The following is a 72,089-nucleotide window of genomic DNA, read 5'->3' as shown; positions in this document are numbered from 1 at the left end:
ATCCATAAGTACCAAGCCTTCAAACTGGAAGATGATGAAGTTGTTGAAGTGATATTCTCAAGGTTCCAAACCTTAGTTGTAAGGCTCAAGGTTCTGGACAAAGGATATACTACAACAGTTCACGTCAAGAAGATAATCAGAAGTCTTCCTAAGAAGTGGAGGCTTATGGTTATTGCTCTGAAGTTATTTAATTTCAAAAATATTTCAAATTCCTGTGAAAACAATTCAAACCCCCCTTTATCTACCTTAAATTGGTATCATAGCTTCGGCTATGTTATTAATTTTTGAATCATATCCTTAACCGTGTAGAGAGACCACGGGTGAGAAAAACTTCATGGCTAACACAAACGAAAGAGATATCTAAAACACAAAACCTCTATTTTTTTATGGAGAAAAATTTGACTACTAGAAGGACATAATTGAAAGTTTCTTCCTAGGCTACGATGCTGATCTCTGGGATATGGTTATAAATGGTTATGAACCACCCATTTCTGCAATTGGTATTTCTATTTCTGCAATCACCATAAAGCAAGGACCATTCTGTTAAATTCTATTTAATTCAACGAGTACGATAAGATAACTAACAGGGAAACATCCAAAGATATTTTTGACTCCTTGAAAATGACGCACAAAGGCAACAATCAAGTTAAAGAGGCTAAGGCTCTGGCCTTAATCCATAAGTATCAAGCCTTCAAAATGGAAGATGATGAAGTGGTTGAAGTGATATTCTCAAGGTTCCAAACCTTAGTTTCAAGACTCAAGGTTTTGGACAAAGGATATACTACAACAGATCACGTCAAGAAGATAATCAGAAGTCTTCCTAAGAAGTGGAGGCTTATGGTTATTGCTTTGAAGTTATCTAAGAATATGAACCCCCCTTTCACCCCCCCGTTTGTGCTATTATTATCTAATATGTGTGTGTTATTTCAAAAATATTTTAAATTCCTATGAAAAAAATACAAACTCCCCTTTCTCTACCTTCAATTGGTATAATAGCTTCGGTTCTGTTATTAATTTTTAAATCAAACACTTAACCGTGTAGAGAGACCCAGGGTGAGAAAAAATTCATGGCTAAAACAAATGAAAGAGATAACTAAAATTCAAAACCTCTAGTTTTTGATGGAAAAAAATTTGACCACTAGAAGGACATAATTGAAAGTTTCTTCCTAGGCTACGATATTGATCTCCGAGATATGGTTATAAATGGTTATGAACCACTAATTTCTGCAATTGGTATTTCTATTTCTGCAATCACCATACAGCAAGTACGATTCTGTTAAACGTTATTTACTTCAACGAGTACGAGAAGATAACAAATAGGGAAACTTCTAAAGATATTTTGGACTCCTTGAAAATGACGCACAAAGGCAATAATCAAGTTCAAGAGGCTAAGGCTCTAGCCTTAATCCATAAGTATCAAGCCTTCAAACTAGAAGATGATGAAGTTGTTGAAGTGATATTCTCAAGGTTCCAAACCTTAGTTGCAACGCTCAAGGTTCTGGACAAAGGATATACTACAACAGATCACGTCAAGAAGATAATCAGAAGTCTTCCTAAGAAGTGGAGGCTTATGGTTATTGCTCTGAAGTTATCTAATTTCAAAAATATTTCAAATTCTATGAAAACAATTCAAACCCCCCTTTCTCTACCTTAAATTGGTATCATAGCTTCGGTTATGTTATTAATTTTTGAATCATATCCTTAACCGTGTAGAGAGACCACGGGTGAGAAAAACATCATGGCTAACACAAACGAAAGAGATATCTAAAACACAAAACCTCTATTTTTTTATGGAGAAAAATTTGACTACTAGAAGGACATAATTGAAAGTTTCTTCCTAGGCTACGATGCTGATCTCTGGGATATGGTTATAAATGGTTATGAACCACCCATTTCTGCAATTGGTATTTCTATTTCTGCAATCACCATAAAGCAAGTACCATTCTGTTAAATTCTATTTAATTCAACGAGTACGATAAGATAACTAACAGGGAAACATCCAAAGATAATTTTGAATCCTTGAAAATGACGCACAAAGGCAACAATCAAGTTAAAGAGGCTAAGGCTTTGGCCTTAATCCATAAGTATCAAGCCTTCAAAATGGAAGATGATAAAGTTGTTGTAGTGATATTCTTAAGGTTCCAAACCTTAGTTGCAAGGCTCAAGGTTTTGGACAAAGGATATACTACAACAGATCACGTCAAGAAGATAATCAGAAGTCTTCCTAAGAAGTGGAGGCTTATGGTTATTGCTCTGAAGTTATCTAAGGATATGAACCCCCCTTTCAACCCCCCGTTTGTGCTATTATTATCTATTATGTGTGTGTTATTTCAAAAATATTTTAAATTCCTATGAAAAAAATTCAAAATCCCCTTTCTCTACCTTCAATTGGTATAATAGCTTCGGTTATGTTATTAATTTTTAAATCAAACACTTAACCGTGTAGAGAGACCCACGGTGAGAAAAAATTCATGGCTAACACAAATGAAAGAGATAACTAAAATTCAAAACCACTAGTTTTTGATGGAGAAAAATTTGACCACTAGAAGGACATAATTGAAAGTTTCTTCCTAGGCTACGATGCTGATATCTGGGATATGGTTATAAATGGTTATGAACCACCCATTTCTGCAATTGGTATTTCTATTTCTGCAATCACCATAAAGCAAGTACCGTTCTGTTAAATTCTATTTAATTCAACAAGTACGATAAGATAACTAACAGGGAAACATCCAAAGATATTTTTGACTCCTTGAAAATGACGCACAAAGGCAACAATCAAGTTAAAGAGGCTAAGGCTCTGGCCTTAATCCATAAGTATCAAGCCTTCAAACTGGAAGATGATGAAGTTGTTGAAGTGATATTCTCAAGGTTCCAAACCTTAGTTGCAAGGCTCAAGGTTCTGGACAAAGGATATACTACAACAGATCACGTCAAGAAGATAATCAGAAGTCTTCCTAAGAAGTGGAGGCTTATGGTTATTGCTCTGAAGTTATCTAATTTCAAAAATATTTCAAATTCCTATGAAAACAATTCAAACCCCCTTTCTCTACCTTAAATTGGTATCATAGCTTCGGCTATGTTATTAATTTTTGAATCATATCCTTAACCGTGTAGAGAGACCACGGGTGAGAAAAACTTCATGGCTAACACAAACGAAAGAGATATCTAAAACACAAAACCTCTATTTTTTTATGGAGAAAAATTTGACTACTAGAAGGACATAATTGAAAGTTTCTTCCTAGGCTACGATGCTGATCTCTGGGATATGGTTATAAATGGTTATGAACCACCCATTTCTGCAATTGGTATTTCTATTTCTGCAATCACCATAAAGCAAGTACCATTCTGTTAAATTCTATTTAATTCAACGAGTACGATAAGATAACTAACAGGGAAACATCCAAAGATATTTTTGACTCCTTGAAAATGACGCACAAAGGCAACAATCAAGTTAAAGAGGCTAAGGCTTTGGCCTTAATCCATAAGTATCAAGCCTTCAAAATGGAAGATGATAAAGTTGTTGTAGTGATATTCTTAAGGTTCCAAACCTTAGTTGCAAGGCTCAAGGTTTTGGACAAAGGATATACTACAACAGATCACGTCAAGAAGATAATCAGAAGTCTTCCTAAGAAGTGGAGGCTTATGGTTATTGCTCTGAAGTTATCTAAGGATATGAACCCCCCTTTCAACCCCCCGTTTGTGCTATTATTATCTATTATGTGTGTGTTATTTCAAAAATATTTTAAATTCCTATGAAAAATATTCAAAATCCCCTTTCTCTACCTTCAATTGGTATAATAGCTTCGGTTATGTTATTAATTTTTAAATCAAACACTTAACCGTGTAGAGAGACCCAGGGTGAGAAAAAATTCATGGCTAACACAAATGAAAGAGATAACTAAAATTCAAAACCACTAGTTTTTGATGGAGAAAAATTTGACCACTAGAAGGACATAATTGAAAGTTTCTTCCTAGGCTACGATGCTGATATCTGGGGTATGGTTATAAATGGTTATGAACCACCCATTTCTGCAATTGGTATTTCTATTTCTGCAATCACCATAAAGCAAGTACCGTTCTGTTAAATTCTATTTAATTCAACAAGTACGATAAGATAACTAACAGGGAAACATCCAAAGATATTTTTGACTCCTTGAAAATGACGCACAAAGGCAACAATCAAGTTAAAGAGGCTAAGGCTCTGGCCTTAATCCATAAGTATCAAGCCTTCAAACTGGAAGATGATGAAGTTGTTGAAGTGATATTCTCAAGGTTCCAAACCTTAGTTGCAAGGCTCAAGGTTCTGGACAAAGGATATACTACAACAGATCACGTCAAGAAGATAATCAGATGTCTTCCTAAGAAGTGGAGGCTTATGGTTATTGCTCTGAAGTTATCTAATTTCAAAAATATTTCAAATTCCTATGAAAACAATTCAAACCCCCCTTTCTCTACCTTAAATTGGTATCATAGTTTCGGCTATGTTATTAATTTTTGAATCATATCCTTAACCGTGTAGAGAGACCACGGGTGAGAAAAACTTCATGGCTAACACAAACGAAAGAGATATCTAAAACACAAAACCTCTATTTTTTTATGGAGAAAAATTTGACTACTAGAAGGACATAATTGAAAGTTTCTTCCTAGGCTACGATGCTGATCTCTGGGATATGGTTATAAATGGTTATGAACCACCCATTTCTGCAATTGGTATTTCTATTTCTGCAATCACCATAAAGCAAGTACCATTCTGTTAAATTCTATTTAATTCAACGAGTACGATAAGATAACTAACAGGGAAACATCCAAAGATATTTTTGACTCCTTGAAAATGACGCACAAAGGCAACAATCAAGTTAAAGAGGCTAAGGCTTTGGCCTTAATCCATAAGTATCAAGCCTTCAAAATGGAAGATGATAAAGTAATTGTAGTGATATTCTCAAGGTTCCAAACCTTAGTTGCAAGGCTCAAGGTTTTGGACAAAGGATATACTACAACAGATCACGTCAAGAAGATAATCAGAAGTCTTCCTAAGAAGTGGAGGCTTATGGTTATTGCTCTGAAGTTATCTAAGGATATGAACCCCCCTTTCAACCCCCCGTTTGTGCTATTATTATATATTATGTGTGTGTTATTTCAAAAATATTTTAAATTCTATGAAAAAAATTCAAAATCCCCTTTCTCTACCTTCAATTGGTATAATAGCTTCGGTTATGTTATTAATTTTTAAATCAAACACTTAACCGTGTAGAGAGACCCAGGGTGAGAAAAAATTCATGGCTAACACAAATGAAAGAGATAACTAAAATTCAAAACCTAGTTTTTGATGGAGAAAAATTTGACCACTAGAAGGACATAATTGAAAGTTTCTTCCTAGGCTACGATGCTGATATCTGGGATATGGTTATAAATGGTTATGAACCACCCATTTCTGCAATTGGTATTTCTATTTCTGCAATCACCATAAAGCAAGTACCGTTCTGTTAAATTCTATTTAATTCAACAAGTACGATAAGATAACTAACAGGGAAACATCCAAAGATATTTTTGACTCCTTGAAAATGACGCACAAAGGCAACAATCAAGTTAAAGAGGCTTAGGCTCTGGCCTTAATCCATAAGTATCAAGCCTTCAAACTGGAAGATGATGAAGTTGTTGAAGTGATATTCTCAAGGTTCCAAACCTTAGTTGCAAGGCTCAAGGTTTTGGACAAAGGATATACTACAACAGATCACGTCAAGAAGATAATCAGAAGTCTTCCTAAGAAGTGGAGACTTATGGTTACTTCTCTGAAGTTATCTAAGGATATGAACACCCCCTTTCAACCCCCCCTGTTTGTGTTATTATTATTTATTATGTGTGTGTTATTTCAAAAATATTTTAAATTCCTATGAAAACAATTCAAACCCCTCTTTCTCTACCTTCAATTGGTATCATAGCTTCGACTATGTTATTAATTTTTGAATCATACACTTAACCGTGTAGAGAGACCACGAGTGAGAAAAACTTCATGGCTAACACAAACGAAAGAGATATCTAAAACACAAAACCTTTATTTTTTTTTATGGAGAAAAATTTGACTACTAGAAGGACATAATTGAAAGTTTCTTCCTAGGCTACGATGCTGATCTCTGGGATATGGTTATAAATGGTTATGAACCACCCATTTCTGCAATTGGTATTTCTATTTCTGCAATCACCATACAGCAAGTACCATTCTGTTAAACGTTATTTACTTCAACGAGTACGAGAAGATAACTAATAGGGAAACTTCTAAAGATATTTTGGACTCCTTGAAAATGACGCACAAAGGCAATAATCAAGTTAAAAAGGCTAAGGCTCGGGCCTTAATCCATAAGTATCAAGCCTTCAAACTAGAAGATGATGAAGTTGTTGAAGTGATATTCTCAAGGTTCCAAACCTTAGTTGCAAGGCTCAAGGTTCTGGACAAAGGATATACTACAACAGATCACGTCAAGAAGATAATCAGAAGTCTTCCTAAGAAGTGGAGGCTTATGGTTATTGCTCTGAAGTTATCTAATTTCAAAAATATTTCAAATTCTATGAAAACAATTCAAACCCCCTTTCTCTACCTTAAATTGGTATCATAGCTTCGGTTATGTTATTAATTTTTGAATCATATCCTTAACCGTGTAGAGAGACCACGGGTGAGAAAAACATCATGGCTAACACAAACGAAAGAGATATCTAAAACACAAAACCTCTATTTTTTTATGGAGAAAAATTTGACTACTAGAAGGACATAATTGAAAGTTTCTTCCTAGGCTACGATGCTGATCTCTGGGATATGGTTATAAATGGTTATGAACCACCCATTTCTGCAATTGGTATTTCTATTTCTGCAATCACCATAAAGCAAGTACCATTCTGTTAAATTCTATTTAATTCAACGAGTACGATAAGATAACTAACAGGGAAACATCCAAAGATAATTTTGAATCCTTGAAAATGACGCACAAAGGCAACAATCAAGTTAAAGAGGCTAAGGCTTTGGCCTTAATCCATAAGTATCAAGCCTTCAAAATGGAAGATGATAAAGTTGTTGTAGTGATATTCTTAAGGTTCCAAACCTTGGTTGCAAGGCTCAAGGTTTTGGACAAAGGATATACTACAACAGATCACGTCAAGAAGATAATCAGAAGTCTTCCTAAGAAGTGGAGGCTTATGGTTATTGCTCTGAAGTTATCTAATTTCAAAAATATTTCAAATTCCTATGAAAACAATTCAAACCCCCCTTTCTCTACCTTAAATTGGTATCATAGCTTCGGCTATGTTATTAATTTTTGAATCATATCCTTAACCGTGTAGAGAGACCACGGGTGAGAAAAACTTCATGGCTAACACAAACGAAAGAGATATCTAAAACACAAAACCTCTATTTTTTTATGGAGAAAAATTTGACTACTAGAAGGACATAATTGAAAGTTTCTTCCTAGGCTACGATGCTGATCTCTGGGATATGGTTATAAATGGTTATGAACCACCCATTTCTGCAATTGGTATTTCTATTTCTGCAATCACCATAAAGCAAGTACCATTCTGTTAAATTCTATTTAATTCAACGAGTACGATAAGATAACTAACAGGGAAACATCCAAAGATATTTTTGACTCCTTGAAAATGACGCACAAAGGCAACAATCAAGTTAAAGAGGCTAAGGCTTTGGCCTTAATCCATAAGTATCAAGCCTTCAAAATGGAAGATGATAAAGTAATTGTAGTGATATTCTTAAGGTTCCAAACCTTAGTTGCAAGGCTCAAGGTTTTGGACAAAGGATATACTACAACAGATCACGTCAAGAAGATAATCAGAAGTCTTCCTAAGAAGTGGAGGCTTATGGTTATTGCTCTGAAGTTATCTAAGGATATGAACCCCCCTTTCAACCCCCCGTTTGTGCTATTATTATATATTATGTGTGTGTTATTTCAAAAATATTTTAAATTCTTATGAAAAAAATTCAAAATCCCCTTTCTCTACCTTCAATTGGTATAATAGCTTCGGTTATGTTATTAATTTTTAAATCAAACACTTAACCGTGTAGAGAGACCCAGGGTGAGAAAAAATTCATGGCTAACACAAATGAAAGAGATAACTAAAATTCAAAACCACTAGTTTTTGATGGAGAAAAATTTGACCACTAGAAGGACATAATTGAAAGTTTCTTCCTAGGCTACGATGCTGATATCTGGGATATGGTTATAAATGGTTATGAACCACCCATTTCTGCAATTGGTATTTCTATTTCTGCAATCACCATAAAGCAAGTACCGTTCTGTTAAATTCTATTTAATTCAACAAGTACGATAAGATAACTAACAGGGAAACATCCAAAGATATTTTTGACTCCTTGAAAATGACGCACAAAGGCAACAATCAAGTTAAAGAGGCTAAGGCTCTGGCCTTAATCCATAAGTATCAAGCCTTCAAACTGGAAGATGATGAAGTTGTTGAAGTGATATTCTCAAGGTTCCAAACCTTAGTTGCAAGGCTCAAGGTTCTGGACAAAGGATATACTACAACAGATCACGTCAAGAAGATAATCAGAAGTCTTCCTAAGAGGTGGAGGCTTATGGTTATTGCTCTGAAGTTATCTAATTTCAAAAATATTTCAAATTCCTATGAAAACAATTCAAACCCCCCTTTCTCTACCTTAAATTGGTATCATAGTTTCGGCTATGTTATTAATTTTTGAATCATATCCTTAACCGTGTAGAGAGACCACGGGTGAGAAAAACTTCATGGCTAACACAAACGAAAGAGATATCTAAAACACAAAACCTCTATTTTTTTATGGAGAAAAATTTGACTACTAGAAGGACATAATTGAAAGTTTCTTCCTAGGCTACGATGCTGATCTCTGGGATATGGTTATAAATGGTTATGAACCACCCATTTCTGCAATTGGTATTTCTATTTCTGCAATCACCATAAAGCAAGTACCATTCTGTTAAATTCTATTTAATTCAACGAGTACGATAAGATAACTAACAGGGAAACATCCAAAGATATTTTTGACTCCTTGAAAATGACGCACAAAGGCAACAATCAAGTTAAAGAGGCTAAGGCTTTGGCCTTAATCCATAAGTATCAAGCCTTCAAAATGGAAGATGATAAAGTTGTTGTAGTGATATTCTTAAGGTTCCAAACCTTAGTTGCAAGGCTCAAGGTTTTGGACAAAGGATATACTACAACAGATCACGTCAAGAAGATAATCAGAAGTCTTCCTAAGAAGTGGAGGCTTATGGTTATTGCTCTGAAGTTATCTAAGGATATGAACCCCCCTTTCAACCCCCCGTTTGTGCTATTATTATATATTATGTGTGTGTTATTTCAAAAATATTTTAAATTCTTATGAAAAAAATTCAAAATCCCCTTTCTCTACCTTCAATTGGTATAATAGCTTCGGTTATGTTATTAATTTTTAAATCAAACACTTAACCGTGTAGAGAGACCCAGGGTGAGAAAAAATTCATGGCTAACACAAATGAAAGAGATAACTAAAATTCAAAACCACTAGTTTTTGATGGAGAAAAATTTGACCACTAGAAGGACATAATTGAAAGTTTCTTCCTAGGCTACGATGCTGATCTCTGGGATATGGTTATAAATGGTTATGAACCACCCATTTCTGCAATTGGTATTTCTATTTCTGCAATCACCATAAAGCAAGTACCGTTCTGTTAAATTCTATTTAATTCAACAAGTACGATAAGATAACTAACAGGGAAACATCCAAAGATATTTTTGACTCCTTGAAAATGACGCACAAAGGCAACAATCAAGTTAAAGAGGCTAAGGCTCTGGCCTTAATCCATAAGTATCAAGCCTTCAAACTGGAAGATGATGAAGTTGTTGAAGTGATATTCTCAAGGTTCCAAACCTTAGTTGCAAGGCTCAAGGTTTTGGACAAAGGATATACTACAACAGATCACGTCAAGAAGATAATCAGAAGTCTTCCTAAGAAGTGGAGGCTTATGGTTATTGCTCTGAAGTTATCTAAGGATATGAACCCCCCTTTCAACCCCCCGTTTGTGCTATTATTATCTATTATGTGTGTGTTATTTCAAAAATATTTTAAATTCCTATGAAAACAATTCAAAATCCCCTTCCTCTACCTTCAATTGGTATAATAGCTTCGGTTATGTTATTAATTTTTAAATCAAACACTTAACCGTGTAGAGAGACCCAGGGTGAGAAAAAATACATGGCTAACACAAATGAAAGAGATAACTAAAATTCAAAACCACTAGTTTTTGATGGAGAAAAATTTGACCACTAGAAGGACATAATTGAAAGTTTCTTCCTAGGCTACGATGCTGATATCTGGGATATGGTTATAAATGGTTATGAACCACCCATTTCTGCAATTGGTATTTCTCTTTCTGCAATCACCATAAAGCAAGTACCGTTCTGTTAAATTCTATTTAATTCAACAAGTACGATAAGATAACTAACAGGGAAACATCCAAAGATATTTTTGACTCCTTGAAAATGACGCACAAAGGCAACAATCAAGTTAAAGAGGCTAAGGCTCTGGCCTTAATCCATAAGTATCAAGCCTTCAAACTGGAAGATGATGAAGTTGTTGAAGTGATATTCTCAAGGTTCCAAACCTTAGTTGCAAGGCTCAAGGTTCTGGACAAAGGATATACTACAACAGATCACGTCAAGAAGATAATCAGAAGTCTTCCTAAGAAGTGGAGGCTTATGGTTATTGCTCTGAAGTTATCTAATTTCAAAAATATTTCAAATTCCTATGAAAACAATTCAAACCCCCCTTTCTCTACCTTAAATTGGTATCATAGCTTCGGCTATGTTATTAATTTTTGAATCATATCCTTAACCGTGTAGAGAGACCATGGGTGAGAAAAACTTCATGGCTAACACAAACGAAAGAGATATCTAAAACACAAAACCTCTATTTTTTTATGGAGAAAAATTTGACTACTAGAAGGACATAATTGAAAGTTTCTTCCTAGGCTACGATGTTGATCTCTGGGATATGGTTATAAATGGTTATGAACCACCCATTTCTGCAATTGGTATTTCTATTTCTGCAATCACCATAAAGCAAGTACCATTCTGTTAAATTCTATTTAATTCAACGAGTACGATAAGATAACTAACAGGGAAACATCCAAAGATATTTTTGACTCCTGGAAAATGACGCACAAAGGCAACAATCAAGTTAAAGAGGCTAAGGCTCTGGCCTTAATCCATAAGTATCAAGCCTTCAAACTGGAAGATGATGAAGTTGTTGAAGTGATATTCTCAAGGTTCCAAACCTTAGTTGCAAGGCTCAAGGTTCTGGACAAAGGATATACTACAACAGATCACGTCAAGAAGATAATCAGAAGTCTTCCTAAGAAGTGGAGGCTTATGGTTATTGCTCTGAAGTTATCTAATTTCAAAAATATTTCAAATTCCTATGAAAACAATTCAAACCCCCCTTTCTCTACCTTAAATTGGTATCATAGCTTCGGCTATGTTATTAATTTTTGAATCATATCCTTAACCGTGTAGAGAGACCACGGGTGAGAAAAACTTCATGGCTAACACAAACGAAAGAGATATCTAAAACACAAAACCTCTATTTTTTTATGGAGAAAAATTTGACTACTAGAAGGACATAATTGAAAGTTTCTTCCTAGGCTACGATGCTGATCTCTGGGATATGGTTATAAATGGTTATGAACCACCCATTTCTGCAATTGGTATTTCTATTTCTGCAATCACCATAAAGCAAGTACCATTATGTTAAATTCTATTTAATTCAATGAGTACGATAAGATAACTAACAGGGAAACATCCAAATATATTTTTGACTCCTTGAAAATGACGCACAAAGGCAACAATCAAGTTAAAGAGGCTAAGGCTTTGGCCTTAATCCATAAGTATCAAGCCTTCAAAATGGAAGATGATAAAGTTATTGAATTGATATTCTCAAGGTTCCAAACCTTAGTTGCAAGGCTCAAGGTTTTGGACAAAGGATATACTACAACAGATCACGTCAAGAAGATAATCAGAAGTCTTCCTAAGAAGTGGAGGCTTATGGTTATTGCTCTGAAGTTATCTAAGGATATGAACCCCCCTTTCAACCCCCCGTTTGTGCTATTATTATCTATTATGTGTGTGTTATTTCAAAAATATTTTAAATTCCTATGAAAAAAATTCAAACTCCCCTTTCTCTACCTTCAATTGGTATAATAGCTTCGGTTTTGTTATTAATTTTTAAATCAAACACTTAACCGTGTAGAGAGACCCAGGGTGAGAAAAAATTCATGGCTAACACAAATGAAAGAGATAACTAAAACTCAAAACCTCTAGTTTTTGATGGAGAAAAATTTGACCACTAGAAGGACATAATTGAAAGTTTCTTCCTAGGCTACGATGTTGATCTCTGGGATATGGTTATAAATGGTTATGAACCACCCATTTCTGCAATTGGTATTTCTATTTCTGCAATCACCATACAGCAAGTACCATTCTGTTAAACGTTATTTACTTCAACGAGTACGAGAAGATAACTAATAGGGAAACATCTAAAGATATTTTGGACTCCTTGAAAATGATGCACAAAGGCAATAATCAAGTTAAAGAGGCTAAGGCTCTAGCCTTAATCCATAAGTATCAAGCCTTCAAACTGGAAGATGATGAAGTTGTTGAAGTGATATTCTCAAGGTTCCAAACCTTAGTTGCAAGGCTCAAGGTTCTGGACAAAGGATATACTACAACAGATCACGTCAAGAAGATAATCAGAAGTCTTCCTAAGAAGTGGAGGCTTATGGTTATTGCTCTGAAGTTATCTAATTTAAAAAATATTTCAAATTCCTATGAAAACAATTCAAACCCCCCTTTCTCTACCTTAAATTGGTATCATAGCTTCGGCTATGTTATTAATTTTTGAATCATATCCTTAACCGTGTAGAGAGACCACGGGTGAGAAAAACTTCATGGCTAACACAAACGAAAGAGATATCTAAAACACAAAACCTCTATTTTTTTATGGAGAAAAATTTGACTACTAGAAGGACATAATTGAAAGTTTCTTCCTAGGCTACGATGCTGATCTCTGGGATATGGTTATAAATGGTTATGAACCACCCATTTCTGCAATTGGTATTTCTATTTCTGCAATCACCATAAAGCAAGTACCATTCTGTTAAATTCTATTTAATTCAACGAGTACGATAAGATAACTAACAGGGAAACATCCAAAGATATTTTTGACTCCTGGAAAATGACGCACAAAGGCAACAATCAAGTTAAAGAGGCTAAGGCTCTGGCCTTAATCCATAAGTATCAAGCCTTTAAACTGGAAGATGATGAAGTTGTTGAAATGATATTCTCAAGGTTCCAAACCTTAGTTGCAAGGCTCAAGGTTCTGGACAAAGGATATACTACAACAGATCACGTCAAGAAGATAATCAGAAGTCTTCCTAAGAAGTGGAGGCTTATGGTTATTGCTCTGAAGTTATCTAATTTCAAAAATATTTCAAATTCCTATGAAAACAATTCAAACCCCCCCTTTCTCTACCTTAAATTGGTATCATAGCTTCGGCTATGTTATTAATTTTTGAATCATATCCTTAACCGTGTAGAGAGACCACGGGTGAGAAAAACTTCATGGCTAACACAAACGAAAGAGATATCTAAAACACAAAACCTCTATTTTTTTATGGAGAAAAATTTGACTACTAGAAGGACATAATTGAAAGTTTCTTCCTAGGCTACGATGCTGATCTCTGGGATATGGTTATAAATGGTTATGAACCACCCATTTCTGCAATTGGTATTTCTATTTCTGCAATCACCATAAAGCAAGTACCATTCTGTTAAATTCTATTTAATTCAACGAGTACGATAAGATAACTAACAGGGAAACATCCAAAGATATTTTTGACTCCTGGAAAATGACGCACAAAGGCAACAATCAAGTTAAAGAGGCTAAGGCTCTGGCCTTAATCCATAAGTATCAAGCCTTCAAACTGGAAGATGATGAAGTTGTTGAAATGATATTCTCAAGGTTCCAAACCTTAGTTGCAAGGCTCAAGGTTCTGGACAAAGGATATACTACAACAGATCACGTCAAGAAGATAATCAGAAGTCTTCCTAAGAAGTGGAGGCTTATGGTTATTGCTCTGAAGTTATCTAATTTCAAAAATATTTCAAATTCCTATGAAAACAATTCAAACCCCCCTTTCTCTACCTTAAATTGGTATCATAGCTTCGGCTATGTTATTAATTTTTGAATCATATCCTTAACCGTGTAGAGAGACCACGGGTGAGAAAAACTTCATGGCTAACACAAACGAAAGAGATATCTAAAACACAAAACCTCTATTTTTTTATGGAGAAAAATTTGACTACTAGAAGGACATAATTGAAAGTTTCTTCCTAGGCTACGATGCTGATCTCTGGGATATGGTTATAAATGGTTATGAACCACCCATTTCTGCAATTGGTATTTCTATTTCTGCAATCACCATAAAGCAAGTACCATTCTGTTAAATTCTATTTAATTCAACGAGTACGATAAGATAACTAACAGGGAAACATCCAAATATATTTTTGACTCCTTGAAAATGACGCACAAAGGCAACAATCAAGTTAAAGAGGCTAAGGCTTTGGCCTTAATCCATAAGTATCAAGCCTTCAAAATGGAAGATGATAAAGTTATTGAATTAATATTCTCAAGGTTCCAAACCTTAGTTGCAAGGCTCAAGGTTTTGGACAAAGGATATACTACAACAGATCACGTCAAGAAGATAATCAGAAGTCTTCCTAAGAAGTGGAGGCTTATGGTTATTGCTCTGAAGTTATCTAAGGATATGAACCCCCCTTTCAACCCCCCGTTTGTGCTATTATTATCTATTATGTGTGTGTTATTTCAAAAATATTTTAAATTCCTATGAAAAAAATTCAAACTCCCCTTTCTCTACCTTCAATTGGTATAATAGCTTCGGTTCTGTTATTAATTTTTAAATCAAACACTTAACCGTGTAGAGTGACCCAGGGTGAGAAAAAATTCATGGCTAACACAAATGAAAGAGATAACTAAAACTCAAAACCTCTAGTTTTTGATGGAGAAAAATTTGACCACTAGAAGGACATAATTGAAAGTTTCTTCCTAGGCTACGATGTTGATCTCTGGGATATGGTTATAAATGGTTATGAACCACCCATTTCTGCAATTGGTATTTCTATTTCTGCAATCACCATACAACAAGTACCATTCTGTTAAACGTTATTTACTTCAACGAGTACGAGAAGATAACTAATAGGGAAACATCTAAAGATATTTTGGACTCCTTGAAAATGATGCACAAAGGCAATAATCAAGTTAAAGAGGCTAAGGCTCTAGCCTTAATCCATAAGTATCAAGCCTTCAAACTGGAAGATGATGAAGTTGTTGAAGTGATATTCTCAAGGTTCCAAACCTTAGTTGCAAGGCTCAAGGTTCTGGACAAAGGATATACTACAACAGATCACGTCAAGAAGATAATCAGAAGTCTTCCTAAGAAGTGGAGGCTTATGGTTATTGCTCTGAAGTTATCTAATTTCAAAAATATTTCAAATTCCTATGAAAACAATTCAAACCCCCCTTTCTCTACCTTAAATTAGTATCATAGCTTCGGCTATGTTATTAATTTTTGAATCATATCCTTAACCGTGTAGAGAGACCATGGGTGAGAAAAACTTCATGGCTAACACAAACGAAAGAGATATCTAAAACACAAAACCTCTATTTTTTTATGGAGAAAAATTTGACTACTAGAAGGACATAATTGAAAGTTTCTTCCTAGGCTACGATGCTGATCTCTGGGATATGGTTATAAATGGTTATGAACCACCCATTTCTGCAATTGGTATTTCTATTTCTGCAATCACCATAAAGCAAGTACCATTCTGTTAAATTCTATTTAATTCAACGAGTACGATAAGATAACTAACAGGGAAACATCCAAAGATATTTTTGACTCCTGGAAAATGACGCACAAAGGCAACAATCAAGTTAAAGAGGCTAAGGCTCTGGCCTTAATCCATAAGTATCAAGCCTTCAAACTGGAAGATGATGAAGTTGTTGAAGTGATATTCTCAAGGTTCCAAACCTTAGTTACAAGGCTCAAGGTTCTGGACAAAAGATATACTACAATAGATCACGTCAAGAAGATAATCAGAAGTCTTCCTAAGAAGTGGAGGCTTATGGTTATTGCTCTGAAGTTATCTAATTTCAAAAATATTTCAAATTCCTATGAAAACAATTCAAACCCCCCTTTCTCTACCTTAAATTGGTATCATAGCTTCGGCTATGTTATTAATTTTTGAATCATATCCTTAACCGTGTAGAGAGACCACGGGTGAGAAAAACTTCATGGCTAACACAAACGAAAGAGATATCTAAAACACAAAACCTCTATATTTTTATGGAGAAAAATTTGACTACTAGAAGGACATAATTGAAAGTTTCTTCCTAGGCTACGATGCTGATCTCTGGGATATGGTTATAAATGGTTATGAACCACCCATTTCTGCAATTGGTATTTCTATTTCTGCAATCACCATAAAGCAAGTACCATTATGTTAAATTCTATTTAATTCAATGAGTACGATAAGATAACTAACAGGGAAACATCCAAATATATTTTTGACTCCTTGAAAATGACGCACAAAGGCAACAATCAAGTTAAAGAGGCTAAGGCTTTGGCCTTAATCCATAAGTATCAAGCCTTCAAAATGGAAGATGATAAAGTTATTGAATTGATATTCTCAAGGTTCCAAACCTTAGTTGCAAGGCCCATGGTTTTGGACAAAGGATATACTACAACAGATCACGTCAAGAAGATAATCAGAAGTCTTCCTAAGAAGTGGAGGCTTATGGTTATTGCTCTGAAGTTATCTAAGGATATGAACCCCCCTTTCAACCCCCCGTTTGTGCTATTATTATCTATTATGTGTGTGTTATTTCAAAAATATTTTAAATTCCTATGAAAAAAATTCAAACTCCCCTTTCTCTACCTTCAATTGGTATAATAGCTTCGGTTTTGTTATTAATTTTTAAATCAAACACTTAACCGTGTAGAGAGACCCAGGGTGAGAAAAAATTCATGGCTAACACAAATGAAAGAGATAACTAAAACTCAAAACCTCTAGTTTTTGATGGAGAAAAATTTGACCACTAGAAGGACATAATTGAAAGTTTCTTCCTAGGATACGATGTTGATCTCTGGGATATGGTTATAAATGGTTATGAACCACCCATTTCTGCAATTGGTATTTCTATTTCTGCAATCACCATACAGCAAGTACCATTCTGTTAAACGTTATTTACTTCAACGAGTACGAGAAGATAACTAATAGGGAAACATCTAAAGATATTTTGGACTCCTTGAAAATGATGCACAAAGGCAATAATCAAGTTAAAGAGGCTAAGGCTCTAGCCTTAATCCATAAGTATCAAGCCTTCAAACTGGAAGATGATGAAGTTGTTGAAGTGATATTCTCAAGGTTCCAAACCTTAGTTGCAAGGCTCAAGGTTCTGGACAAAGGATATACTACAACAGATCACGTCAAGAAGATAATCAGAAGTCTTCCCAAGAAGTGGAGGCTTATGGTTATTGCTCTGAAGTTATCTAATTTCAAAAATATTTCAAATTCCTATGAAAACAATTCAAACCCCCCCTTTCTCTACCTTAAATTGGTATTATAGCTTCGGCTATGTTATTAATTTTTGAATCATATCCTTAACCGTGTAGAGAGACCACGGGTGAGAAAAACTTCATGGCTAACACAAACGAAAGAGATATCTAAAACACAAAACCTCTATTTTTTTATGGAGAAAAATTTGACTACTAGAAGGACATAATTGAAAGTTTCTTCCTAGGCTACGATGCTGATCTCTGGGATATGGTTATAAATGGTTATGAACCACCCATTTCTGCAATTGGTATTTCTATTTCTGCAATCACCATAAAGCAAGTACCATTCTGTTAAATTCTATTTAATTCAACGAGTACGATAAGATAACTAACAGGGAAACATCCAAAGATATTTTTGACTCCTGGAAAATGACGCACAAAGGCAACAATCAAGTTAAAGAGGCTAAGGCTCTGGCCTTAATCCATAAGTATCAAGCCTTCAAACTGGAAGATGATGAAGTTGTTGAAATGATATTCTCAAGGTTCCAAACCTTAGTTGCAAGGCTCAAGGTTCTGGACAAAGGATATACTACAACAGATCACGTCAAGAAGATAATCAGAAGTCTTCCTAAGAAGTGGAGGCTTATGGTTATTGCTCTGAAGTTATCTAATTTCAAAAATATTTCAAATTCCTATGAAAACAATTCAAACCCCCCTTTCTCTACCTTAAATTGGTATCATAGCTTCGGCTATGTTATTAATTTTTGAATCATATCCTTAACCGTGTAGAGAGACCACGGGTGAGAAAAACTTCATGGCTAACACAAACGAAAGAGATATCTAAAACACAAAACCTCTATTTTTTTAAGGAGAAAAATTTGACTACTAGAAGGACATAATTGAAAGTTTCTTCCTAGGCTACGATGCTGATCTCTGGGATATGGTTATAAATGGTTATGAACCACCCATTTCTGCAATTGGTATTTCTATTTCTGCAATCACCATAAAGCAAGTACCATTCTGTTAAATTCTATTTAATTCAACGAGTACGATAAGATAACTAACAGGGAAACATCCAAATATATTTTGACTCCTTGAAAATGACGCACAAAGGCAACAATCAAGTTAAAGAGGCTAAGGCTTTGGCCTTAATCCATAAGTATCAAGCCTTCAAAATGGAAGATGATAAAGTTATTGAATTAATATTCTCAAGGTTCCAAACCTTAGTTGCAAGGCTCAAGGTTTTGGACAAAGGATATACTACAACAGATCACGTCAAGAAGATAATCAGAAGTCTTCCTAAGAAGTGGAGGCTTATGGTTATTGCTCTGAAGTTATCTAAGGATATGAACCCCCCTTTCAACCCCCGTTTGTGCTATTATTATCTATTATGTGTGTGTTATTTCAAAAATATTTTAAATTCCTATGAAAAAAATTCAAACTCCCCTTTCTCTACCTTCAATTGGTATAATAGCTTCGGTTCTGTTATTAATTTTTAAATCAAACACTTAACCGTGTAGAGAGACCCAGGGTGAGAAAAAATTCATGGCTAACACAAATGAAAGAGATAACTAAAACTCAAAACCTCTAGTTTTTGATGGAGAAAAATTTGACCACTAGAAGGACATAATTGAAAGTTTCTTCCTAGGCTACGATGTTGATCTCTGGGATATGGTTATAAATGGTTATGAACCACCCATTTCTGCAATAGGTATTTCTATTTCTGCAATCACCATACAACAAGTACCATTCTGTTAAACGTTATTTACTTCAACGAGTACGAGAAGATAACTAATAGGGAAACATCTAAAGATATTTTGGACTCCTTGAAAATGATGCACAAAGGCAATAATCAAGTTAAAGAGGCTAAGGCTCTAGCCTTAATCCATAAGTATCAAGCCTTCAAACTGGAAGATGATGAAGTTGTTGAAGTGATATTCTCAAGGTTCCAAACCTTAGTTGCAAGGCTCAAGGTTCTGGACAAAGGATATACTACAACAGATCACGTCAAGAAGATAATCAGAAGTCTTCCTAAGAAGTGGAGGCTTATGGTTATTGCTCTGAAGTTATCTAATTTCAAAAATATTTCAAATTCCTATGAAAACAATTCAAACCCCCCTTTCTCTACCTTAAATTGGTATCATAGCTTCGGCTATGTTATTAATTTTTGAATCATATCCTTAACCGTGTAGAGAGACCATGGGTGAGAAAAACTTCATGGCTAACACAAACGAAAGAGATATCTAAAACACAAAACCTCTATTTTTTTATGGAGAAAAAATTGACTACTAGAAGGACATAATTGAAAGTTTCTTCCTAGGCTACGATGCTGATCTCTGGGATATGGTTATAAATGGTTATGAACCACCCATTTCTGCAATTGGTATTTCTATTTCTGCAATCACCATAAAGCAAGTACCATTCTGTTAAATTCTATTTAATTCAACGAGTACGATAAGATAACTAACAGGGAAACATCCAAAGATATTTTTGACTCCTGGAAAATGACGCACAAAGGCAACAATCAAGTTAAAGAGGCTATGGCTCTGGCCTTAATCCATAAGTATCAAGCCTTCAAACTGGAAGATGATGAAGTTGTTGAAGTGATATTCTCAAGGTTCCAAACCTTAGTTACAAGGCTCAAGGTTCTGGACAAAGGATATACTACAATAGATCACGTCAAGAAGATAATCAGAAGTCTTCCTAAGAAGTGGAGGCTTATGGTTATTGCTCTGAAGTTATCTAATTTCAAAAATATTTCAAATTCCTATGAAAACAATTCAAACCCCCCTTTCTCTACCTTAAATTGGTATCATAGCTTCGGCTATGTTATTAATTTTTGAATCATATCCTTAACCGTGTAGAGAGACCACGGGTGAGAAAAACTTCATGGCTAACACAAACGAAAGAGATATCTAAAACACAAAACCTCTATTTTTTTATGGAGAAAAATTTGACTACTAGAAGGACATAATTGAAAGTTTCTTCCTAGGCTACGATGCTGATCTCTGGGATATGGTTATAAATGGTTATGAACCACCCATTTCTGCAATTGGTATTTCTATTTCTGCAATCACCATAAAGCAAGTACCATTCTGTTAAATTCTATTTAATTCAACGAGTACGATAAGATAACTAACAGGGAAACATCCAAATATATTTTTGACTCCTTGAAAATGACGCACAAAGGCAACAATCAAGTTAAAGAGGCTAAGGCTTTGGCCTTAATCCATAAGTATCAAGCCTTCAAAATGGAAGATGATAAAGTTATTGAATTGATATTCTCAAGGTTCCAAACCTTAGTTGCAAGGTGTAGCACCTCAAATTTGCACCTATCATTGTACATACATTCTCATATTAGGTCATAGCATAACATGGTCCACTGCATAGCATTGCATTGTCCCATTTGCCTCAAGTGCAAGCCAATCAAGAAATTAGGTCAAACTGATCAGGAGATCAGTCAACCAAGCAAGCAAGCACAATTCTCAAGGAGCCAAGGCCCTAGGGTTGGTCCAACATGTTCACATGACTTGGGGATCCATTTGAAGTGTTTTGGTCAAGGATTGGATGTTCAGAAGTCATCAGTCAATGCACAGTCAGTCAGAAACCCTAAAAAGTCAAACTTGGTCAACTGTGGTTGATTTTATGGTTTTGATGGTTGGATTTGGTTTGAGAGAGCTTATTCATGTCCCAATAGGCCTCATATATCATGTCAAACACCATCATGGAAGAATTTGAAGCCAGATCAGAAATTTCCAAAAATGGAAACTGGACCTGTAACTGAAACTTACCAAAAATGGAAAGTCTTGATCCTCAAACTTACATCATGATGCAAGCTTCAAATGATTTATTGACCAACATGAAAGTTGAATATCTTGTTCTCCCATTTCCAAAAAGTCCAAGAACACTCAATTCCCATGTGTGGTTGGCAAGTTATGATCAAATCATTTTCAAAAATTCTTGAACTTCAAAAGGCCATATCTCTCAAACCATTTGGCCAATTTTGGTGGGGTTTTTTCCTACAAGTCACATTTGATCCCCTCTTTCCAAAAATGTAACTTTCATGTACCAAAACTTCACCAATCAAAATGGCATTTTTGAACCTACTTGAATTAATTTTAAGTAAGGGTGAAAAGTGACTTTTTGAAATAATCATTTCCAACCATTTCTACCATTCAAATATGGTCTGAAAATGCATTTGAGACATGTTGCCAAGTCCTTTTTATGCAGTACACATAGCCCATGCTAGCTTGCTTGAATTTTGGGAAGAAAGTACAATTTTCACCAAACCTATCCCACATATCCATGGACCATGCCTTGTACCACAAAACAGCAGACTTAAGCACCATTTTCTGTCATATTGAAACCTCAGAAGCAACCATCAAACACATTGCAACACAGAAATCACTCATTCTAAAAACCTCATTTTTCACACTTTTGCAAAATCTGTCCAAAAACTTCAAAAGAACTGAGCTTAGCCATGGATTGTTTCACCAACATAGCAGTATTAGACATCATTTTCTGTCAAATGTAAACCCTATTAGCAGCAAAAACCAACAGAAATCATTCATTCTAAAAAGCTTCATTTTTGGCATTTTTCAAAACCAGTCAAAAAACCTCCAAAGAACCAAACCCTGCTTTGCCTAAAACAATATCTACTCATCATTTGGAGTTGGTTGCAACCTTCAAATACCATCTGTATCAGCATCTAGCAGCACTGTTTTTGCAAAGCACCATCAATGGCAGAGCTTGTTTGCAACCTCACCAAGCCATTTCAAGCCAAACATCAATCATCATCCATCATTGGAAGGCTTATGGAGCATCTGTTTTAGGCCAACAACATCAAAAGACCATTGTATCACAACTGTCCATCAATTTTGGTAAAATTTCGACCTCTTCATTTTGTTTAATCAATACATGCTTTTAAAAGATCTCTTGATGCTGAGCTCAACAGTGGTTGTGGTTTTAAAAATGGTGTTGTATTTTGAAAGAAATGTTGAAATGAATATTGATGATTCAAACTTGTTTTGCTTATTTCTTCTTGCTTAGCTCGATTTAATGAAAATAGAGTTTGGAATGTTGATGAGTGTTGCTTGATGATTACCATGATATGTTGGATTCCCATTTCTGGGATTTTTGTTCATCGTTGATGATGAACAGTGGCTGCAGTATGAGAAAACCCTAGCCTTGCCCAGAAATTGCACGCGTGGCTGTTGCTGTTTCGTTTCTGCGCCTGTTTTTACTGTTCCAATCCCAGGAGCCAATCATTTTATTTCGTTTCCCTGGCCCAAAACGCGGCCGTTTGGTTAAGTGGCAAGGGTATTTACAAAAATGCCACAGCGTGCCCCTTGGTCCCATTAGTCCATGTGTGTTTTCAATTTTTTATTTCATTTGATCACCAATCTTGTAAAATCCATAACTTGTTCATTTTTAATCCAAATTTAATGGGATTTTTTGTGTTGTGTTCATCATGATATCTACTTTTTTATCATCATTTTTCTAGAATTTTGTGATCAATGGATTTTAATTTATATGAAGGTTTGTGACATGTATGCACATTTTGTACACTTTGCCAAAACATTTGTGAAATGGTGATACTTTATCCAATGGCTCCCAAATTTTTTGTGCTTAAACTAGACACACTCATGGTGATTTTGGTGTAGAGTTTGTGAATTTATCATTGCTGGTTTGTGAGATATGATTTTTTGAATTAGGGTGTGACAATTTGTGTCACACCATTGATGTCCAACTTCATGATTTTCATTACCATGCTTCTTGGCCTCCAATTGATCTGATTTTTTGCATGAACCTACTCTTGTATGTCTAGTTTACATGTGAATTTTCTTGGAATTATTTGTGGCATTTCCTAATTGTTTGGGATTTTCTCCCCTGCTTGGTCATATGTTGACTTTGTGTGACACATGTTCCCATTTCATTTGTGAAATTGTCATACTTTATTAGATGGACATGAAATTTGACATGAGATAACTAGAGATCCTAATCTTTGACATGGTTTTACTCCCATTCATTTATCATACACCATCACTGATTTATGATTTTTCTAAGTTGATGCATGTTTGGTTGACTTCTTTGAGCATGTTCAAAATTGCTTTGATTTTCTGATTTTCATTGACTGCCTTCCACTTGTCCAAATGAGATGAAATTTGACATGCTTACCATGCTGTGGGTTGTGATTGATCATGATTTATTTGGTGATTTTTTGGAAATGTTTGAGATTGCTTTTGAGTTAAGTCTTGCTGTTGACTTCTATAAGCTTCTGTTTGCAACACTTTGACCTAAATTGTTCATGAAATGATGATGGTGATTGATATGAATGTGGATCCAATTGGTTGTGTTTCTTAATTGTTTGAACATGATTTTGGATGCTTGCCCTTTGCTGTTTTGACATTTTCATTCATTTTTGACCCTAGGCTTGTACTAGCGGTCCTGTTACTCACCTTTGAGCTTATGTTTTCAGGTTGACCAACAAATGACCAATGAGACCAATTCTTTTTGATTGAGCTTGCTTAAATATCATTGTCTAACTTGTTTGTTTTGTAGGTGGCTTGGCTCACATGCCTTAAGCCTTGTGCCTTGCACATCCATTTGCCCCTAATTAACTGTTGATGTCTGTTTCCTTTTGCTTTGTTTTGAAGTTGCACACTAACATCTGCTTGACTGTTTCAGGTGCTTTTAGTTGCTCAGTTCCTCGTGAACTTTTGCTTTGCTTTGCTTGTATAAGCAATTTGCATTGAGGTATATTTCTAATCTTCATGTAGTCTGGAAGACCTGGCCTGTTACTTGGCCAGGCAACTGTCTGAAGTCCTCCTTAAGAGGCAATGTTTGTGACTGTTTACTTTTGTCCTTGCATAGAGTCAAAGACCTCCTAAGTGAAGAGGCAATTGGCAGAACCCAAGGGATAAGCAACCTATCCCCTGCTATTCAGTGTGTCTTCTGTCTTGCTCACACCACTGTGTTGATGCATTACAGATAAAAACCCAAGATCTTGTGCAATTGCACAGTTGAGTCAGTATCAAATGTGTAGAAGGGTTCCCACTTTCTGAACCCACACATTCTTGTCTTAAGCTCTCCCAGGCCAGGGATAAGAGCTGTGAAGTCTTATCTTCACTTACCTTTCATCAGCTTCACCTTAGCCCCTCAATGGCAAGGTTAAGAGCTAACTTTACCCAGTCCCAGAGGTTTGTTTGTTGAGGTTGATATGACCCCTCGACTAAAACCTAACCCTTGTGTGAGCCTCTTGTGTGTATATAGTGTGTGCTATCTGTGCTTGTATGTTTGTTTGACTTGCTTCCTGTGCGAGTTAGGGTTAGTTTAGACTTGCTTCCTGTGCAAGTTAGGTTTTGCTTGGCTTGCTTCCTGTGCAAGTTAAGTGTGTGTGTGGCTTGCTTCCTGTGCAAGTCATGACTAGGATAGGCTGGCTCCCTGTGCCAGTTAGCTAGAAACCTTAACTTAGGGGTGATTTGCATGATAACATCTAGGCTCGAGTCGTAGTCTCCCTAGTTGTGTCTCCCTCTGTTATCTGGTTAGGCTAGTCCTTTATCCCTCTGTAGGGGAACTACATCGCCCTGATCTTCATACCAGATGAAGTATGTAGGCAGGAGATTGAGCTGATCTCTCCGGGCGCCCTTTTTCTTTTTCCACCTTTTGTCTTCAACCCTTCTGTGTGTGTTGTTGTGTGCTTGGAAGTCGATGTAAGTCCATCGAGTGGCATTTGGGTTCCAGTGTGTGTGTGTTTTGGTTCGGATGCCGATATAAGTCCAGTGATTGGCATTCGGGCTCCACGTTTGCCTTTGCCTGTGTTTGTTTTGTGTGCGTGTCAGCCGAGCTACGAATGCTCTGATTCTTCTCTCGTCCGAGAAGATACGTATGCATAGGATGCGACATCCTAGCGAGCATGTGTCGTCTCCCCAGTCCGAACTACTTCGACTCTGATGTCTATGCCTGATAGACTAAGTAGGCCCAGGATGCGATATCCTGCCGAGTCAGTTTCAGTCAGTCTCTTTTGTCTCTTTCAGCCAGTGTGTGTGTGTTTGAGCAGTGTTTTCAGCAACCGATTTTCCTTCCTTTTGTGCGTGGATCCCGTCGAGTACGACGGATGCGTAGGGGTGCTAATACCTTCCCTTCGCATAACCGACTCCCGAACCCATTCTCTTTGGTCGCGAGACCATGTTCTTTCCTAGGTTTCCTTCGAGCGTTTCCTTTCCCTCTTTTGGGATAAATAACGCACGGTGGCGGCTCTGTTGTTCTTGTTTTCCCGCCGGTTTTTCGCGTAATGTGACAGCTGGCGACTTTGCTGGGGACAATAGAGAAGTTGACCTGTGCTGGTCCATCTTCCCTAAGCGAGTCTCTCCTAGCGCTCTCTAGGTTGGGGTTTTGGTTGCTGTTTGCTGTTGTATTTATTGCATTCATTGTATATATGTGCACTTACTGTTTGCATTTATTATTTGCATTAATGTTTGCATTTCATTCATATTCATCTGTTGTGCTGTCTGTGTTTCTCTGTTTGGGGGATGGGAGTTACTTGAGGTAAAAGGCCCAATACCCAGGCCATGAGTGAAATCTAGGATACTTAGGAATAGAGTGATTCATGGGAAGCGGGTGGTATTGCGCCACTTAGCGGAACATTGATATCACGAGCAGTTCAGACCCTGGTGGGATATTATCGTTACATACTTCGGGTGTGTATATGATGATATTCTGCGAAAGGTTATTTATGCTGCGTTTCTCTTCGACTTTACCCTGGCCTAGATAACACCCGTGAGTGGGGAGGGTTTGATCATTACAGATACAGTTGCTGATTGTTGATGACTTGTTGGTGACTCTTGGTACTGTTGGTGACTGTGAATTATGGGGCATTTATTTCTGGGACGCCAGAGTTCTGTCCGTGGTTTATCAGCGGGTTCCGTTTATTTCGGATCCCCGGGCTGAGTTGAGAGTACTCGTTCAGAGGATCTGTCTGTCACCCGTTCAGTGGTTGTTCCTGTGAAGTTAGTGATGTAATCTCCGGTTCCGTTTATTTCGGAACTCCCCAAGTTGGATTTATGGTGACTTGGTCCCGCAAATTGACTGGTTCAGAAAAGCAGAGGGTCTACAGTTGACTTGGTGGCACAAGGGCCTGCATTCATGCATTTGCATCATATCATCTCGCATTCATCTGCATTCAACTCATGTCTGTCCGTACTCAGGGTCCATTATTTTTAAATTAAAAACCCCAGTTGAGAGACATCCAGATGTCAAAATGTTGTTGATGAAATTTTATCTGTCTCAATGAAACCAGAAAAAAGAGGACTGAATATTCCTAGTACGGACAGACATTGCATGTGTGAGTCATACTAACCCATTTGCTGTTTTGTAGGTTTCAGTATTCAACCGGTGCGCATAGCTCATCTATTCAGATAACCTGCTGGGGTCAACAAATTCAAGCTGATGGATCTTCCCAACGCCGACATCCTTGAACTGAAAGAGATGATGAGGGAGTTGTTCGGTGTTGTGCAAGGGCTTGCCTTGGGACAGAAAGCCATGTCTGAGAGATTGGAAAAGATTGAGAAACGGCTGATAGTGGAGACAGTTCAGGAGAAGGCTCCGTCCTCCGAAGTGAACAAACCTTCTGGTACTACAGCAAAGAAACCCTCTGACAGTGGTCCATTCCAGAAGGAGGTTGAGCCAGTTGGTGCGCCCGCAAAGAAAGAACGCAGCAAAGATCGTTATCATCCTTATGCTGCCACTGTAACCACTCCTGTCAGCAATCCACCTGCTCAACAGCAACAACTGCCACCTCAACAGAAGACACCAGGAGCTAAGAGCCGGGTGAGGAAGAAAAATGGGGATCGTCAGTTTGAGGAACCATCTGTGACTTATGCCCTTCTTTTCCAAAGGTTGAGGGATCTAGGATTAGTTCGACCGAGGATTTTGATTCCGATAGAACAGCAGCGGAGGCATGCAAACTATGATGAGAGTGCCAAGTGCGAGTTTCACTCTGGGGCACCCGGACACAGCATTGAAGGTTGCAGAGCTTTTAAGCATATTGTCCAAGATCTGGTGGACTCCAAGGCTATCAGCTTGGCACAGATAATGAATGAGGATGTCAACCCCGTGCTCGGGCAGGGACCAGTAAAGGTAAAGATGATGAAAAAGGTCAAGAAAGGAATAGAAGTGATTGAAGAGGGTCAGCTAAAAGGTCCAATGGCTATGGTTCCAAAACTTCTGCTACGGGATGGAGCCTTCCCTGCTGTTGATAATGCTTGTGCGACTGTCACTACCAAAGGGTGTGTATTGATGAAGGACCCGACCCAGAAGATGAAGAAAGTAGAAATGGACAATGAAAGATGTAAAGCACCCAGTCTGGCAGTTGAAACCGTCCAGGTGGAGAACGCTCTTGTCGCCGAGAAAGAGAAGAAGCTGTCCATTTCTTCTTATAAACAAGCTCTGGAAGTGGTGAAGAACAAAGAGGCCCAAGGCTGGGGAAGGATTATTGACATCGTGATAAAAGCAGACATGTTTGGGGTCGGTTATCAGCCGGGTCAAGAGTCGTCTAGATCAAATAGAGGATGTCGCCCACCTTACACCTTCGTCAGTGCAGGGATGTTGGATCCTGGCCATGCCCGTTCAATGGGTGAAGATGTTGACAGCGACCGCGAGCTTGAGGCGTGGATAAAGTCGTGCGTGCCAGGCGATTGGAGGGCCTCCGAAAGCATCACTGTCGTTCATCCGGAAGTGTAGTATTTCTGTGTTTTAATTTTGTTTGCATGAAAGCCATACGTGTTGCCCGACACGTAATGGTCCATTGTAAGGGCCACCTCATGTTTCATTTTGCAACATTTTGCATCAGTGATGAATGGATGTTTTTGTAGTTAAAGGCGGTGTTCCCTATTTTTCATTTAATTTTGCAATTTAAAAAAGGAAAAAACAAATAAAAATGGCAACGTTTTTTTTCATTCTCTTTCCTTTTGATTTTGTCTCGTTCCAAAGTGATTACTCTCCTGATCTCACCGATAACGATTTGGTTACACCTCTGTATGACTTCGACAATTCGATCTATCATGCCAGAGAAAAAGGCGAAGAAGATTGTGATTTGCTGGAATTAGCCAGGTCATTGAAACAAGAGGAGAGGGTGATTCAACCACACGAGGAGCGATTCAAGATTGTTACTCCAAGCTCCGCCGAGGTTAGAAAGCGAAAAGCTGAGGTCGTTTCAGAGGCAAGTCAAGAGCAGAATGGTAGCCCTTTTGAAAGAGAAGGTTGATATGTGTGCCTGGTTGTATCTAGATACACCAAGGTGGGATACCATTGTTTTGGGGCATAGGCTACCATCAAAAGGAGACTGTGCAGAAGCTGGAGCCGGCAAAGGATAAGGAAAAGAGAGAATGTGTATGGACCACCAAGATGTGAATGGAGCTAATTTGAATGATGAATTCCCGGTACGTCACAGCTCAGGTCTCAGTGTTTATCTTCATGGATGGCTTCCTGGCCAAGACCAGATTGAATTGTCACCAGATGATATGAAGTAAACCACGTCCATCACACAAGAAGCACCTTCTTGTTCTAAGGTGATGTCGTTCAGTCTCGAGAAAGCCGGTGCCACGTATCAGAGGTCTACAGTGACTTTGTTTCATGATATGATTCATCGTGAAAGCAAATCCCATGTTGAGGACATGATGACAAAGTCCCAAAGAAGACGGGGGCATCCGGTAGACTTGGGGCAAGTTGTTCGATTGGTTGAGATAATTCACACTACCGAGGCTTGTTGTGAGTAAATCAGAGGAATCAAGATTGATCCTGCAAAAAAAAAAATAAAAAAAAATAAAAAATTAAAAAAAATAAAAAAATAAAAAATAAAAAAAATGCCTAAACCGAAAAAAAAGAGGAGAAAAAATCAAACGGTCAGGTAAAGTAATAATTGCCAAGGGGCATTTAAAAAAGAGATGAGTGACAGGAACCTCTGATTCCAGTACCTTCCATGGAAGAAACAACTGTTAATCCGGTACTTGATGACCCTCGAGGGGTCTATGAGGTGCGTATTGAGTCAGCATGACTAGTCTTGTCGAAAAGAGTATGCAATTTACCTAAGCAAAAAGTTTATCGACTGTGAAACAATACACTCACTGTTCGAAAAAACTTGATGTACTTCGGCATAGGCTGCTCGCCGACTGAGACAGTGCATGCTGATTCATACCACTTTGTGGATGTCCAAAATGGATCTGATCAAACATGTGTTTAAGAAGCTAGTAGCAACCCATGGAAAGGTTATCAACCAAGGAAGTTTGAGGTCCCTGATGAGGACATCTCGAGGTACTCAAATCGAAAGATTGAGAGTGACTGATCCCGGAGGAGGGGTCCGACCCCGAATCCGAACGGATTGCGATGTCTGAGGGGGAAGGAGATGAGGTGAATAAGGTAGTGCTTCCCGGATCACAGTTGGTTGCACCAACAATGGTGGCTGAACATGAAGTCTGTATCCTGGGTATCAAACCTTGGGATGTGCATCTACTTGGGGCAGTGACTTCCTCACGGGTCTATGAGAAATCAGAGAAGACTGAATGGATAAGGACTCGGAATGACACGTTGAGCCCAGCTGAAGGAAAGGGCTGACAATTACCTGGCATGGGGCAGTTGTACCCGGTGAACGAAGCATGTTGTTAACCAAGAAGTGTGACCTCGCGTGTACCACGTAGAAGAGTTGGTTGAAAAAGATCCTTCCTCCTCAAGACGATTGTGGGGCAAATGGATGAGCAGTTATGAATGTCCATTTGTGGTCAAGAAGGTTTCCCCTGACAGAACCTTGTTGTTAATGACCACGGATGACGACGATTTTCCATTCCCTGTGAATGCGGACGCAGTTAGAAAATACTTCGTGAAAGAAACCCGCTGGACAAAAAAGAATAAAGAGTCCAGGCAAAAAATGGGCATCCCGGCGAACCAAGAAAAAGAGAAAGGTTCGGGCAAAAGTTAGGGATAATAAAAGAAAAGAAATGTACACCCGGCAAGTTGAAAACCCGCAAGGGCGACTTGGGCAAAAAAGGGTATCCTGGTGGACTGAAACCCGAAAGGGCGGTCCAGGAAAAAGAGGGAATGAAACGAACGACTGCGTCTAGCATGATCATTTGTGCTCATGATGACTTGGATAATCTCCGACAGAGACCGATCGGAAGCGTCTTGTTCAGAAGACAGAAGGTGCGGAAAGTCCTGAGGACATATGAGGTGTAACTGAGTGGGAACCCGATGAGATCACAGCTTCGCGTTTCCATTAGGATAGATTTTTTTTCTTTTATGTGCAATCACCTCTTTCCAGGGTTTGCTTCCTGTGTGTTGCTCGGTTGTGAGTCATCTTTTGTTCCAGTCAATAAAGCGTGTGTTCAGTCAAATAAATTTTGTTTTTGTGTCATTACCGTTTTGATTACGAAAAATCCGTTTATTTTGATAAGAATATTTGCATTTTGAAACATACTGGTCCCTTCCGATGCATGCTTATGAGATCGAAATCTGGAAATCTTATTTGGAAGTTTGAGTGACCTAAGTGTTGAAATATCAGAACATCTGGGGCATACCTGGGACACGCTTTTATCTGACGATCTCTTGTGCAGAGCCTGATTAGGGGCAACGGATAGTTGAGCGGTGAAAAGACGATGAAAGTTACGACGACGATCCTGGAGAGTTAATCAAGAAGACTCTTCAAAGTCTGATGATTGGAAAGTATGTATAAATCCCAGGAGTTTGGTCTCCGTGAAGTACGGACGAGTTGGGAATACAAGATGATGGAGCAGAAAAGTCCAGAAGAGTCTGGGAGTTCTTAAAAGGGGAAAGTCAACACTATGGGTGGATGATGGATACCAGTGTTCGACGAGTCGACCGACATCCCTGTCAAACAAGCTATGTCTCCCAAGAGGATTGAGAGTGTGATCTCCCTGGCAGATTCAAGATCGTTGTCTCCTCAGCAAGCCCGAAGGTTATCACATCCCCAGCAGGGGCAGGGGCAGAATGTTTCTCAGAGTAGAGGGCGGTTCCTCAGCCCAAACCAGTATTGAAGCTATCAGAGTTATTTCCTCTACAGAGATGCCTGTGGACAGTACCTTCTATCCCCAGCAGATCTAAGGATTGTTCCTCCCCAGCAGGCCTATGCTTGCAGATTTCCCCAGTTGAGAATCCCCGCTGAGCGTCTGGCAGTTATTTTCCCCGGAGTCCCCTAGTGGAGTTTATCAGTAGACTGTTGGTGTGTTTCCCAACAATTGGTTTTGTGATGCTGTTACCTCCATTATGGCCGTGAGTGCTTATCCCAAGCAGTTTTGTGGGAATTCATCTCCAGTATGATATGACGTGTTATCATCCTCAACAGAGTTGTTACTCTCACCACTATGGTCGTTCTCTCCACTAGGATTGTTCTCCTCAGCAGCATGGTGTGGGTTTTTCTCAGCAGGTTCCCCGAGTGGAGCGGGTCCCGTGAAATACATCTCCAGCAGTGATTCTCCTACATATGGATTGGTTGGGTCGTCCCTAATGGAGTAGCATTTATTTCTCCAGCAGAGTTCATCCTACCAGTGGATTGGACGAGTTTCTGTAGTAGACTGGTATCTGCATCCCCGGCTGAGTTGATTCTACCTATGGATCGCGTGGGTTATCCCCAGCGGAGTAACAGACATTCTCCAAAGCAGGGTTTACCCTATCTGAAGATTGGTTGGGTCTTCCTCCCAGCGAAGTCGCTTCGCCATTCCCCAAGCAGAGCTCCCCGCAGAGTATTCCTCAGTCAGGGTCTCCCCACAGAGTTGGAGTACCTGATCTTTTGGCTCCTTAGCCAGAGTTCATTTGCATTTTGCATGTAGTGATCATTGCATCCTCAAAAAAATCGCGTAGCATTTCCTATTCATAAATGGAGCATTACGCCATAGAAAAATCAAACATATGCATTCATATGTTCGAAACCCCATTAGACCGTATTCCCTGCAGAGACGGATTTTTGTTCAACCTGTACAACGCATTTGCTACAGTTGCTCCAGTCAACAATTGGTGTTGATAATCCCCATAGAGGTTTATTTCCTCATCCGTTGGTGAAAGGAAAGCCTGCTTCTCCCCAGTGAGACCCCCTGCAAGTGTTCGGCCTTGCCCTGTCATCCTGTAAATGTCAGTATCCTGTCAGCACCCGCGTGTGTTGTTTCTTTGGTGTCGGTAAACACCATCTTTCGGTGATTTCCAGTCATGCATAAGTGTCTGGTCTTCTTTGGTGTCGGTAAACACCATCTTTCGGTGATTTCCAGTCATGCGTAAGTGTCTGGTCTTCTTTGGTGTCGGTAAACACCATCTTTCGGTGATTTCCAGTCATGCGTAAGTGTCTGGTCTTCTTTGGCGTCGGTAAACACCATCTTTCGGTGATTCCCAGTCATGCGTAAGTGTCTGGTCTTCTTTGATGTCTGTAAACATCATCTTTCGATGTTCGTAACGTCGTCCCTCCCCTAGTGAAGATTCCTCCTCTCCGTTGGTGTCGATAAACGTCGAGTTTTTCCCGATCATCCGTCGATGATTTGGATGTGTTCACTCTCCCAGAAGAGTTTCCTCCTCTCCGTTGATGTCGATAAACGTCGAGTTTTTCCTAGTCATCCGGTGATGTCTAGTTGTACCCTCCCCATGTGGGCTTACCTCTCCGTTGTTTTTAATAAACGACAAGTTTTTCCCATTCGTCCGTTGACGTCTGGTTGTGTTTCTCTTATTCCCATTCATCTGTAAATGTCTGGTCGATCTTTTTTTGGTGTCTGTAAACATCATCTTTTGATGTCTGTAAACGTCAAGTTTCCCATTCATCAGTAAATGTCTGGTCGATATTTTTGGTGTCTGTAAACATCATCTTTCGATGTCTGTAAACGTCGAGTTTTCCCATTCATCTGTAAATGTCTGGTCGATATTTTTGGTGTCTGTAAACATCATCTTTCGATGTCTGTAAACGTCGAGTATTCCCATTCATCTGTAAATGTCTGGTCGATCTTTTTGGTGTCTGTAAACATCATCTTTCGATGTCTGTAAACGTCGAGTATTCCCATTCATCTGTAAATGTCTGGTCGATCTTTTTGGTGTCTGTAAACATCATCTTTCGATGTCTGTAAACGTCGAGTATTCCCATTCATCAGTAAATGACTGGTCAATCCTTTTGGTGTCTGTAAACATCATCTTTCGATGTCTGTAAACGTCGAGTTTTATCCCATTCATCCGTCGATGTCTGGTCGAGTCCTCCCAGTCATTCGTTAATGTCTGGTTACCTCTCCGTTGGTTTCGATAAACGTCGAGTTTTTCCTGGTCGTCCCCAGTTGGTTACCTCTCCGTTGGTTTCGATAAACGTCGAGTTTTTCCTGGTCGTCCCCAGTTGGTTACCTCTCCGTTGGTCTTGGTAAACGTTGAGTTTTTCCCATTTCGTCCGTCGACGAATGGTTGTATTCTTTCCAGTCATTCATTAATGTCTGGTTACCTCTCCGTTGGTCTTGGTAAACGTTGAGTTTTTCCTAGTTGTCCGTTGGCATCTGGTTGTGATTTCTTTCCCCCATTCATCGTCGTTGCGATGTCTGGATGTGGCTGTACCCTTTGAAAACAAAAAAAACAAAAAATATATACCCAACAATAAATATCAAATCCCAGTGGACGTTTCCATTGGTGGATCCCTGTATTGTGCAAATTCTACGGTTCTTGGTATTCAATCCCTGTTTACCCTGAAAGTCTGACAGCCGTTGCTATCATCCGTTCGGGTTCCCAGCTGATTGAATAGGGGCAGCTGTAGCACCTCAAATTTGCACCTATCATTGTACATACATTCTCATATTAGGTCATAGCATAACATGGTCCACTGCATAGCATTGCATTGTCCCATTTGCCTCAAGTGCAAGCCAATCAAGAAATTAGGTCAAACTGATCAGGAGATCAGTCAACCAAGCAAGCAAGCACAATTCTCAAGGAGCCAAGGCCCTAGGGTTGGTCCAACATGTTCACATGACTTGGGGATCCATTTGAAGTGTTTTGGTCAAGGATTGGATGTTCAGAAGTCATCAGTCAATGCACAGTCAGTCAGAAACCCTAAAAAGTCAAACTTGGTCAACTGTGGTTGATTTTATGGTTTTGATGGTTGGATTTGGTTTGAGAGAGCTTATTCATGTCCCAATAGGCCTCATATATCATGTCAAACACCATCATGGAAGAATTTGAAGCCAGATCAGAAATTTCCAAAAATGGAAACTGGACCTGTAACTGAAACTTACCAAAAATGGAAAGTCTTGATCCTCAAACTTACATCATGATGCAAGCTTCAAATGATTTTTTGACCAACATGAAAGTTGAAGATCTTGTTCTCCCATTTCCAAAAAGTCCAAGAACACTCAATTCCCATGTGTGGTTGGCAAGTTATGATCAAATCATTTTCAAAAATTCTTGAACTTCAAAAGGCCATATCTCTCAAACCATTTGGCCAATTTTGGTGGGGTTTTTTCCTACAAGTCACATTTGATCCCCTCTTTCCAAAAATGTAACTTTCATGTAGCAAAACTTCACCAATCAAAATGGCATTTTTGAACCTACTTGAATTAATTTTAAGTAAGGGTGAAAAGTGACTTTTTGAAATAATCATTTCCAACCATTTCTACCATTCAAATATGGTCTGAAAATGCATTTGAGACATGTTGCCAAGTCCTTTTTATGCAGTACACATAGCCCATGCTAGCTTGCTTGAATTTTGGGAAGAAAGTACAATTTTCACCAAACCTATCCCACATATCCATGGACCATGCCTTGTACCACAAAACAGCAGACTTAAGCACCATTTTCTGTCATATTGAAACCTCAGAAGCAGCCATCAAACACATTGCAACACAAAAATCACTCATTCTAAAAACCTCATTTTTCACACTTTTGCAAAATCTGTCGAAAAACTTCAAAAGAACTGAGCTTAGCCATGGATTGTTTCACCAACATAGCAGTATTAGACATCATTTTCTGTCAAATGTAAACCCTATTAGCAGCAAAAACCAACAGAAATCATTCATTCTAAAAAGCTTCATTTTTGGCATTTTTCAAAACCAGTCAAAAAACCTCCAAAGAACCAAACCCTGCTTTGCCTAAAACAATATCTACTCATCATTTGGAGTTGGTTGCAACCTTCAAATACCATCTGTATCAGCATCTAGCAGCACTGTTTTTGCAAAGCACCATCAATGGCAGAGCTTGTTTGCAACCTCACCAAGCCATTTCAAGCCAAACATCAATCATCATCCATCATTGGAAGGCTTATGGAGCATCTGTTTTAGGCCAACAACATCAAAAGACCATTGTATCACAACTGTCCATCAATTTTGGTAAAATTTCGACCTCTTCATTTTGTTTAATCAATACATGCTTTTAAAAGATCTCTTGATGCTGAGCTCAACAGTGGTTGTGGTTTTAAAAATGGTGTTGTATTTTGAAAGAAATGTTGAAATGAATATTGATGATTCAAACTTGTTTTGCTTATTTCTTCTTGCTTAGCTCGATTTAATGAAAATAGAGTTTGGAATGTTGATGAGTGTTGCTTGATGATTACCATGATATGTTGGATTCCCATTTCTGGGATTTTTGTTCATCGTTGATGATGAACAGTGGCTGCAGTATGAGAAAACCCTAGCCTTGCCCAGAAATTGCACGCGTGGCTGTTGCTGTTTCGTTTCTGCGCCTGTTTTTACTGTTCCAATCCCAGGAGCCAATCATTTTATTTCGTTTCCCTGGCCCAAAACGCGGCCGTTTGGTTAAGTGGCAAGGGTATTTACAAAAATGCCACAGCGTGCCCCTTGGTCCCATTAGTCCATGTGTGTTTTCAATTTTTTATTTCATTTGATCACCAATCTTGTAAAATCCATAACTTGTTCATTTTTAATCCAAATTTAATGGGATTTTTTGTGTTGTGTTCATCATGATATCTACTTTTTTATCATCATTTTTCCAGAATTTTGTGATCAATGGATTTTAATTTATATGAAGGTTTGTGACATGTATGCACATTTTGTACACTTTGCCAAAACATTTGTGAAATGGTGATACTTTATCCAATGGCTCCCAAATTTTTTGTGCTTAAACTAGACACACTCATGGTGATTTTGGTGTAGAGTTTGTGAATTTATCATTGCTGGTTTGTGAGATATGATTTTTTGAATTAGGGTGTGACAATTTGTGTCACACCATTGATGTCCAAATTCATGATTTTCATTACCATGCTTCTTGGCCTCCAATTGATCTGATTTTTTGCATGAACCTACTCTTGTATGTCTAGTTTACATGTGAATTTTCTTGGAATTATTTGTGGCATTTCCTAATTGTTTGGGATTTTCTCCCCTGCTTGGTCATATGTTGACTTTGTGTGACACATGTTCCCATTTCATTTGTGAAATTCTCATACTTTATTAGATGGACATGAAATTTGACATGAGATAACTAGACATCCTAATCTTTGACATGGTTTTAGTCCCATTCATTTATCATACACCATCACTGATTTATGATTTTTCTAAGTTGATGCATGTTTGGTTGACTTCTTTGAGCATGTTCAAAATTGCTTTGACTTTCTGATTTTCATTGACTGCCTTCCACTTGTCCAAATGAGATGAAATTTTACATGCTTACCATGCTGTGGGTTGTGATTGATCATGATTTATTTGGTGATTTTTTGGAAATGTTTGAGATTGCTTTTGAGTTAAGTCTTGCTGTTGACTTCTATAAGCTTCTGTTTGCAACACTTTGACCTAAATTGTTCATGAAATGATGATGGTGATTGATATGAATGTGGATCCAATTGGTTGTGTTTCTTAATTGTTTGAACATGATTTTGGATGCTTGCCCTTTGCTGTTTTGACTTTTTCATTCATTTTGACCCTAGGCTTGTACTAGCGGTCCTGTTACTCACCTTTGAGCTTATGTTTTCAGGTTGACCAACAAATGACCAATGAGACCAATTCTTTTTGATTGAGCTTGCTTAAATATCATTGTCTAACTTGTTTGTTTTGTAGGTGGCTTGGCTCACATGCCTTAAGCCTTGTGCCTTGCACATCCATTTGCCCCTAATTAACTGTTGATGTCTGTTTCCTTTTGCTTTGTTTTGAAGTTGCACACTAACATCTGCTTGACTGTTTCAGGTGCTTTTAGTTGCTCAGTTCCTCGTGAAATTTTGCTTTGCTTTGCTTGTATAAGCAATTTGCATTGAGGTATATTTCTAATCTTCATGTAGTCTGGAAGACCTGGCCTGTTACTTGGCCAGGCAACTGTCTGAAGTCCTCCTTAAGAGGCAATGTTTGTGACTGTTTACTTTTGTCCTTGCATAGAGTCAAAGACCTCCTAAGTGAAGAGGCAATTGGCAGAACCCAAGGGATAAGCAACCTATCCCCTGCTATTCAGTGTGTCTTCTGTCTTGCTCACACCACTGTGTTGATGCATTACAGATAAAAACCCAAGATCTTGTGCAATTGCACAGTTGAGTCAGTATCAAATGTGTAGAAGGGTTCCCACTTTCTGAACCCACACATTCTTGTCTTAAGCTCTCCCAGGCCAGGGATAAGAGCTGTGAAGTCTTATCTTCACTTACCTTTCATCAGCTTCACCTTAGCCCCTCAATGGCAAGGTTAAGAGCTAACTTTACCCAGTCCCAGAGGTTTGTTTGTTGAGGTTGATATGACCCCTCGACTAAAACCTAACCCTTGTGTGAGCCTCTTGTGTGTATATAGTGTGTGCTATCTGTGCTTGTATGTTTGTTTGACTTGCTTCCTGTGCGAGTTAGGGTTAGTTTAGACTTGCTTCCTGTGCAAGTTAGGTTTTGCTTGGCTTGCTTCCTGTGCAAGTTAAGTGTGTGTGTGGCTTGCTTCCTGTGCAAGTCATGACTAGGATAGGCTGGCTCCCTGTGCCAGTTAGCTAGAAACCTTAACTTAGGGGTGATTTGCATGATAACATCTAGGCTCGAGTCGTAGTCTCCCTAGTTGTGTCTCCCTCTGTTATCTGGTTAGGCTAGTCCTTTATCCCTCTGTAGGGGAACTACATCGCCCTGATCTTCATACCAGATGAAGTATGTAGGCAGGAGATTGAGCTGATCTCTCCGGGCGCCCTTTTTCTTTTTCCACCTTTTGTCTTCAACCCTTCTGTGTGTGTTGTTGTGTGCTTGGAAGTCGATGTAAGTCCATCGAGTGGCATTTGGGTTCCAGTGTGTGTGTGTTTTGGTTCGGATGCCGATATAAGTCCAGTGATTGGCATTCGGGCTCCACGTTTGCCTTTGCCTGTGTTTGTTTTGTGTGCGTGTCAGCCGAGCTACGAATGCTCTGATTCTTCTCTCGTCCGAGAAGATACGTATGCATAGGATGCGACATCCTAGCGAGCATGTGTCGTCTCCCCAGTCCGAACTACTTCGACTCTGATGTCTATGCCTGATAGACTAAGTAGGCCCAGGATGCGATATCCTGCCGAGTCAGTTTCAGTCAGTCTCTTTTGTCTCTTTCAGCCAGTGTGTGTGTGTTTGAGCAGTGTTTTCAGCAACCGATTTTCCTTCCTTTTGTGCGTGGATCCCGTCGAGTACGACGGATGCGTAAGGGTGCTAATACCTTCCCTTCGCATAACCGAATCCCTAACCCATTCTCTTTGGTCGCGAGACCATGTTCTTTCCTAGGTTTCCTTCGAGCGTTTCCTTTCCCTCTTTTGGGATAAATAACGCACGGTGGCGGCTCTGTTGTTCTTGTTTTCCCGCCGGTTTTTCGCGTAATGCGACACAAGGCTCAAGGTTTTGGACAAAGGATATACTACAACAGATCACGTCAAGAAGATAATCAGAAGTCTTCCTAAGAAGTGGAGGCTTATGGTTATTGCTCTGAAGTTATCTAAGGATATGAACCCCCCTTTCAACCCCCCGTTTGTGCTATTATTATCTATTATGTGTGTGTTATTTCAAAAATATTTTAAATTCCTATGAAAAAAATTCAAACTCCCCTTTCTCTACCTTCAATTGGTATAATAGCTTCGGTTCTGTTATTAATTTTTAAATCAAACACTTAACCGTGTAGAGAGACCCAGGGTGAGAAAAAATTCATGGCTAACACAAATGAAAGAGATAACTAAAACTCAAAACCTCTAGTTTTTGATGGAGAAAAATTTGACCACTAGAAGGACATAATTGAAAGTTTCTTCCTAGGCTACGATGTTGATCTCTGGGATATGGTTATAAATGGTTATGAACCACCCATTTCTGCAATTGGTATTTCTATTTCTGCAATCACCATACAGCAAGTACCATTCTGTTAAACGTTATTTACTTCAACGAGTACGAGAAGATAACTAATAGGGAAACATCTAAAGATATTTTGGACTCCTTGAAAATGATGCACAAAGGCAATAATCAAGTTAAAGAGGCTAAGGCTCTAGCCTTAATCCATAAGTATCAAGCCTTCAAACTGGAAGATGATGAAGTTGTTGAAGTGATATTCTCAAGGTTCCAAACCTTAGTTGCAAGGCTCAAGGTTCTGGACAAAGGATATACTACAACAGATCACGTCAAGAAGATAATCAGAAGTCTTCCTAAGAAGTGGAGGCTTATGGTTATTGCTCTGAAGTTATCTAATTTCAAAATATTTCAAATTCCTATGAAAACAATTCAAACCCCCCCTTTCTCTACCTTAAATTGGTATCATAGCTTCGGCTATGTTATTAATTTTTGAATCATATCCTTAACCGTGTAGAGAGACCACGGGTGAGAAAAACTTCATGGCTAACACAAACGAAAGAGATATCTGAAACACAAAACCTCTATTTTTTTATGGAGAAAAATTTGACTACTAGAAGGACATAATTGAAAGTTTCTTCCTAGGCTACGATGCTGATCTCTGGGATATGGTTATAAATGGTTATGAACCACCCATTTCTGCAATTGGTATTTCTATTTCTGCAATCACCATAAAGCAAGTACCATTCTGTTAAATTCTATTTAATTCAACGAGTACGATAAGATAACTAACAGGGAAACATCCAAAGATATTTTTGACTCCTGGAAAATGACGCACAAAGGCAACAATCAAGTTAAAGAGGCTAAGGCTCTGGCCTTAATCCATAAGTATCAAGCCTTCAAACTGGAAGATGATGAAGTTGTTGAAATGATATTCTCAAGGTTCCAAACCTTAGTTGCAAGGCTCAAGGTTCTGGACAAAGGATATACTACAACAGATCACGTCAAGAAGATAATCAGAAGTCTTCCTAAGAAGTGGAGGCTTATGGTTATTGCTCTGAAGTTATCTAATTTCAAAAATATTTAAAATTCCTATGAAAACAATTCAAACCCCCCTTTCTCTACCTTAAATTGGTATCATAGCTTCGGCTATGTTATTAATTTTTGAATCATATCCTTAACCGTGTAGAGAGACCACGGGTGAGAAAAACTTCATGGCTAACACAAACGAAAGAGATATCTAAAACACAAAACCTCTATTTTTTTATGGAGAAAAATTTGACTACTAGAAGGACATAATTGAAAGTTTCTTCCTAGGCTACGATGCTGATCTCTGGGATATGGTTATAAATGGTTATGAACCACCCATTTCTGCAATTGGTATTTCTATTTCTGCAATCACCATAAAGCAAGTACCATTCTGTTAAATTCTATTTAATTCAACGAGTACGATAAGATAACTAACAGGGAAACATCCAAATATATTTTTGACTCCTTGAAAATGACGCACAAAGGCAACAATCAAGTTAAAGAGGCTAAGGCTTTGGCCTTAATCCATAAGTATCAAGCCTTCAAAATGGAAGATGATAAAGTTATTGAATTGATATTCTCAAGGTTCCAAACCTTAGTTGCAAGGCTCAAGGTTTTGGACAAAGGATATACTACAACAGATCACGTCAAGAAGATAATCAGAAGTCTTCCTAAGAAGTGGAGGCTTATGGTTATTGCTCTGAAGTTATCTAAGGATATGAACCCCCCTTTCAACCCCCCGTTTGTGCTATTATTATCTATTATGTGTGTGTTATTTCAAAAATATTTTAAATTCCTATGAAAAAAATTCAAACTCCCCTTTCTCTACCTTCAATTGGTATTATAGCTTCGGTTCTGTTATTAATTTTCAAATCAAACACTTAACCGTGTAGAGAGACCCAGGGTGAGAAAAAATTCATGGCTAACACAAATGAAAGAGATAACTAAAACTCAAAACCTCTAGTTTTTGATGGAGAAAAATTTGACCACTAGAAGGACATAATTGAAAGTTTCTTCCTAGGCTACGATGTTGATCTCTGGGATATGGTTATAAATGGTTATGAACCACCCATTTCTGCAATTGGTATTTCTATTTCTGCAATCACCATACAACAAGTACCATTCTGTTAAACGTTATTTACTTCAACGAGTACGAGAAGATAACTAATAGGGAAACATCTAAAGATATTTTGGACTCCTTGAAAATGATGCACAAAGGCAATAATCAAGTTAAAGAGGCTAAGGCTCTAGCCTTAATCCATAAGTATCAAGCCTTCAAACTGGAAGATGATGAAGTTGTTGAAGTGATATTCTCAAGGTTCCAAACCTTAGTTGCAAGGCTCAAGGTTCTGGACAAAGGATATACTACAACAGATCACGTCAAGAAGATAATCAGAAGTCTTCCTAAGAAGTGGAGGCTTATGGTTATTGCTCTGAAGTTATCTAATTTCAAAAATATTTCAAATTCCTATGAAAACAATTCAAACCCCCCCTTTCTCTACCTTAAATTGGTATCATAGCTTCGGCTATGTTATTAATTTTTGAATCATATCCTTAACCGTGTAGAGAGACCACGGGTGAGAAAAACTTCATGGCTAACACAAACGAAAGAGATATCTAAAACACAAAACCTCTATTTTTTATGGAGAAAAATTTGACTACTAGAAGGACATAATTGAAAGTTTCTTCCTAGGCTACGATGCTGATCTCTGGGATATGGTTATAAATGGTTATGAACCACCCATTTCTGCAATTGGTATTTCTATTTCTGCAATCACCATAAAGCAAGTACCATTCTGTTAAATTCTATTTAATTCAACGAGTACGATAAGATAACTAACAGGGAAACATCCAAAGATATTTTTGACTCCTGGAAAATGACGCACAAAGGCAACAATCAAGTTAAAGAGGCTAAGGCTCTGGCCTTAATCCATAAGTATCAAGCCTTCAAACTAGAAGATGATGAAGTTGTTGAAGTGATATTCTCAAGGTTCCAAACCTTAGTTGCAAGGCTCAAGGTTCTGGACAAAGGATATACTACAACAGATCACGTCAAGAAGATAATCAGCAGTCTTCCTAAGAAGTGGAGGGTTATGGTTATTGCTCTGAAGTTATCTAATTTCAAAAATATTTCAAATTCCTATGAAAACAATTCAAACCCCCCTTTCTCTACCTTAAATTGGTATCATAGCTTCGGCTATGTTATTAATTTTTGAATCATATCCTTAACCGTGTAGAGAGACCACGGGTGAGAAAAACTTCATGGCTAACACAAACGAAAGAGATATCTAAAACACAAAACCTCTATTTTTTTATGGAGAAAAATTTGACTACTAGAAGGACATAATTGAAAGTTTCTTCCTAGGCTACGATGCTGATCTCTGGGATATGGTTATAAATGGTTATGAACCACCCATTTCTGCAATTGGTATTTCTATTTCTGCAATCACCATAAAGCAAGTACCATTCTGTTAAATTCTATTTAATTCAACGAGTACGATAAGATAACTAACAGGGAAACATCCAAATATATTTTTGACTCCTTGAAAATGACGCACAAAGGCAACAATCAAGTTAAAGAGGCTAAGGCTTTGGCCTTAATCCATAAGTATCAAGCCTTCAAAATGGAAGATGATAAAGTTATTGAATTGATAATCTCAAGGTTCCAAACCTTAGTTGCAAGGCTCAAGGTTTTGGACAAAGGATATACTACAACAGATCACGTCAAGAAGATAATCAGAAGTCTTCCTAAGAAGTGGAGGCTTATGGTTATTGCTCTGAAGTTATCTAATTTCAAAAATATTTTAAATTCCTATGAAAAAAATTCAAACTCCCCTTTCTCTACCTTCAATTGGTATAATAGCTTCGGTTTTGTTATTAATTTTTAAATCAAACACTTAACCGTGTAGAGAGACCCAGGGTGAGAAAAAATTCATGGCTAACACAAATGAAAGAGATAACTAAAACTCAAAACCTCTAGTTTTTGATGGAGAAAAATTTGACCACTAGAAGGACATAATTGAAAGTTTCTTCCTAGGCTACGATGTTGATCTCTGGGATATGGTTATAAATGGTTATGAACCACCCATTTCTGCAATTGGTATTTCTATTTCTGCAATCACCATACAGCAAGTACCATTCTGTTAAACGTTATTTACTTCAACGAGTACGAGAAGATAACTAATAGGGAAACATCTAAAGATATTTTGGACTCCTTGAAAATGATGCACAAAGGCAATAATCAAGTTAAAGAGGCTAAGGCTCTAGCCTTAATCCATAAGTATCAAGCCTTCAAACTGGAAGATGATGAAGTTGTTGAAGTGATATTCTCAAGGTTCCAAACCTTAGTTGCAAGGCTCAAGGTTCTGTACAAAGGATATACTACAACAGATCACGTCAAGAAGATAATCAGAAGTCTTCCTAAGAAGTGGAGGCTTATGGTTATTGCTCTGAAGTTATCTAATTTCAAAAATATTTCAAATTCCTATGAAAACAATTCAAACCCCCCCTTTCTCTACCTTAAATTGGTATCATAGCGTCGGATATGTTATTAATTTTTGAATCATATCCTTAACCGTGTAGAGAGACCACGGGTGAGAAAAACTTCATGGCTAACACAAACGAAAGAGATATCTAAAACACAAAACCTCTATTTTTTTATGGAGAAAAATTTGACTACTAGAAGGACATAATTGAAAGTTTCTTCCTAGGCTACGATGCTGATCTCTGGGATATGGTTATAAATGGTTATGAACCACCCATTTCTGCAATTGGTATTTCTATTTCTGCAATCACCATAAAGCAAGTACCATTCTGTTAAATTCTATTTAATTCAACGAGTACGATAAGATAACTAACAGGGAAACAACCAAAGATATTTTTGACTCCTTGAAAATGACGCACAAAGGCAACAATCAAGTTAAAGAGGCTAAGGCTTTGGCCTTAATCCATAAGTATCAAGCCTTCAAAATGGAAGATGATAAAGTTGTTGAAGTGATATTCTCAAGGTTCCAAACCTTAGTTGCAAGGCTCAAGGTTTTGGACAAAGGATATACTACAACAGATCACGTCAAGAAGATAATCAGAAGTCTTCCTAAGAAGTGGAGGCTTATGGTTATTGCTCTGAAGTGTTCTAATTTCAAAAATATTTTAAATTCCTATGAAAAAAATTCAAACTCCCCTTTCTCTACCTTCAATTGGTATAATAGCTTCGGTTCTGTTATTAATTTTTAAATCAAACACTTAACCGTAAAGAGAGACCCAGGGTGAGAAAAAATTCATGGCTAACACAAATGAAAGAGATACTTAAAACTCAAAACCTCTAGTTTTTGATGGAGAAAAATTTGACCACTAGAAGGACATAATTGAAAGTTTCTTCCTAGGCTACGATGTTGATCTCTGGGATATGGTTATAAATGGTTATGAACCACCCATTTCTGCAATTGGTATTTCTATTTCTGCAATCACCATACAGCAAGTACCATTCTGTTAAACGTTATTTACTTCAACGAGTACGAGAAGATAACTAATAGGGAAACATCTAAAGATATTTTGGACTCCTTGAAAATGATGCACAAAGGCAATAATCAAGTTAAAGAGGCTAAGGCTCTAGCCTTAATCCATAAGTATCAAACCTTCAAACTGGAAGATGATGAAGTTGTTGAAGTGATATTCTCAAGGTTCCAAACCTTAGTTGCAAGGCTCAAGGTTCTGGACAAAGGATATACTACAACAGATCACGTCAAGAAGATAATCCGAAGTCTTCCTAAGAAGTGGAGGCTTATGGTTATTGCTCTGAAGTTATCTAATTTCAAAAATATTTCAAATTCCTATGAAAACAATTCAAACCCCCCCTTTCTCTACCTTAAATTGGTATCATAGCTTCGGCTATGTTATTAATTTTTGAATCATATCCTTAACCGTGTAGAGAGACCACGGGTGAGAAAAACTTCATGGCTAACACAAACGAAAGAGATATCTAAAACACAAAACCTCTATTTTTTTATGGAGAAAAATTTGACTACTCTACGATGCTGATCTCTGATATATGGTTATAAATGGTTATGAACCACCCATTTTTGCAATTGGTATTTCTATTTCTGCAATCACCATAAGGCAAGTACCATTCTGTCAAATTCTATTTAATTCAACGAGTACGATAAGATGACTAACAGGGAAACATCCAAAGATATTTTTGACTCCTTGAAAATGACGCACAAAGGCAACAATCAAGTTAAAGAGGCTAAGGCTTTGGCCTTAATCCATAAGTATCAAGCCTTCAAAATGGAAGATGATGAAGTCGTTGAAGTGATATTCTCAAGGTTCCAAACCTTAGTTTCAAGGCTCAAGGTTTTGGACAAAGGATATACTACAACAGATCACGTCAAGAAGATAATCAAAAGTCTTCCTAAGAAGTGGAGGCTTATGGTTATTGCTCTGAAGTTATCTAAGGATATGAACCCCCCTTTCAACCCCCCGTTTGTGCGATTATTTTCTAATATGTGTGTGTTATTTCAAAAATATTTTAAATTCCTATGAAAAAAATTCAAACTCCCCTTTCTCTACCTTCAATTGGTATAATAGCTTCGGTTCTGTTATTAATTTTTAAATCAAACACTTAACCGTGTAGAGAGACCCAGGGTGAGAAAAAATTCATGGCTAACACAAATGAAAGAGATAACTAAAATTCAAAACCTCTAGTTTTTGATGGAGAAAAATTTGACCACTAGAAGGACATAATTGAAAGTTTCTTCCTAGGCTACGATATTGATCTCTGGGATATGGTTATAAAAGGTTATGAACTACTAATTTCTGCAATTGGTATTTCTATTTCTGCAATCACCATACAGCAAGTACGATTCTGTTAAACGTTATTTACTTCAACGAGTACGAGAAGATAACTAATAGGGAAACATCTAAAGATATTTTGGACTCCTTGAAAATGACGCACAAAGGCAACAATCAAGTTAAAGAGGCTAAGGCTCTAGCCTTAATCCATAAGTATCAAGCCTTCAAAATGGAAGATGATGAAGTTGTTGAAGTGATATTCTCAAGGTTCCAAACGTTAGTTGCAAGGCTCAAGGTTTGGACAAAGGATATACTACAACAGATCACGTCAAGAAGATAATCAGAAGTCTTCCTATGAAGTGGAGACTTATGGTTACTTCTCTGAAGTTATCTAAGGATATGAACACCCCCTTTAAACCCCCCCTGTTTGTGTTATTATTATCTATTATGTGTGTGTTATTTCAAAAATATTTTAAATTCCTATGAAAACAATTCAAACTCCCCTTTCTCTACCTTCAATTGGTATCAATAGCTTCGGTATGTTATTAATTTTTGTATCAAACACTTAACCGTGTAGAGAGACCCAGGAGTGAGAAAAAATTCATGGCTAACACAAACGAAAGAGATAGTATAAAACACAAAACCTCTATTTTTTTTATGGAGAAAAATTTGACCACTAGAAGGACATAATTGAAAGTTTCTTCCTAGGCTACGATGCTGATCTCTGGGATATGGTTATAAATGGTTATGAACCACCCATTTCTGCAATTGGTATTTCTATTTCTGCAATCACCATACAGCAAGTACCATTCTGTTAAACGTTATTTACTTCAACGAGTACGAGAAGATAACTAATAGGGAAACATCTAAAGATATTTTGGACTCCTTGAAAATGACGCACAAAGGCAATAATCAAGTTAAAGAGGCTAAGGCTCTGGCCTTAATCCATAAGTATCAAGCCTTCAAAATGGAAGATGATGAAGTTGTTGAAGTGATATTCTCAAGGTTCCAAACGTTAGTTGCAAGGCTCAAGGTTTTGGACAAAGGATATACTACAACAAATCACGTCAAGAAGATAATCAGAAGTCTTCCTAAGAAGTGGAGACTTATGGTTACTTCTCTGAAGTTATCTAAGGATATGAACACCCCATTTCAACCGCCTCGTTTGTGCTATTATTATCTATTATGTGTGTTATTTCAAAAATATTTAAATTCCTATGAAAACAATTCAAACCCCCCTTCTCTACCTTCAATTGGTATCATAGCTTCGGCTATGTTATTAATTTTTAAATCAAACACTTAACCGTGTAGAGAGACCACGAGTGAGAAAAACTTCATGGCTAACACAAATGAAAGAGATATCTAAAACAAAAACCTCTATTTTTTTTATGGAGAAAAATTTGACTACTAGAAGGACATAATTGAAAGTTTCTGCCTAGGCTACGATGCTGATCTCTGGGATATGGTTATAAATGGTTATGAACCACCCATTTCTGCAATTGGTATTTCTATTTCTGCAATCACAATAAAGCAAGTACCATTCTATTAAATTCTATTTAATTCAACGAGTACGATAAGATAACTAACAGGGAAACATCTAAAGGTATTTTTGACTTCTTGAAAATGACGCACAAAGGCAATAATCAAGTTAAAGAGGCTAAGGCTCTGGCCTTAATCCATAAGTATCAAGCCTTCAAAATGGAAGATGATGAAGTTGTTGAAGTGATATTCTCAAGGTTCCAAACCTTAGTTGCAAGGCTCAAGGTTCTGGACAAAGGATATACTACAACAGATCACGTCAAGAAGATAATCAGAAGTCTTCCTATGAAGTGGAGACTTATGGTTACTTCTCTGAAGTTATCTAAGGATATGAACACCCCCTTTAAACCCCCCCTGTTTGTGCTATTATTATCTATTATGTGTGTGTTATTTCAAAAATATTTAAATTCCTATGAAAACAATTCAAACCCCCTTTCTCTACCTTCAATTGGTATCATAGCTTCGGCTATGTTATTAATTTTTGTATCATACACTTAACCGTGTAGAGAGACCACGAGTGAGAAAAACTTCATGGCTAACGCAAACGAAAGAGATATCTAAAACACAAAACCTCTATTTTTTTTTATGGAGAAAAATTTGACTACTAGAAGGACATAATTGAAAGTTTCTTCCTAGGCTACGATGCTGATCTCTGGGATATGGTTATAAATGGTTATGAACCACCCATTTCTGCAATTGGTATTTCTATTTCTGCAATCACCATACAGCAAGTACCATTCTGTTAAACGTTATTTACTTCAACGAGTACGAGAAGATAACTAATAGGGAAACATCTAAAGATATTTTGGACTCCTTGAAAATGACGCACAAAGGCAATAATCAAGTTAAAGAGGCTAAGGCTCTGGCCTTAATCCATAAGTATCAAGCCTTCAAAATGGAAGATGATGAAGTTGTAGAAGTGATATTCTCAAGGTTCCAAACCTTAGTTGCAAGGCTCAAGGTTTTGGACAAAGGATATACTACAACAAATCACGTCAAGAAGATAATCAGAAGTCTTCCTAAGAAGTGGAGGCTTATGGTTACTGCTCTGAAGTTATCTAAGGATATGAACACCCCATTTCAACCCCCCGTTTGTGCTATTATTATCTATTATGTGTGTGTTATTTCAAAAATATTTTAAATTCCTATGAAAACAATTCAAACCCCCCTTTCTCTACCTTCAATTGGTATCATAGCTTCGGCTATGTTATTAATTTTTGAATCATACACTTAACCGTGTAGAGAGACCACGAGTGAGAAAAACTTCATGGCTAACACAAACGAAAGAGATATCTAAAACACAAAACCTCTATTTTTTTTATGGAGAAAAATTTGACTACTAGAAGGACATAATTGAAAGTTTCTGCCTAGGCTACGATGCTGATCTCTGGGATATGGTTATAAATGGTTATGAACCACCCATTTCTGCAATTGGTATTTCTATTTCTGCAATCACAATAAAGCAAGTACCATTCTATTAAATTCTATTTAATTCAACGAGTACGATAAGATAACTAACAGGGAAACATCTAAAGGTATTTTTGACTTCTTGAAAATGACGCACAAAGGCAATAATCAAGTTAAAGAGGCTAAGGCTCTGGCCTTAATCCATAAGTATCAAGCCTTCAAAATGGAAGATGATGAAGTTGTTGAAGTGATATTCTCAAAGTTCCAAACCTTAGTTGCAAGGCTCACGGTTTTGGACAAAGGATATACTACAACAAATCACATCAAGAAGATAATCAGAAGTCTTCCTAAGAAGTGGAGGCTTATGGTTACTGCTCTGAAGTTATCTAAGGATATGAACACCCCCTTTCAACCCCCCGTTTGTGCTATTATTATCTATTATGTGTGTGTTATTTCAAAAATATTTTAAATTCCTATGAAAACAATTCAAACTCCCCTTTCTCTACCTTCAATTGGTATAATAGCTTCGGTTCTGTTATTAATTTTTAAATCAACACTTAACCGTGTAGAGAGACCCAGGGTGAGAAAAAATTCATGGCTAACACAAATGAAAGAGATAGCTAAAATTCAAAACCTCTAGTTTTTTATGGAGAAAAATTTGACCACTAGAAGGACAGAATTGAAAGTTTCTTCCTAGGCTACGATGTTGATCTCTGGGATATGGTTATAAATGGTTATGAACCACCCATTTCTGCAATTGGTATTTCTATTTCTGCAATCACCATAAAGCAAGTACCATTATGTTAAATTCTATTTAATTCAACGAGTACGATAAGATAACTAACAGGGAAACATCCAAAGATATTTTTGACTCCTTTAAAATTACGCACAAAGGCAACAATCAAGTTAAAGAGGCTAAGGCTCTGGCCTTAATCCATAAGTATCAAGCCTTCAAAATGGAATATGATGAAGTTGTAGTAGTGATATTCTCAAGGTTCCAAACCTTAGTTGCAAGGCTCAAGGTTTTGGACAAAGGATATACTACAACAGATCACGTCAAGAAGAAAATCAGAAGTCTTCCTAAGAAGTGGAGGCTTATGGTTATTGCTCTGAAGTTATCTAAGGATATGAACCCCCCTTTCAACCCTCCGTTTGCGCTATTATTATCTATTATGTGTGTGTTATTTCAAAAATATTTTAAATTCCTATGAAAAAATTCAAACTCCCCTTTCTCTACCTTCAATTGGTATAATAGCTTCGGTTTTGTTATTAATTTTTAAATCAAACACTTAACCGTGTAGAGAGACCCAGGGTGAGAAAAAATTCATGGCTAACACAAATGAAAGAGATAACTAAGATTCAAAACCTCTAGTTTTTGATGGAGAAAAATTTGACCACTAGAAGGACATAATTGAAAGTTTCTTCCTAGGCTACGATGTTGATCTCTGGGATATGGTTATAAATGGTTATGAACCACCCATTTCTGCAATTGGTATTTCTATTTCTGCAATCACCATACAGCAAGTACCATTCTGTTAAACGTTATTTACTTCAACGAGTACGAGAAGATAACTAATAGGGAAACATCTAAAGATATTTTGGACTCCTTGAAAATGATGCACAAAGGCAATAATCAAGTTAAAGAGGCTAAGGCTCTAGCCTTAATCCATAAGTATCAAGCCTTCAAACTGGAAGATGATGAAGTTGTTGAAGTGATATTCTCAAGGTTCCAAACCTTAGTTGCAAGGCTCAAGGTTCTGGACAAAGGATATACTACAACAGATCACGTCAAGAAGATAATTCGAAGTCTTCCTAAGAAGTGGAGGCTTATGGTTATTGCTCTGAAGTTATCTAATTTCAAAAATATTTCAAATTCCTATGAAAACAATTCAAACCCCCCCTTTCTCTACCTTAAATTGGTATTATAGCTTCGGCTATGTTATTAATTTTTGAATCATATCCTTAACCGTGTAGAGAGACCACGGGTGAGAAAAACTTCATGGCTAACACAAACGAAAGAGATATCTAAAACACAAAACCTCTATTTTTATGGAGAAAAATTTGACTACTAGAAGGACATAATTGAAAGTTTCTTCCTAGGCTACGATGCTGATCTCTGATATATGGTTATAAATGGTTATGAACCACCCATTTTTGCAATTGGTATTTCTATTTCTGCAATCACCATAAAGCAAGTACCATTCTGTTAAATTCTATTTAATTCAACGAGTACGATAAGATGACTAACAGGGAAACATCCAAAGATATTTTTGACTCCTTGAAAATGACGCACAAAGGCAACAATCAAGTTAAAGAGGCTAAGGCTTTGGCCTTAATCCATAAGTATCAAGCCTTCAAAATGGAAGATGATGAAGTCGTTGAAGTGATATTCTCAAGGTTCCAAACCTTAGTTTCAAGGCTCAAGGTTTTGGACAAAGGATATACTACAACAGATCACGTCAAGAAGATAATCAAAAGTCTTCCTAAGAAGTGGAGGCTTATGGTTATTGCTCTGAAGTTATCTAATTTCAAAAATATTTTAAATTCCTATGAAAAAATTCAAACTCCCCTTTCTCTACCTTCAATTGGTATAATAGCTTCGGTTCTGTTATTAATTTTTAAATCAAACACTTAACCGTGTAGAGAGACCCAGGGTGAGAAAAAATTCATGGCTAACACAAATGAAAGAGATAACTAAAATTCAAAACCTCTAGTTTTTGATGGAGAAAAATTTGACCACTAGAAGGACATAATTGAAAGTTTCTTCCTAGGCTACGATATTGATCTCTGGGATATGGTTATAAAAGGTTATGAACCACTAATTTCTGCAATTGGTATTTCTATTTCTGCAATCACCATACAGCAAGTACGATTCTGTTAAACGTTATTTACTTCAACGAGTACGAGAAGATAACTAATAGGGAAACATCTAAAGATATTTTGGACTCCTTGAAAATGACGCACAAAGGCAACAATCAAGTTAAAGAGGCTAAGGCTCTAGCCTTAATCCATAAGTATCAAGCCTTCAAAATGGAAGATGATGAAGTTGTTGAAGTGATATTCTCAAGGTTCCAAACCTTAGTTGCAAGGCTCAAGGTTCTGGACAAAGGATATACTACAACAGATCACGTCAAGAAGATAATCAGAAGTCTTCCTATGAAGTGGAGACTTATGGTTACTTCTCTGAAGTTATCTAAGGATATGAACACCCCCCTTTAAACCCCCCTGTTTGTGTTATTATTATCTATTATGTGTGTGTTATTTCAAAAATATTTTAAATTCCTATGAAAACAATTCAAACCCCTCTTTCTCTACCTTCAATTGGTATCATAGCTTCGGCTATGTTATTAATTTTTGTATCATACACTTAACCGTGTAGAGAGACCACGAGTGAGAAAAACTTCATGGCTAACGCAAACGAAAGAGATATCTAAAACACAAAACCTCTATTTTTTTTTATGGAGAAAAATTTGACTACTAGAAGGACATAATTGAAAGTTTCTTCCTAGGCTACGATGCTGATCTCTGGGATATGGTTATAAATGGTTATGAACCACCCATTTCTGCAATTGGTATTTCTATTTCTGCAATCACCATACAGCAAGTACCATTCTGTTAAACGTTATTTACTTCAACGAGTACGAGAAGATAACTAATAGGGAAACATCTAAAGATATTTTGGACTCCTTGAAAATGACGCACAAAGGCAATAATCAAGTTAAAGAGGCTAAGGCTCTGGCCTTAATCCATAAGTATCAAGCCTTCAAAATGGAAGATGATGAAGTTGTAGAAGTGATATTCTCAAGGTTCCAAACCTTAGTTGCAAGGCTCAAGGTTTTGGACAAAGGATATACTACAACAAATCACGTCAAGAAGATAATCAGAAGTCTTCCTAAGAAGTGGAGGCTTATGGTTACTGCTCTGAAGTTATCTAAGGATATGAACACCCCATTTCAACCCCCCGTTTGTGCTATTATTATCTATTATGTGTGTGTTATTTCAAAAATATTTTAAATTCCTATGAAAACAATTCAAACTCCCCTTTCTCTACCTTCAATTGGTATAATAGCTTCGGTATTGTTATTAATTTTTAAATCAAACACTTAACCGTGTAGAGAGACCCAGGGTGAGAAAAAATTCATGGCTAACACAAATGAAAGAGATAGTTAAAATTCAAAACCTCTAGTTTTTTATGGAGAAAAATTTGACCACTAGAAGGACATAATTGAAAGTTTCTTCCTAGGCTACGATGTTGATCTCTGGGATATGGTTATAAATTGTTATGAACCACCTATTTCTGCAATTGGTATTTCTATTTCTGCAATCACCATACAGCAAGTACCATTCTGTTAAACGTTATTTACTTCAACGAGTACGAGAAGATAACTAATAGGGAAACATCTAAAGATATTTTGGACTCCTTGAAAATGACGCACAAAGGCAATAATCAAGTTAAAGAGGCTAAGGCTCTGGCCTTAATCCATAAGTATCAAGCCTTCAAAATGGAAGATGATGAAGTTGTTAAAGTGATATTCTCAAGGTTCCAAACCTTAGTTGCAAGGCTCAAGGTTTTGGACAAAGGATATACTACAACAAATCACGTCAAGAAGATAATCAGAAGTCTTCCTAAGAAGTGGAGACTTATGGTTACTTCTCTGAAGTTATTTAAGGATATGAACACCCCCTTTCAACCGCCTCTGTTTGTGCTATTATTATCTATTATGTGTGTGTTATTTCAAAAATATTTTAAATTCCTATGAAAAAAATTCAAACCCCCCTTTCTCTACCTTCAATTGGTATCATAGCTTCGGCTATGTTATTAATTTTTGAATCATACACTTAACCGTGTAGAGAGACCACGAGTGAGAAAAACTTCATGGCTAACACAAACGAAAGAGATATCTAAAACACAAAACCTCTATTTTTTTTTATGGAGAAAAATTTGACTACTAGAAGGACATAATTGAAAGTTTCTGCCTAGGCTACGATGCTGATCTCTGGGATATGGTTATAAATGGTTATGAACCACCCATTTCTGCAATTGGTATTTCTATTTCTGCAATCACAATAAAGCAAGTACCATTCTATTAAATTCTATTTAATTCAACGAGTACGATAAGATAACTAACGGGGAAATATCTAAAGATATTTTTGACTTCTTGAAAATGACGCACAAAGGCAATAATCAAGTTAAAGAGGCTAAGGCTCTGGCCTTAATCCATAAGTATCAAGCCTTCAAAATGGAAGATGATGAAGTTGTTGAAGTGATATTCTCAAAGTTCCAAACCTTAGTTGCAAGGCTCAAGGTTTTGGACAAAGGATATACTACAACAAATCACATCAAGAAGATAATCAGAAGTCTTCCTAAGAAGTGGAGGCTTATGGTTACTGCTCGGAAGTTATCTAAGGATATAAAGACCCCCTTTCAACCCCCCGTTTGTGCTATTATTATCTATTATGTGTGTGTTATTTCAAAAATATTTTAAATTCCTATGAAAACAATTCAAACTCCCCTTTCTCTACCTTCAATTGGTATAATAGCTTCGGTTCTGTTATTAATTTTTAAATCAAACACTTAACCGTGTAGAGAGACCCAGGGTGAGAAAAAATTCATGGCTAACACAAATGAAAGAGATAGCTAAAATTCAAAACCTCTAGTTTTTTATGGAGAAAAATTTGACCACTAGAAGGACAGAATTGAAAGTTTCTTCCTAGGCTACGATGTTGATCTCTGGGATATGGTTATAAATGGTTATGAACCACCCATTTCTGCAATTGGTATTTCTATTTCTGCAATCACCATAAAGCAAGTACCATTATGTTAAATTCTATTTAATTCAACGAGTACGATAAGATAACTAACAGGGAAACATCCAAAGATATTTTTGACTCCTTTAAAATTACGCACAAAGGCAACAATCAAGTTAAAGAGGCTAAGGCTCTGACCGTAATCCATAAGTATCAAGCCTTCAAAATGGAATATGATAAAGTTGTAGTAGTGATATTCTCAAGGTTCCAAACCTTAGTTGCAAGGCTCAAGGTTTTGGACAAAGGATATACTACAACAGATCACGTCAAGAAGAAAATCAGAAGTCTTCCTAAGAAGTGGAGGCTTATGGTTATTGCTCTGAAAGTATCTAAGGATATGAACCCCCCTTTCAACCCTCCGTTTGCGCTATTATTATCTATTATGTGTGTGTTATTTCAAAAATATTTTAAATTCCTATGAAAAAATTCAAACTCCCCTTTCTCTACCTTCAATTGGTATAATAGCTTCGGTTTTGTTATTAATTTTTAAATCAAACACTTAACCGTGTAGAGAGACCCAGGGTGAGAAAAAATTCATGGCTAACACAAATGAAAGAGATAACTAAGATTCAAAACCTCTAGTTTTTGATGGAGAAAAATTTGACCACTAGAAGGACATAATTGAAAGTTTCTTCCTAGGCTACGATGTTGATCTCTGGGATATGGTTATAAATGGTTATGAACCACCCATTTCTGCAATTGGTATTTCTATTTCTGCAATCACCATACAGCAAGTACCATTCTGTAAACGTTATTTACTTCAACGAGTACGAGAAGATAACTAATAGGGAAACATCTAAAGATATTTTGGACTCCTTGAAAATGATGCACAAAGGCAATAATCAAGTTAAAGAGGCTAAGGCTCTAGCCTTAATCCATAAGTATCAAGCCTTCAAACTGGAAGATGATGAAGTTGTTGAAGTGATATTCTCAAGGTTCCAAACCTTAGTTGCAAGGCTCAAGGTTCTGGACAAAGGATATACTACAACAGATCACGTCAAGAAGATAATCAGAAGTCTTCCTAAGAAGTGGAGGCTTATGGTTATTGCTCTGAAGTTATCTAATTTCAAAAATATTTCAAATTCCTATGAAAACAATTCAACCCCCCCTTTCTCTACCTTAAATTGGTATCATAACTTCGACTATGTTATTAATTTTTGAATCATATCCTTAACCGTGGAGAGAGACCACGGGTGAGAAAAACTTCATGGCTAACACAAACGAAAGAGATATCTAAAACACAAAACCTCTATTTTTTTTTAGGAGAAAAATTTGACTACTAGAAGGACATAATTGAAAGTTTCTTCCTAGGCTACGATGCTGATCTCTGGGATATGGTTATAAATGGTTATGAACCACCCATTTATGCAATTGGTATTTCTATTTCTGCAATCACCATAAAGCAAGTACCATTCTGTTAAATTCTATTTAATTCAACAAGTACGATAAGATAACTAACAGGGAAACATCCAAAGATATTTTTGACTCCTTGAAAATGACGCACAAAGGCAACAATCAAGTTAAAGAGGCTAAGGCTTTGGTCTTAATCCATACGTATCAAGCCTTCAAAATGGAAGATGATAAAGTTGTTGATGTGATATTCTCAAGGTTCCAAACCTTAGTTGCAAGGCTCAAGGTTTTGGACAAAGGATATACTACAACAGATCACGTCAAGAAGATAATCAGAAGTGTTCCTAAGAAGTGGAGGCTTATGGTTATTGCTCTGAAGTATTCTAAGGACATGAACCCCCCTTTTAACCCCCCGTTTGCACTATTATTATCTATTATGTGTGTGTTATTTCAAAAATATTTTAAATTCCTATGAAAAAAATTCAAACTCCCCCTTTCTCTACATATCAATTGTTATAATAGCTTCGGTTCTGTTATTAATTTTTTAAATCAAACACTTAACCGTGTAGAGAGACCCAGGGTGAGAAAAAATTCATGGCTAACACAAATGAAAGAGATACTTAAAACTCAAAACCTCTAGTTTTTGATGGAGAAAAATTTGACCACTAGAAGGACATAATTGAAAGTTTCTTCCTAGGCTACGATGTTGATCTCTGGGATATGGTTATAAATGGTTATGAACCACCCATTTCTGCAATTGGTATTTCTATTTCTGCAATCACCATACAGCAAGTACCATTCTGTTAAACGTTATTTACTTCAACGAGTACGAGAAGATAACTAATAGGGAAACATCTAAAGATATTTTGGACTCCTTGAAAATGATGCACAAAGGCAATAATCAAGTTAAAGAGGCTAAGGCTCTAGCCTTAATCCATAAGTATCAAGCCTTCAAACTGGAAGATGATGAAGTTGTTGAAGTGATATTCTCAAGGTTCCAAACCTTAGTTGCAAGGCTCAAGGTTCTGGACAAAGGATATACTACAACAGATCACGTCAAGAAGATAATCCGAAGTCTTCCTAAGAAGTGGAGGCTTATGGTTATTGCTCTGAAGTTATCTAATTTCAAAAATATTTCAAATTCCTATGAAAACAATTCAAACCCCCCTTTCTCTACCTTAAATTGGTATCATAGCTTCGGCTATGTTATTAATTTTTGAATCATATCCTTAACCGTGTAGAGAGACCACGGGTGAGAAAAACTTCATGGCTAACACAAACGAAAGAGATATCTAAAACACAAAACCTCTATTTTTTTATGGAGAAAAATTTGACTACTAGAAGGACATAATTGAAAGTTTCTTCCTAGGCTACGATGCTGATCTCTGGGATATGGTTATAAATGGTTATGAACCACCCATTTCTGCAATTGGTATTTCTATTTCTGCAATCACCATAAAGCAAGTACCATTCTGTTAAATTCTATTTAATTCAACGAGTACGATAAGATAACTAACAGGGAAACATCCAAATATATTTTTGACTCCTTGAAAATGACGCACAAAGGCAACAATCAAGTTAAAGAGGCTAAGGCTTTGGCCTTAATCCATAAGTATCAAGCCTTCAAAATGGAAGATGATAAAGTTATTGAATTGATATTCTCAAGGTTCCAAACCTTAGTTTCAAGGCTCAAGGTTTTGGACAAAGGATATACTACAACAGATCACGTCAAGAAGATAATCAAAAGTCTTCCTAAGAAGTGGAAGCTTATGGTTATTGCTCTGAAGTTATCTAAGGATATGAACCCCCCTTTCAACCCCCCGTTTGTGCTATTATTATCTAATATGTGTGTGTTATTTCAAAAATATTTAAATTCCTATGAAAAAATTCAAACTCCCCTTTCTCTACCTTCAATTGGTATAATAGCTTCGGTTCTGTTATTAATTCTTAAATCAAACACTTAACCGTGTAGAGAGACCCAGGGTGAGAAAAAATTCATGGCTAACACAAATGAAAGAGATACTTAAAACTCAAAACCTCTAGTTTTTGATGGAGAAAAATTTGACCACTAGAAGGACATAAGTGAAAGTTTCTTCCTAGGCTACGATGTTGATCTCTGGGATATGGTTATAAATGGTTATGAACCACCCATTTCTGCAATTGGTATTTCTATTTCTGCAATCACCATACAGCCAGTACCATTCTGTTTTGACGTTATTTACTTCAACGAGTACGAGAAGATAACTAATAGGGAAACATCTAAAGATATTTTGGACTCCTTGAAAATGATGCACAAAGGCAATAATCAAGTTAAAGAGGCTAAGGCTCTAGCCTTAATCCATAAGTATCAAGCCTTCAAACTAGAAGATGATGAAGTTGTTGAAGTGATATTCTCAAGGTTCCAAACCTTAGTTGCAAGGCTCATGGTTCTGGACAAAGGATATACTACAACAGATCACGTCAAGAAGATAATCCGAAGTCTTCCTAAGAAGTGGAGGCTTATGGTTATTGCTCTGAAGTTATCTAATTTCAAAAATATTTCAAATTCCTATGGAAACAATTCAAACCCCCCCTTTCTCTACCTTAAATTGGTATTATAGCTTCGGCTATGTTATTAATTTTTGAATCATATCCTTAACCGTGTAGAGAGACGACGGGTGAGAAAAACTTCATGGCTAACACAAACGAAAGAGATATCTAAAACACAAAACCTCTATTTTTTTATGGAGAAAAATTTGACTACTAGAAGGACATAATGGAAAGTTTCTTCCTAGGCTACGATGCTGATCTCTGGGATATGGTTATAAATGGTTATGAACCACCCATTTATGCAATTGGTATTTCTATTTCTGCAATCACCATAAAGCAAGTACCATTCTGTTAAATTCTATTTAATTCAACAAGTACGATAAGATAACTAACAGGGAAACATCCAAAGATATTTTTGACTCCTTGAAAATGACGCACAAAGGCAACAATCAAGTTAAAGAGGCTAAGGCTTTGGTCTTAATCCATACGTATCAAGCCTTCAAAATGGAAGATGATAAAGTTGTTGATGTGATATTCTCAAGGTTCCAAACCTTAGTTGCAAGGCTCAAGGTTTTGGACAAAGGATATACTACAACAGATCACGTCAAGAAGATAATCAGAAGTGTTCCTAAGAAGTGGAGGCTTATGGTTATTGCTCTGAAGTATTCTAAGGACATGAACCCCCCTTTTAACCCCCCGTTTGCACTATTATTATCTATTATGTGTGTGTTATTTCAAAAATATTTTAAATTCCTATGAAAAAAATTCAAACTCCCCTTTCTCTACATATCAATTGTTATAATAGCTTCGGTTCTGTTATTAATTTTTAAATCAAACACTTAACCGTGTAGAGAGACCCAGGGTGAGAAAAAATTCATGGCTAACACAAATGAAAGAGATACTTAAAACTCAAAACCTCTAGTTTTTGATGGAGAAAAATTTGACCACTAGAAGGACATAATTGAAAGTTTCTTCCTAGGCTACGATGTTGATCTCTGGGATATGGTTATAAATGGTTATGAACCACCCATTTCTGCAATTGGTATTTCTATTTCTGCAATCACCATACAGCAAGTACCATTCTGTTTTGACGTTATTTACTTCAACGAGTACGAGAAGATAACTAATAGGGAAACATCTAAAGATATTTTGGACTCCTTGAAAATGATGCACAAAGGCAATAATCAAGTTAAAGAGGCTAAGGCTCTAGCCTTAATCCATAAGTATCAAGCCTTCAAACTAGAAGATGATGAAGTTGTTGAAGTGATATTCTCAAGGTTCCAAACCTTAGTTGCAAGGCTCATGGTTCTGGACAAAGGATATACTACAACAGATCACGTCAAGAAGATAATCCGAAGTCTTCCTAAGAAGTGGAGGCTTATGGTTATTGCTCTAAAGTTATCTAATTTCAAAAATATTTCAAATTCCTATGGAAACAATTCAAACCCCCCCTTTCTCTACCTTAAATTGGTATTATAGCTTCGGCTATGTTATTAATTTTTGAATCATATCCTTAACCGTGTAGAGAGACCACGGGTGAGAAAAACTTCATGGCTAACACAAACGAAAGAGATATCTAAAACACAAAACCTCTATTTTTTTATGGAGAAAAATTTGACTACTAGAAGGACATAATGGAAAGTTTCTTCCTAGGCTACGATGCTGATCTCTGGGATATGGTTATAAATGGTTATGAACCACCCATTTTTGCAATTGGTATTTCTATTTCTGCAATCACCATAAAGCAAGTACCATTCTGTTAAATTCTATTTAATTCAACGAGTACGATAAGATAACTAACAGGGAAACATCCAAAGATATTTTTGACTCCTTGAAAATGACGCACAAAGGCAACAATCAAGTTAAAGAGGCTAACGCTCTGGCCTTAATCCATAAGTATCAAGCTTTCAAAATGGAAGATGATGAAGTTGTTGAAGTGATATTCTCAAGGCTCCAAACCTTAGTTTCAAGGCTCAAGGTTTTTGACAAAGGATATACTACAACAGATCACGTCAAGAAGATAATCAAAAGTCTTCCTAAGAAGTGGAGGCTTATGGTTATTGCTCTGAAGTTATCTAAGGATATGAACCCCCCTTTCAACCTCCCGTTTGTGCTATTATTATCTAATATGTGTGTGTTATTTCAAAAATATTTTAAATTCCTATGAAAAAAATTCAAACTCCCCTTTCTCTACCTTCAATTGGTATAATAGCTTCGGTTCTGTTATTAATTTTTGAATCAAACACTTAACCGTGTAGAGAGACCCAGGGTGAGAAAAAATTCATGGCTAACACAAATGAAAGAGATAACTAAAATTCAAAATCTCTAGTTTTTGATGGAGAAAAATTTGACCACTAGAAGGACATAATTGAAAGTTTCTTCCTAGGCTACGATATTGATCTCTGGGATATGGTTATAAAAGGTTATGAACCACTAATTTCTGCAATTGGTATTTCTATTTCTGCAATCACCATACAGCAAGTATGATTCTGTTAAACGTTATTTACTTCAACGAGTACGAGAAGATAACTAATAGGGAAACATCTAAAGATATTTTGGACTCCTTGAAAATGACGCACATAGGCAACAATCAAGTTAAAGAGGCTAAGGCTCTAGCCTTAATCCATAAGTATAAAGCCTTCAAAATGGAAGATGATGAAGTTGTTGAAGTGATATTCTCAAGGTTCCAAACCTTAGTTGCAAGGCTCAAGGTTCTGGACAAAGGATATACTACAACAGATCACGTCAAGAAGATAATCAGAAGTCTTCCTATGAAGTGGAGACTTATGGTTACTTCTCTGAAGTTATCTAAGGATATGAACACCCCCTTTAACCCCCCCCTGTTTGTGTTATTATTATCTATTATGTGTGTGTTATTTCAAAAATATTTTAAATTCCTATGAAAACAATTCAAACCCCTCTTTCTCTACCTTCAATTGGTATCATAGCTTCGGCTATGTTATTAATTTTTGAATCATACACTTAACCGTGTAGAGAGACCACGAGTGAGAAAAACTTCATGGCTAACACAAACGAAAGAGATATCTAAAACACAAAACCTCTATTTTTTTTATGGAGAAAAATTTGACTACTAGAAGGACATAATTGAAAGTTTCTTCCTAGGCTACGATGCTGATCTCTGGGATATGGTTATAAATGGTTATGAACCACCCATTTCTGCAATTGGTATTTCTATTTCTGCAATCACCATACAGCAAGTACCATTCTGTTAAACGTTATTTACTTCAACGAGTACGAGAAGATAACTAATAAGGAAACATCTAAAGATATTTTGGACTCCTTGAAAATGACGCACAAAGGCAATAATCAAGTTAAAGAGGCTAAGGCTCTGGCCTTAATCCATAAGTATCAAGCCTTCAAAATGGAAGATGATGAAGTTGTTGAAGTGATATTCTCAAGGTTCCAAACCTTAGTTGCAAGGCTCAAGGTTTTGGACAAAGGATATACTACAACAAATCACGTCAAGAAGATAATCAGAAGTCTTCCTAAGAAGTGGAGGCTTATGGTTACTGCTCTGAAGTTATCTAAGGATATGAACACCCCCTTTCAACCCCCCGTTTGTGCTATTATTATCTATTATGTGTGTGTTATTTCAAAAACATTTTAAATTCCTATGAAAACAATTCAAACTCCCCTTTCTCTACCTTCAATTGGTATAATAGCTTCGGTTCTGTTATTAATTTTTAAATCAAACACTTAACCGTGTAGAGAGACCCAGGGTGAGAAAAAATTCATGGCTAACACAAATGAAAGAGATAGCTAAAATTCAAAACCTCTAGTTTTTGATGGAGAAAAATTTGACCACTAGAAGGACATAATTGAAAGTTTCTTCCTAGGCTACGATGTTGATCTCTGGTATATTGTTATAAATGGTTATGAACCACCCAATTCTGCAATTGGTATTTCTATTTCTGCAATCACCATACAGCAAGTACCATTCTGTTAAACGTTATTTACTTCAACGAGTACGAGAAGATAACTAATAGGGAAACATCTAAAGATATTTTGGACTCCTTGAAAATGACGCACAAAGGCAATAATCAAGTTAAATAGGCCAAGGCTCTGGCCTTAATCCATAAGTATCAAGCCTTCAAAATGGAAGATGATGAAGTTGTTGAAGTGATATTCTCAAGGTTCCAAACCTTAGTTGCAAGGCTCAAGGTTTTGGACAAAGGATATACTACAACAAATCACGTCAAGAAGATAATCAGAAGTCTTCCTAAGAAGTGGAGACTTATGGTTACTTCTCTGATGTTATCTAAGGATATGAACACCCCCTTTCAACCGCCTCTGTTTGTGCTATTATTATCTATTATGTGTGTGTTATTTCAAAAATATTTTAAATTCCTATGAAAACAATTCAAACCCCCCTTTCTCTACCTTCAATTGGTATCATAGCTTCGGCTATGTTATTAATTTTTGAATCATACACTTAACCGTGTAGAGAGACCACGAGTGAGAAAAACTTCATGGCTAACACAAACGAAAGAGATATCTAAAACACAAAACCTCTATTTTTTTTAGGGAGAAAAATTTGACTACTAGAAGGACATAATTGAAAGTTTCTGCCTAGGCTACGATGCTGATCTCTGGGATATGGTTATAAATGGTTATGAACCACCCATTTCTGCAATTGGTATTTCTATTTCTGCAATCACAATAAAGCAAGTACCATTCTATTAAATTCTATTTAATTCAACGAGTACGATAAGATAACAAACAGGGAAACATCTAAAGATATTTTTGACTCCTTGAAAATGACGCACAAAGGCAATAATCAAGTTAAAGAGGCTAAGGCTCTGGCCTTAATCCATAAGTATCAAGCCTTCAAAATGGAAGATGATGAAGTTGTTGAAGTGATATTCTCAAAGTTCCAAACCTTTGTTGCAAGGCTCAAGGTTTTGGACAAAGGATATACTACAACAAATCACGTCAAGAAGATAATCAGAAGTCTTCCTAAGAAGTGGAGGCTTATGGTTACTGCTCTGAAGTTATCTAAGGATATGAACACCCCCTTTCAACCCCCCGTTTGTGCTATTATTATCTATTATGTGTGTGTTATTTCAAAAATATTTTAAATTCCTATGAAAACAATTCAAACTCCCCTTTCTCTTCCTTCAATTGGTATAATAGCTTCGGTTCTGTTATTAATTTTTAAATCAAACACTTAACCGTGTAGAGAGACCCAGGGTGAGAAAAAATTCATGGCTAACACAAATGAAAGAGATAGCTAAAATTCAAAACCTCTAGTTTTTGATGGAGAAAAATTTGACCACTAGAAGGACAGAATTGAAAGTTTCTTCCTAGGCTACGATGTTGATCTCTGGGATATGGTTATAAATGGTTATTGAAATTCTGGCATAGTCAGTATTCAGATGTTCTACTTCAAGTCATGACATCTGATCTAACATTGTACCTATTACAGCAAGACAGTTATTTCACTCTGCACCTTTTCACAGTGTCACAGCCTCTCCTTCTATGTCATCCTAGAATGGAGGGACACCTAGTTATGTGCACATTATCATTCCCTTCTGTTGTTTTCCTACACAGATATCAGCAAGATGTCTCAATCCTGTCTTGGACATTATCTGTTACATTGTTCCAGTTTGTTGGTCATGTACTTGTATTTCCTAAATTAAAGGTTGTAACAAGTTAAACTAATCTCCACTTATTAAGGAGCTAACAAATAGATTATTTGCCAGGTTCATTAATTGTAGCTTAGTTGTTAGTTTCCTAGATTTTAGATCAGCTGGTGAATTCCTGAAGAATAGCCTGAGAAAAATCCTGAAACAGAAAACTAACCATCCAACAATTTAGCATATGCAGTCATGAGTGAATGTCACAACATTCCGTTTGACATCCATGACCAGAACCATATGCTAAGTCTGTTTGGTTCCTGAAAACAGACTGTGCTGAATATGCTGTACTGTGAAAGACCTACCAGTCTATACTTCAGTATCAGCTTACTGGAAGAACTGTCAAGACACCCAGTTTGACAGGTTCACAATGATCTTATGGCCAGGTCTGTGATGCTTTTGAAATCCAGACTTCACAACATACTGAACTGAAATCATCAGCTTATTATACAGTATGTGCTGTTGTTGCTGAATGTCAAAACATTCTGCTTGACATTCCAACAGAAGGCTATGTAACAGGTCTGCTATTATCTTGCTGAACAGACTGAATTACATGCTTAGCTTTGGCAGCCATGATTATATCATACAGAAGGAAAACAAACACAGGAAATTGTTAACCCAGTTCAGTCCAACATGACCTACATCTGGGGGCTACCAAGCCAGGAAGAAGATCCACTATTAGTAGTATCAATTCAGAGTTAAACTCCCCCGTTTACAACTCATCACTTAATCCCTACCCAATGCAATCTATACCTAGGAACTCCTAGATAGAAACCTCCAGTTTCCATTCCTATCACTACAAATACAATGTAATGTGCAAACACCTTGAACTTGCTTCACAGCTTCATTCAAGAACATAATTACTCTTGCCTACAGGCTTTGAGTAACAAACACTCTCAGGTTTACCACTGAGAAACACATGGTAACCTTCCCACAGATTGGGAGGTTTACCTTACACACACCCCTAAAAATTCATTCTAAGAGGCTTACAAAAACTAGATTACAATCAGCTATTTATAACCTAATCACCCAACTGGATTTGGGCCTTCAGAAAATTGCAGCAGACTTGTTCTTTGCTGTTGCAACTTCAGCAGAAAAATTCTGCTACAAACAAGGTCTTCAAGTTCCTAATCTCTCTCCATATATATCTCCATATTTAGAGCCTATATATATTCTGAATTAGTCTTCAAGGCCTTCACAAGGGAGTTAGGATATTCACCAGATATCCTTGCTGATCCCATGACATATACTGAATTAATCAATTCAGTTTCCTACACATGTGCGATGTCACAGACCTGATGTCGTGACATCGTACATGACATGTTGGTCCAGATGTTGAATTTCTTCAACCCAACATATTAAAACAACAGAGATGATTACATTATTTGTTTTCTAAAATTACTGCCAATCCTAAGGAATCAACAATCTCCCCCTTTGGCAAATTTTAGCTAAAACAAATAAACAATACACCGGACTAAGCATCCCAATTTTGGGAATGCTCTTCATCTCCGTCATTGGCTCCACCACCACAAACACCAATGTTGGTGTACATGAGGAGGTAGAGAAACAAGGCTCAGTTGTTCCAGAACCCTTCCCTTCAACAGGAGAGCTTCCTGAAGAGTATGTAATGCTGAGTACATAGACAATGTAACTCAGATCACAGGGCACAACTGTTCTCTTAACTCAGATCACAAGACACAAGTGGTAATTCAGTTGGTGAATTTTGTGTCTATCCCCAACTTTCTGTTTGTTACCACAGTGATCTATTTGCTTCTCAACCCCAGGATGTTTCTTTCTCTCCCCCTTTTTAGCTAAACATTTGTAAAGGAAGCCCTCACAAAACCAGATCCAGGCGCAGCTTGCCCAAACCTTAACATACCCCATGATTCTGAGAATGGAGTGTTTTTCTTGTGAGAGGAAGAGGGCTATTGCACCCTTTAAATAGCCCTGCCTGTGCCTAGGAATTTCCGGTAGAAATAAATGCTTGGTCAAGATGCATTTATTTTTGCTGAGAAACAGTCAGAGAATCACCAACAAAATCTCAGACTATCTTTGAATACCTTTTATAGCTCTTGACTGTTTCTTTTCCAAAACAGCCGTTCCAGTGCATGGAAACCATTCCATATATGCAGTCAGACACGTTGCACGCGATGTCTTAACATTCCTGCATTCAGCCAGTATTCAACTTAGTCCTCTGTCATACCTCCAGACACCTAACACTGCTACAGCCAACTTTTCACACTTCAGTTGATGGTTACTCCCCCTGTACCACACAGCTGTAGCCATCAGGCTTATTCTGGTTTATCAGACTTAGCCATATCACCCTCATAATTCCTACTGATTTTAAAATTCAGGAGGAATTAACAGCAATGTCCAGGGCAATGTCATGACATCCGGTCAGACATTCTTCTGTTCACTCAGCCTTGACATACATCACAGCATCCTGATAACTACCTAGTCATCTGGGAACACATAGACCACAAGCTTGGTGATTGCTTGCAGCACAAAGGCACAACTCCCCTTGTCATGGATAACCTACTCTCTTGGAGGTCACACATGATCATATCCAACACCCCAAGGTTGGACCTTCACATACTTCCTGATTCAAAGAGATCCCATACCACTTGATGAAAGGAAAACATAAGACGCATCTTCATGTCTTCAAGAGCGCACCCTCTGTCCAACCCTCTTGGCTGAACACATCCACACTCTGTGTCAATTTCTCTTCTAACCAGAACAGAAGATCACTTCACAAGATGTTTGAACATCATCTGAGACTTCCTTCACAGCATCACAGGGAGCACTATCTGATAGACTTCAGATATTACTGAGTCCTCAGCTTGGGCCAGAGGAACCCAGACATACATTGGGATATATACACTCTCATCCCACTACCAGAGACAGTCTTCCATAGATAGCTCAGAACTTCTACCACAAGCTCCAAGAGATGAATAGAGAACACCTCCTTTTGTCTTCAACTTACTACTTTTCTGTTCAAAAGTAATTTGTCTCAGACTTTCCTCAAGACTAATCAGCTGCCTTATGTTGATTACCTTGATTCTTCGAACTCACTTCTGAGATAGACCAATTGCCACTGGTTGATTACCTCCTTCATGAATTCTCATATGAACAGGTCAAATGCTGCTTTTTGACCTCTCCACGTGTATCAGACTTCTCCCAAAGATATTCTGACCTTCCAGGTGAAATTTGAACTTCAAGCCTTTTGAAGTGTCCAATCTACAACCCTGCAGACCCTTCTATCTTAAGTTGATGTGCCACTTCATCAACTAAGAATCTGATGTTGAACCAAATGTCACAACATTGTGTTTTGACATCCAGCTGTTGAATTCAGCTCCTTCTTCTGCCACTTGAAAGAACTTCCTCCCTTCACAGAACAAGAGTTCAATGTTCTCATAGACTTGATTGTGGAACCAAGTTTGAGTAAACAACCTCCATCCTGCAAGTTTGCAGTTAAGTCATCCAAGCTCATACCTTGATGAATCCCTGCTTCTTCTCCAAAGACATCAGACACTCTGATGTATGAGTCTTCAGAAGGACCAGTTAGACAATAACCCTTCAGCTTTACCAAGGATTCCACATCCTAAGGCAAGGCTGTTTCCATGATGTCAAGACTGCTGCCACTTGTTCTTGACTTCACAGTGTGCATAAGCTAATGCACTTCCTTACCTAGATCAGAAATAAACTGATCCAAGTAACCACCATCAAGACTATGATGTCTTCTTCTTCTTGTACATACCAAGGCTGAACATGTTTCTTGCCAGGAAACCTTTTCAGAGATCATACGCTTTTGTTGCCACCAAAGAGATAGATCATACCTCAATGTACTATCCTTCCTGTGATTTTGCACAGGATCTTGAAGAAGAGATGTTCCACCATCTTTAAGAACATCAGTTATCTTGAGCTCCAAGGATAATCAATTAAATACTTGTACTTGACACAAGTAGACATTGATCTTAAATCCTTTCCCAATTATCCTTTCAGATACTTCCACCATGAGAGTGCTTTGAGGATACTCTTCTAGGGTCAACATCTTCTGCTTGCAAGCACCTTAATAGTCTTGAGACTCTTTCCAGATTAGATTCACCCTTAGGAATGAGAGAGATGAATCCTTCCTTGCAAATGTGTCACACACCACCCAGAACCCATGTGACACAGGTCAACAGCCAACCCGACCCTAGGCTGACCAACCGTGAGGAGGTTAACCAAAACTCCCCCTCAACTTAACAATCATGGAAACTCCACACCAATATCCATGCATCGTATACATATGTCTCAACATGACATACACTATCCCTACCTGTGACAACTAACTCCTCCACTCACACCAATCAGACTCGTGCTGACCATAAGTACTAGTGAGACAAACAACATCAGTCAATAGTGGATATGCATTGCCATAGCATATTACCTCAACCAACCACTGAATCTTCATATTCTCACTCCTTGAAAGAACTGCCACTTCTGAACGTGGTGTTTGAATAACACGATTCATGGTTTCAATCCTCTTAAAATGGTACAGCCATCAGGTTACCCCATTCTTGACTGCTAGCATTCAGGGGACTTGTCTTCCTACACACTAGTACTTCAGGGAACAACTATCCAACCCTGATCAAACTGCAGGAATATGCCACACAGTAGGAGATTGCACAATGTCACATCTCAACCAGCTCAACTTTTAGGGATGACCTTCTTGAGCTCACATCCAGTTGACTCTGCTCTTGTCAACTTAGCATACACAGATGTCTCCTCTTCCAGGTCAGGAGTAGGTTCCAAACAGAATTATCCCATTGTTTGGACCCAAAAACATCTGCTCTTCAACCAGTAGCTGCATACTTGTTGAACACCATGTTCTAACATCACATAGAACATTGGTTCCACCTCCTTGGACCAAACCTTCCTTGAAGGTCTTCAAGTTCTTCATATACACTACTCAAGAGAGTAAAAGAATCAGTGATTAAGTGATTCTTACCATCCTGAAGTGAGAACGTCATGATGAGTGGACTTGAGGAGACTCAAGTATCTTTGACATCTTCAGTAGATTTTGATGAGATCTTGAACACAGCAGCCTTTCATCCACATGAGGGGAAACTACATCAGAGTTTGAGTTTTGCCATGTATTATGCAGCGGAAATCATAATACAACTCAACCTATGAACACACACTTCACCAGATTGGCCTCCAAGACCATACCGGGTTTGAATGTGTTTTAGTACTGGCACAGCTGTCCCACACACAGGCCAATAGCCAACCTCCAGAGACAGGTACACACCATTCCTGTCATGAACAGTCCATCCACCTACTTCAAGGGACCATTCAGGGAATTTCAGAACCTTACACAGGTTCCACCATCAGTACTAACATAACTCCTTGCCAGCTACCAGAAAGTATCACCCATGGATCTCATCCAGAGACAGAACAGGATGCCTGCTCTGATACCAATTGAAATTCTGGCATAGTCAGTATTCAGATGTTCTACTTCAAGTCATGACATCTGATCTAACATTGTACCTATTACAGCAAGACAGTTATTTCACTCTGCACCTTTTCACAGTGTCACGGCCTCTCCTTCTATGTCATCCTAGAATGGAGGGACACCTAGTTATGTGCACATTATCATTCCCTTCTGTTGTTTTCCTACACAGATATCAGCAAGATGTCTCAATCCTGTCTTGGACATTATCTGTTACATTGTTCCAGTTTGTTGGTCATGTACTTGTATTTCCTAAATTAAAGGTTGTAACAAGTTAAGCTAATCTCCACTTATTAAGGAGCTAACAAATAGATTATTTGCCAGGTTCATTAATTGTAGCTTAGTTGTTAGTTTCCTAGATTTTAGATCAGCTGGTGAATTCCTGAAGAATAGCCTGAGAAAAATCCTGAAACAGAAAACTAACCATCCAACAATTTAGCATATGCAGTCATGAGTGAATGTCACAACATTCCGTTTGACATCCATGACCAGAACCATATGCTAAGTCTGTTTGGTTCCTGAAAACAGACTGTGCTGAATATGCTGTACTGTGAAAGACCTACCAGTCTATACTTCAGTATCAGCTTACTGGAAGAACTGTCAAGACACCCAGTTTGACAGGTTCACAATGATCTTATGGCCAGGTCTGTGATGCTTTTGAAATCTAGACTTCACAACATACTGAACTGAAATCATCAGCTTATTATACAGTATGTGCTGTTGTTGCTGAATGTCAAAACATTCTGCTTGACATTCCAACAGTAGGCTATGTAACAGGTCTGCTATTATCTTGCTGAACAGACTGAATTACATGCTTAGCTTTGGCAGCCATGATTATATCATACAGAAGGAAAACAAACACAGGAAATTGTTAACCCAGTTCAGTCCAACATGACCTACATCTGGGGGCTACCAAGCCAGGAAGAAGATCCACTATTAGTAGTATCAATTCAGAGTTAAACTCCCCCGTTTACAACTCATCACTTAATCCCTACCCAATGCAATCTATACCTAGGAACTCCTAGATAGAAACCTCCAGTTTCCATTCCTATCACTACAAATACAATGTAATGTGCAAACACCTTGAACTTGCTTCACAGCTTCATTCAAGAACATAATTACTCTTGCCTACAGGCTTTGAGTAACAAACACTCTCAGGTTTACCACTGAGAAACACATGGTAACCTTCCCACAGATTGGGAGGTTTACCTTACACACACCCCTAAAAATTCATTCTAAGAGGCTTACAAAAACTAGATTACAATCAGCTATTTATAACCTAATCACCCAACTGGATTTGGGCCTTCAGAAAATTGCAGCAGACTTGTTCTTTGCTGTTGCAACTTCAGCAGAAAAATTCTGCTACAAACAAGGTCTTCAAGTTCCTAATCTCTCTCCATATATATCTCCATATTTAGAGCCTATATATATTCTGAATTAGTCTTCAAGGCCTTCACAAGGGAGTTAGGATATTCACCAGATATCCTTGCTGATCCCATGACATATACTGAATTAATCAATTCAGTTTCCTACACATGTGCGATGTCACAGACCTGATGTCGTGACATCGTACATGACATGTTGGTCCAGATGTTGAATTTCTTCAACCCAACATATTAAAACAACAG

The sequence above is a fragment of the Lathyrus oleraceus genome, chromosome 4, assembly GCF_024323335.1.
Source record: "Lathyrus oleraceus cultivar Zhongwan6 chromosome 4, CAAS_Psat_ZW6_1.0, whole genome shotgun sequence".
NCBI classification, from domain to species: Eukaryota; Viridiplantae; Streptophyta; class Magnoliopsida; order Fabales; family Fabaceae; genus Lathyrus; species Lathyrus oleraceus.
Note: the sequence above shows the minus strand (reverse complement) of the source record.